This window comes from Macaca nemestrina, chromosome 9 (assembly GCF_043159975.1).
Source record: "Macaca nemestrina isolate mMacNem1 chromosome 9, mMacNem.hap1, whole genome shotgun sequence".
In the NCBI taxonomy this organism is placed as follows: domain Eukaryota; kingdom Metazoa; phylum Chordata; class Mammalia; order Primates; family Cercopithecidae; genus Macaca; species Macaca nemestrina.
In genome coordinates, this window is record NC_092133.1 from 95,571,436 (window position 1) to 95,632,383 (window position 60,948).

General features: G+C 44.9%; 2 protein-coding genes and 1 non-coding gene across 7 annotated transcripts in view; all 3 read right to left on the bottom strand.

Moving 5' to 3' along the window:
- LOC139356350 (fatty acyl-CoA reductase 2-like) overlaps positions 1 to 3,387 on the bottom strand; it is an 11,220-nt gene extending 7,833 nt beyond the window's left edge. The window contains exons 1-4 of one of the 4 annotated variants that reach the window (XM_071070155.1): positions 3,310 to 3,387; positions 2,718 to 2,919; positions 1,891 to 2,015; positions 296 to 375 (exon numbers count right to left, since the gene is read on the bottom strand). In XM_071070155.1, the coding sequence (XP_070926256.1) occupies positions 296 to 375; positions 1,891 to 2,015; positions 2,718 to 2,720 (208 nt within the window). In that variant the 5' untranslated portion in view covers positions 2,721 to 2,919; positions 3,310 to 3,387. The other 3 variants (XM_071070158.1, XM_071070157.1, XM_071070154.1) reach the window with 3 other exon arrangements.
- Positions 3,388 to 28,758: 25,371 nt separating this feature from the next.
- Positions 28,759 to 60,359, bottom strand: LOC139356349 (actin, cytoplasmic 1-like). Of its 2 annotated transcripts, none has more exons than XM_071070152.1 (11): positions 59,642 to 60,359; positions 54,913 to 55,027; positions 54,580 to 54,753; positions 51,640 to 51,746; positions 50,170 to 50,307; positions 47,612 to 47,682; positions 42,861 to 42,931; positions 41,426 to 41,470; positions 40,224 to 40,390; positions 31,759 to 31,882; positions 28,759 to 30,407 (listed from the first exon to the last, which is right to left on the bottom strand). In XM_071070152.1, the coding sequence occupies exons 1-11, from the start codon at positions 60,223 to 60,225 to the stop codon at positions 29,079 to 29,081; spliced, it is 2,925 nt and encodes a 974-aa protein (XP_070926253.1). In that variant the 5' UTR covers positions 60,226 to 60,359; the 3' UTR covers positions 28,759 to 29,078. The 2 variants fall into 2 exon arrangements, with proteins under 2 accessions (XP_070926253.1, XP_070926254.1); XM_071070153.1 differs by lacking the exon at positions 59,642 to 60,359 and adding an exon at positions 56,518 to 56,714.
- On the bottom strand, positions 48,797 to 48,903 carry LOC139356444 (U6 spliceosomal RNA). Its single transcript, XR_011608414.1, has one exon. It is a non-coding gene; the product is annotated as a U6 spliceosomal RNA (small nuclear RNA).
- Positions 60,360 to 60,948: the final 589 nt, after the last annotated feature.

Sequence of the window (60,948 nt, forward strand, 5' to 3'; positions counted from 1 at the left end):
GGATAATCTGTGTTTTCAACATGCCTTGGAAATTCCAACAGTCAGGGAAATTGGGGAATCACTAATTTAAAAGAAGTTCGCTCCATCAACTTAAGTCATTAAGATTTGAATATATCAGGATTAGCTCTCAAAAACACATGGCTTCTTGGAGTAAAAATTTCAATAGAATTGAATTTTAAAATTATTAAACCCCATAATGCTATCCCTCCCCTAGCGCCCCACCCACTGACAGGTTCCAGTGTGTGATGTTCCCCTCCCTGTGTCCATTTGTTCTCGTTGTTCAACTCCCACTTACCAGTGAGAACATGTGGTGTTTGGTTTTCTGTTCCTGTGTTAGTTTGCTGAGAATGATGGCTTCCAGCTTCATCCATGTCCCTGCAAAGGACATGAACTCATGCTTTTGTATGGCTGCAGAGTATTCCATGGTATATATGTGCCACATTTTCTTTACCCAGTCTATCACTGATGGGGATTTGGGTTGGTTCCAAGTCTTTGCTATTGGGAACAGTGCTGCAATAAACATACGTGCACATGTGTCTTTTAGTAGAATGATTTATAATCCTTTGGGTATATACCCAGTAATGGGATTGCTGGGTCAAATTGTATTTCTGGTTCTAGATCCTTGAGGAATCGCCACAGTGTCTTGCACAACGGTTGAACTCATTCACACTCCCACCAACAGCGTGAAAGCGTTCCTATTTCTCCACATCCTAATGTAGCACCGAATGTCGATGACAGGTTGATGGGTGCAGCAAACTACCCTGTCCTGTGTATACCTATGTAACAAACCTGCACATTCTCCACATATGTCCCAGAACTTAAAAGTATAATAATAATAAAAAAGATTGAAAATTTAAAATGCTAATACAAAATTAGGCTTTAATTATTTGCAGAATACATTGTATTTTCAATGTGAAAAACAAAGGGTTATTGCATGTATTATCAATAAAGTTACATAGTTTCTCATAAAAATAACATTAAAAATGGAAAATTCTAAAAGAAAAATAATTAAATTCCTTTAGGACTATTTAAATATGTATCTGTCAATTTTAACATCAAAATTATCTTACATTTATACATCCCACATTCTAATAAGGACTAATTGACATGAATTATGATCAGTAAAGAAATACGTGTATGCGTGTCTGTATACTTATAGGTATATATCTGTTCCTGTAAAAATATCTCTTTTAGAGTCAGAAAATCTGTTTGGTCCCAGTTCTCACTAAAGATACTTAATAAACTCAATAAACTTTACTCTTAATGAGGTAAGAATGAGAACACAGGCGCCAGCAATGAGCTGGGGTTCCTCTGGCACAGGCTTCAGAGATCCTACCTTTAACATCCTCCTTTCATTCATTTGAGCCTGATAAGAGAGGAGTCTCTTGGGAGAGGAACAAGTATATACCTTGGGATCAGACAGCCCATGGTCAAAGTTGAACTCCACCACTGTTCAGCTGTGTGACTTTAGGCAAGTGACTTTCCCTCTCTGATCCTCATGATCATTTTTGGTAAAAACAGCACAGTGACAGGTCTATGAAGATTGGAGGAGCTGAAATAAAAATGTGTGTCTTAGTTTGAGTTTCCTGGAAGTAGATCCTGAGGCAAAGATTCAAGTATAAAAATTTTATCTGGGGATGACTCTAGGACAGCAATTATGCTGCCAGTTCTTCCTTAGGGTACTAATTGCAGGAAACACTAGTACAGGAGTGGAGAACTGAAACAGGAATGGAATGCAGCAGTTAAAGGGACCTTCATCAAGAAAATTTCCACTGTGGTCAGTCAGGACTCAGCCCTGCTGGGTACCTCTGAGACACAGCATAGAACATGTGTCTCAGAGTCATCCTACCCAGAGCAAGGGAGTTTGGGTATTTATCCACTCTTACCTACCAGTCACTTCTCAGGGCTTCTTCCAAGGGCATGATTCCTCCAGAATGCCCTGCCTGCACTGCAAGAATGAGACCTGGAGGGTCAACGGCAAGGGCCCTGACAGCACTTCCAGCAATGAGCACAGCCTGGGGTGGAGAATTTCAGTCCCTCAGTGACCCCAACACACACACACACACACACACACACACACACACACACACACACACACACACTCCCTCTCTCTCTCTCTCTATTGCTCTCTCCCCCCCCCTCTCTCTCATGCACACACACATTCTTTCTCTCCCTCTTCTCTCTCACACACATTCTTTCTCTCTCTCTCTCTCTCTCTCTGACACACACACACACACACCACACTCCAACACCAACACAGGGTATATGTACATACACACACATGCATACATGACTGTTACCCACTCAGATCCTGGTGAATCCATGGGATAGAAGATAAGGTGGGAATCAGAGGGAAGAGCAAAATTAAGGGGAGTGAAGGTCTTGGGAACAAAATGCAAATGCAGTCAGAAAATCAAGAGGGAAGAGGAGCGGTCTGGACACCAAATGCCTGCTGGTGGTACCTGCTCTACACACACTGTCAGTCATTCCCCAAGCAGCCTCGTAGGGTAGAAGGAATTCCCCTCAACTTACAGATGGCAGAAATGTAGTTCAGAAAAGAAAACTGACTTTACTAACTGATTTTACTGCTCCTGGGCTCTGCTCCTTTTCTTGCTAGGCAATCATAGCAGAACTGACAAAAACATTTTCCCCCTTCACCACCTGGACCAGAGCCAATGAGAGGGGCTGGGGAACAGGCCATGAGGCCCTGCACCCACCATTCAATGTCTTCAGGACTGTGGTCCCTCAGGATTGTTGCACCACATGCTGGCAGCACTCCCGGTGTCTGGGTGTCTTGTGAAGTTGTACAGGATCCAGTAGAGGCCACTGGCTCTGCTGTCATACCCAGAGGCAGCCAGGCAGGCTTGTGACCCTTGGCTGCTTCAGCACCAGAGGATGAACAGCACTCATGCACTGAGGCTTTTGGGAGAATGAAAGGAGGGAAAAGAAGGGCAGAATGGAGTGATGTAGGGTCCATCCACCACATCCCTGAATGGAAGGACCCCTGTTCCCACAGTAGTCCCACACCGAGACCACCACCGGCATTCATGAATATGCCAGCCTCCATTTCTATGTCCTCGTCTGACAACTCCTTCCCATTTTCATCCTGGAGGCAAGACTCTGAATGTACTAGCTCTGAGGGCACCTGAGTGTAACCTGAGACAGTGCCTGAAGACCTTTCATCCAAGCAGGATCCCTCCCTTGCTATCTCCAGACCTGCCCCACAAGCTCCCTCCCTGGTCTCCTGGCTCTTGTTCATTCCTAGGCAGCCTTCTACAGTCATCTCTAAGAAGAATCTGACTGTCACACCTTTATCCAGCATCTTCCATGGCTCCCCAGAGCCTTCCAGATGAAGTACAAGTTCTTTCATCAGATGCTTGATCCCAAGCTCCATTCTACCTCCTGAATTAAGATCCTGGAGAAGCCCGCCTCTCTCAGCACAAGTGCCTCAATGAAGTCAGAAGCCTTGAACGTGGCCTTGGCCTTGAGGAAGTCATCAACACCCTGGCTAGTGAGGGTGCAGTACTGCTCCAGGATGATGGTGTCTGAAGTTGTGCACCAAGTCAGAGGCCCTGCAGAAGCATTGCTCCTCAGGAATGAGGTAGTACAGGAAGTCCGTGCACAGGCAGATCTGCTGCTGCCGTTACACTATGAGGGCACTGAGCTCCAAGATGGCGGCAACATATTCACTGGCATTTCTGCAGGGTGAGGCTGGGGAGAGGAAGCAACTCCACAACACATATGAAACCCTGGAAGCCCTTCCCAGCCAAAATCTCTGGATCACACTACTTCCAGAAACGGCTGCCCTCTTAGCACACTTGTCTCTCTGTCTTCCACTCCGAGTTCCCTCCTGGCCCCACATGCCCCAGTCTGGACCAGGACTTTGAGCCCAGCAGGTGTTCAGTCCATGGTGTTGACTGCTCCCTGGGCCAGAAGAGCCCTTGGTGGCTCTGTGACTCCTCCTGTGGGACCACTACCTCTGCCTCAGGACCTCCCGATTCCCATGGGAAGAACCCAAGGCTGTGGATTGCCCCACCTGCCCAGGGATCCTCCAACCCCATAGGCCTTACTCGATGCCTTAGCCCTCCCAGAACATGACATGCTTCTCAGAAGGTGACTTATTTCCAATGCCATCTGTGGATGTTTCCTGGGGACCTCTCGCTGTTCTCCTTTATAATCTGTAGGTCAGGGCCAAGGGGAGAAACCAGCCCAACCTCAGAATAAACAAAAGGCCCACTGCCACAAATGGCAACCGCCAAACAGTCAGCAGTGCTTCTGGAAGGAAGGAGGCTTCATTCTGCACAAAACTCCTCGTTTGGCTTCTTTCTGTATCCGGGGAGGGGTAGGTACCAAGCCCAGCTTACCTGTGGTGTCTGTGCCTAGGATGTACAATGGGCCCCTGTTCCCACTGCAGGGTTGATGTTTCCTCCAGCTGGAGATCTGGGCTCCTGACACCGCCTGGCCTGTTTGTCCTACGCTGGATGAGCGTGGAAAGGCTGTACCTGGTATTTCCCTAGGCCCTTGGTTTCCACCATCTAGACATCCAGCAGGAGTGGCCATGCCCTGCCCCACACCTGAAAGGGAACTCCCTCACAGAGCAGCCGAGACATCTACGGAGGGAAGAGTGCTCGGTGAGACAGGCCACAGGGGTCCCCGGGGAGAGAGCTCGGTGAGACAGGCCACAAGGGTCCCCGGGGAGAGAGAGCTCGGTGAGACAGGACACAGGGGTCCCAGGGAGGATCGGGGGTGGAGGATTCTGGAGGTTTCCAGCCTTGGGCTCTGTGGTTCCTCAAAGAGGTTAGGTCCACCTAGTACCAGGCCTCCCCTCCCATGATTCAAAGAATGGATGAGTGTTCAATGTCAGGAACTCTGATCTGGACCTGTTTTTTCATTTACGTCACCAAGAGACAAGCCCTAGCCCCTCAGCTAAGGATGGTCCAAGCTCTGGGATGAAATTCTCCTCCAGCAATGTGATGCTTACAGGGACAGGTAGAAAAGCTGGTGACCAGGCCTTCTGTCCTCTGGGTAAGGACAGTGTGCCACCCACCCTCTGAGAGTCAGCTGGTGCCAGGCCACAGCACTGGGCACCTGTACCCCTGGCTCTGCAGACACTAGTCATGGAGGTCCCTCCCTTTCCGCATTACCTTCTTGCTGCTCCTAGATTTCTTCTAGTCAGTAAGCACTTTGAGTCATTTTTCTGTGCATCTGATTTTACATGTTTGCTCTCAGATGACACGCGATAAAGTATGCTGAGCTGCCTGGATTCCTGGAGGAGACCTTGGATGCTGAGTCTTGGGCTCCAGGGCCCTGATGGCCCTGAATCACAAGGAGCCAGGGAAGGACAAATATTGGGGCTGAACCCCTATGACCCAATGGCCATTGGTTGCCTGGCCTTATAGTCCCAAGACACCCTGTCCTCAGGTCAGAGACACCATGGGCTTTGGTCAGGTCCCAGCCTCCCAGTAGTGTCCTGGCACTAGCAGGTACTGACCCCTGAGCCACAACCGCAGTTCTGGGTTTGGGGTTTGGTAAAACCACCTCAAGGACAGAGTCCTGGGGTCAGATTTGGCAGGAACCATGGTGCCTCCCAGAGATGGTGTGCCACTCCCACTTGCCAAGAAATGTGCACACAGGCTGTCCCCCTGTCCATCCCATCCTGCTGGACAGGATGGAGGAACTCAGGGAACAGGCAAGGTGGGCAGCTGGGGTGCAGGAAGAGGCAAGAACATGCTGGGAGGTCAGACCCTGTGAGGGCTGTGGAGGCATCAGGTGGAGTGGGCTTCAGGTGCACCTTCAGTGCACTGGGCATGTCTCAGGCCAGGCTCCCCGGACCCTGCATGTGTGATGTGGTCACTCCCTGGGGGACTGCTGTCAGGACAGAAATAAGGAGATTATGTTTAATCATTTGTGAAGGATCCACATGCCACCATCATTTTTCACCCCTCACCCCCAACATAATCGCCCCATTCTCCCTATCTCCCACCTTCCAACCCCCACTCTCCACCATGATTAAATCATCTTCCACCAGGCCCCACCTTTAACATTCCCCATTACAATTCCACATGAGGTTTGGTAGGGACACAGAGCTAAATTTTATTATTCTGTCCTTGGCCCAAATCTCATGTCCTTCTCACATTGCCAACGACAATGATACCTTCCCTACAATACCCCAAAGTCTTACATCATTTCATCATTTATACAAATGTTCAAAGCTTAAAGTCTCATCCAACACAAGGCTGCAGACCCTTAGACTCATGAACCTCTGAAATATAAAGCAAGTTAACTACTTCCAAGGTACAATGCTTATACAGGCAATAGGTAAGCATTCCCAGCCAAAAGGAGTAATTTTGCCAGTAAGAACAAAACACAGAAAGGACTTACAGGCCCCATGAAACTCCAAACCCGGAAGGCCAGTCATTCAATCCTACAACTCCAAAATTACCCTTTTTGAAACCTTGTCCCACATCCAGGGCACACGGATGTAAGGGCTGGGCTCCCAAGGCCTTGGGCAGCTCTGCACCTGTGGCTTTGCAGGGTTTATGCCCCAGGGCTGCCTTCATGGGCTGGGCTGGTGTTGAGTGCGTGTAGCTTTTCCCCACTGACAGTACAAGCTGTTGTGGGGTCTATGAATCTGGGGTCTGCATGATGGTGGCCTCCAGTGTGGGGGCTCCAACTCCGTGTTTTCCTTCTGCACTTCCCTGGTAGAGGTTTCTTATGAGGTGCTGCCTTTTTGGAAGGCTTTTGCCTGGACACCCACACATTTCCATGCATCCTCCAAAATCTATACAGAGGCTCCCAAGCCTCTAGTCTCATGCTCCATCCAACCAGTGGCTTAACACTATGAGGAAGTTCATGACAACTCACTATCACGAGGTCAGCATCAAGAAGATGGTGCTTAATCACTGGTGAAGGATCCACCCCCCAACCCACCTCCACCCCCTACTGTTTCCAGGCAGAAGCCTGAGGCAGAGGCAGAGCCTCTTAGAAAACCTGTACCATGCCAGTGCAGAAGAAAAACATGGGCTTGGAACCCCTATGCAGGAAGCCACCATCCTCCAAACCCCAGGTTCATAGCCCCACCAACAGCTCGCTCCTTCAGTATGGAAAAGCTACTGGCACTCAACATCAGCCCAGCCCATGAGAGCAGCCGTGGGGCTACACCCTGCAAAGCCACAGGTGCACTGTCCTAGTAGAGGTTTTCCACCAGCCTCTGCCTCTGCAGCAGGCTACTCCTCCTTCCTACTACCCCCACCCTCCCACCACCCTACAGCCAGCTTACTCCTCACCACCCTACCCACCCCTTTTCCCTCCAACCCCACCCCCCTCCCATCCATGATAAAATCACCTCCCACCAGGCTCCACCTCCAACATTCGGGATTGCAATTCCACATGAGTTTTTCTAGGGAAATATAGCCAAACCATATTATTCTGCCCTTGACCCCCTCCCGCTGAATCTCATGTCACTCTCACGGAGTAAAATACAGTCATGCCTCTTCAAATGTTTCCAAAAGCCTTAACTCATTCCAGCATTAACTCAAATGTAAAAAGTTCAAAGTCTTATCTAATACAAGGTTACAGTCTCTTCTGCCTATGAGTCCCTGAATTTCAAATGGAGTTCTTTTAAGGTACAAGAAGCTTACATTGTGTAAGCTTTCTCAATCCAAAGGGAAGAAATTTCCCAGAAAAATAATACAAATGGGACCACAGGCCCAATGCACATCCAAAACCCAGCAGGCCAGTATTCATTGAATCTCAAAGCCCCTAAATCATGAAGCAAACTATCAGAAGGACAGCATTAAAAAGATGGTGTTTAACCATTTGTGAAGGATCTGCCTCCCACCCCTGCCTTTCCCCCGAACCCCACCACAATCCCTGCAATGCTCCTCACTACCCCCACCTTCCAACCACCACTGTCCACCATGATTGAATCACCATCCACCAGTCCCCACATTTAACTTTTCCCGTTACAATTGCACAGGAGTTTTGGTAGGGACACAGAGCCAAATCATATTATTCTGTCCCCGGTCTCCCAAATCTCCTATCTTTCTCACACTGCAAAATACAATGATGCCTTCCCTACAGTCCCCCAAATCTTAAATAATTCCAGCATTTACTCAAATGTCCAAACCCCAAAGTCTCATCTGAGACAAGGCTACAGTCCTTTCTGCCCCTGAGTTTCTGAATTATAAAGCAAGTTAACTACTTCCAAGGTACAATGATTGTACAGCCAACGGGTAAACATTCCAGGCAACAGAAAAAAGAAATTGCCAGAAAGAAAAACAAAACACAGATGGGACTCACAGGATACAGGAACATCCATTACCCAGGAGGCCAGTCACTCAATCCGACAGCTCCAAAATCATCCTTTTTGAATCTTTGTTCCACATCTGGGGCACAGGGGCGTGGGGGCTGGGCTCCCAAGGCCTTGGGCAGATCTGCGCCTGTGGCTTTGCAGCGTTCAGCACCCAAGGCTGCCTCTCATGGACAGGGCTGATGTTGAGTGCCTGTGGCTTTTCCACACTCAGGGTGCAAGCTGTCGGTGGGTCTATGAATCTGGGGTTTGGAGAATGCAGCCTCCCTGTGTGGGGGCTTCAACCCTCTATGTCCCTTCTTTGCTGCCCTAGTAGAGGTTTTCCATGAGGCTCTGGCTCTTGGAAAGGCTCCTGCCTGCACACCCAGGTTTTTCTGTACATCCTCTGGAGTCTAAACGGAGGCTCCCGAGCCTCTGGTCTCTTGCTCTGTGCACCTACTGGCTTAACACTATGTGGAAGCCATCAAGGCTTGGAGCCACCTCTGAAGCAGTGACCCAAGCTCTATCTGTGCATCCTTCAGTCATGGCTGGAGCTCGAGCTGCAGGGATGAAGGCAGCAGTGTCCTGAGGATGCACACAGAAGCGGGGCCATGCAGCTGGCCCAGGAAACCATTCATCTCTGCTAGGCCCCAGGACCTGTGACAGCAAGGGACACTGCAAAGGTCTCTGAAATGCCTTCAAGGTCTTTTACCCTTTGTCTTGGCTGCTTGCACTAAGCTCCTTTTTATGCAAATACCCTGAGCCTTCTTGAATTTTCCCCATTAGCTATTTTCTATTTTATTAGCTATTAGCTGTTAGCTATCCTATTTTCAAAAAGAAAATAGGATTTCTTTTTGACCACTTGGCCAGGATGCAAATGTTTCAAACTGTTGAGCTCTGCTTCTCGTTTAAATAGAAGTTCCAACTTAAGGTCATTCCTTAGGCTCACACATAATACAGGCTGCTCATCGCAGACAGGACACCTCTTGAGCTATGCTGCCTAGATGTTCATTCCACAAGATACATCCTAAATCATCACCCCCAAGTTCATAGTTTCACAGATCTCCAGGGCAGGGTCACTGTGCAGCCACGTTCTCTGTTAGGCCAATCAAATGGAACCTTGGCTCTTGTTCACAGGAAATTCCTCATTTTCATCTGAGACCTTTTAAGTCTGGCCTTCACTGTCCATCCTTCTGCCAGCCTTCTCATCACAAGCATTTCACAATTCTCTACAGTGCTCCAAACTTTTCCTCACCTTGCTGTCTTCTAAGCTCTCCCAACTCTCCCGACCTTTGTCTTTTATCCACTTCTGAACCTGCTTCTACACTGTCAGCTATGTTTGTCACAGCCTGGCAATGTGGTAAAAGAAAAGTCCAATTTCAGGGAAAAAATTCACGCAGGCTTCAGATATTTGCATGAAAAGAAGCTGAGCACTGATTGCCAAGACAATGGGGAAAAGGCCTTGAAGGCATTTCATGGCTTGAGTTCACAGTACTGTCTGTATGACCATAAAGAAAGTTTAATTGGCTCACGGTTCTGCAGGCTGCAAAGGAAACACAGTGGCTTCTGCTTCTGGGAGGACTCAGGTGCCTCCTGATCACACCAGAAGGCCAAGGGGCAAGGAGATGTTTCACGTGGCAGGAGAAGGAGCAGACTCAGAGGAAGAAGGTGCCACACCCTGCTATAAAACCAGATCTCATGAGAACTCACTATCACGAGGTCAGCATCAAGAAGACAGTGCTTAACCACTGGTGAGGCTTCCACCCTGGAAAACCACTTCCCACTGTTTCCAGGAAGAAGCATGCTGCAGAGGCAGAGCCTCTCGGGAAACCTCTGCTCAGGCACTGCAGAAGGAAAATACAGGCTTGCAGGCCCCACAGAGGTCCACCACCCTCCGGACCCCAGGCCCACCCTAGCAGAAGTGGCTGGTTGCTCCTTGAGCCAAAATGGCTTTGCCTGCAATGCACAGGCCCCAGCCACCGACACACTGCTCCGAGTGAGCTTGTCCTGCCTTGAACCAAATTCTAAGTCAGTCCAGGGCCACAAAAGGCCGAGGCCCATGGGTGGTAATCCTGCCTGCTTTCTGCACTTGAACATAAAGTCCTCCTCAAGACGGCCTGTGGTTTGCCTTTTGGCAACCAACAAGACCTCAGTGCCATAGGAGCCCTGAGGCCGCAGTGCCATAGGAGCCCTGAGGCATGGACTGGAGCACGAAAGGCAGCACTCACCCTGCTCCTGAGCCTGCTGCTCGTTTCCTCTATATGGTTCCATTTGAAGCACGGTTGTTGCACTAAGGCTTGTGCATGCCAGGCAAAGCCAAGCTGGCTCAAAGAGCAACCAGCCACCTCTGCAAGGGTGTGCCAGGAGCAGGTGGACCAGCCACCAACCTCACTCGCTGATGGACATGGTACATCAGTTCTTCCACCCTAAAGGTAGGGCCGAGAGGCAGACCTCAGGCCATTTGAGGAGGACGTTATGTTCAAGTGCAGAAAGCAGGCAGGATTTCCACCCAGTGGACTAGGCCTTCTGTAGCCTACAGTGCCACACGAGCCCTGAGGCATGGACTGGTGCCATCTCCTTTATACAAAAATTAACTTAAGATGGATTAAACAGTTCAACATGCAATCTGCTTTTCCTCAGGTCTCTGTTCCATCAGACATTAGGTGGCAGCCACTCAGGTTGTGAGAACCAGGCCATTCCTGCGTCCTTGAGTAGCTGAGGCTGCTGGATGGTGCACATGCTCCAGGTGCACGCTTGCAGAGGTGGCTGGTTGCTCTTTGAGCCAGCTTGGCCTTGCCTGACATGCACAGTCCCCACCTACTTACATGCTATTCTGAATTAGCTTGTCCCAAAGTCTGAGTCTGGCCAGGACCACAGAAGGCCGAGTCCCTGGGTGGTAATCCCACCTGCTTTCTGCACTTGAACATAAAGCCCTCCTCAAGACGGTCTGTGGTCCACCTCTTGGCAACCAACAAGCACGCATTACCATACAAGGCCTGAGGCACTGACTGGAGCCCCAAAGGCAGCGCATACCCTGCTCCTCAGCCTGCTGCTTGTTTCCTCTATATGGTTCCATTTGTAGCAAGGTAGTTGCACTGAGGCTTGTGAGTGTCAGGAAAGGCCAAGCAAGCTCAAAGAGCAACCAGCCACCTCTGCAAGGGTCTGCCAGGAGCAGGTAGAACAGCCACTAACCTCACTCGCTGATGGACATGGTACATCAGTTCTTCCACCCTAAAAGTAGGGCCGAAAGGCAGACCACAGGCCATTTTGAGGAGGACTTTATGTTCAAGTGTAGAAATCAGGCAGGATTACCAACCAGTGGACTCGGCCTTCTGTGGCCTACAGTGCCACACGAGCCCGGAGGCATGGACTGGTGCCATCTCCTTTACACAAAAATTAACTTAAGATGGAATAAACGGTTCAACATGCAATCTGCTTTTCCTCAGGCCTCTGTTCCATCAGCCATTAGGTGGCAGACACTCAGGTTGTGGGAACCTGGCCATCCCTGCTTCCTTGTGTAGCTGAGGTTGCTGGATGGTGCACCTGCTCCAGGTGCCCCCTTGAAGAGGTGACTGGTTGCTCTTAGAGCCAGCTTGGCCTTGCCTGACATGCACAGGCCCCAGCTACTTACATGCTGCTCCAAATCAGCTTTTCCCAGAGTCTAAGTCTGGCCAGGGCCACAGAAGGCCGAGCCCCGGGGTGGTAATCCTGCCTGCTTTATGCACTTGAACATAAAGACCAACTAAAGACGGCCTGTGGCCTGCCTCTTGGCAACAAAGAAGCCTGCATTTCCATAGGAGTCTCGAGACATGGACTGGAAACCAAAGGCAGCACATACCCTGCTCCTCAGCCTGCTGCTCGTTTCCTCTATATGGTTCCATTTGTAGCACGGTTGTTGCACTGAGGCTTGTGCGTGTCAGGCAAGGCCAAGCAAGCTCAAAGAGCAACCAGCCACCTCTGCAAGGGTGTGCCAGGAGCAGGTGGACCAGCCACCAACCTCACTCGCTGAGGAACATGGTACATCAGTTCTTCCACCCTAAAGGTAGGGCCGAGAGGCAGACCACAGGCCATCTTGAGGAGGACTTTATGTTCAAGTGCAGAAAGCAGACAGAATTACCACCCAGTGGACGTGGCCTTCTGTGGTCTACAGTGCCATACGAGCCCTGAAGCATGGACTGGTGCCATCTCCTTTATAAAAAAATTAACTTAAGATGGATTAAACAGTTCAATGTGCCATCTGCGTTTCCTCTGGCCTCTTCTCCATCAGTCATTAGGAGAAGCCACTCAGCCTGTGGGAACCTGGCCATCACTGCTTGCTTGAGTAGCTGAGGTTGCTGGATGGTGCACCTGCTCCAGATGCACCCTTGCAGAGGTGGCTGATAGCTCTTTGAGCCAGCTTGGCTTTGCCTGGCATGCACAGGCCCCAGCTACTTACATGCTACTACGAATTAGCTTGTCCCAAAGTACGAGTCTGGCCAGGATCACAGAAGGCCGAGTCCCATGGGTGGTAATCCTGCCTGCTTTCTGCACTTGAACATGAAGTCCTCCTCAAGACAGCCTGTGCTCTGCCTCTTGGCAACCAAAAAGCCTTCAGTTCCACAGGAGCCCTGAGACATGGACTGGAACCCCAAAGGCGGCACTCACCCTGCTCCTGAGCCTGCTGCTCGTTTCCTCTATATGGTTCCACTTGAAGCACGGTTGTTGCACTGAGGCTTGTGCATGCCAGGCAAGGCCAAGCTGGCTCAAAGAGCAACCAGCCACCTCTGCAAGGGTGTGCCAGGAACCAGTGGAAGAGTGACCAACATCACTCGCTACTAGTCAGGGTACGTTAGATTTTCTACCCTAGAGGTAGGGTCAAAATATCATCTGCTTTTCCTCAAGCCTCTGCTCCATCAGTCGTTAGGTGGCAGCCACTCAGGTTGTGGGAACCTGGCCTTTCCTGCATCCTTGAGTAGCTGAGGTTGCTGGATGGTGCACCTGCTGCAGGTGCACCCTTGCAGAGGTGGCTGGTTGCTCTTTGAGCCAGCTTGGCCTTGCCTGGCATGCACAGGCCACAGCTACTTATACACTGCTCCAAATCAGCTTGTCCCCAAGTCTATGTCTGGCCAGGGCCACAGAAGGCCGAGTCCCCTGGTGGTAATCCTGCCCGCTTTCTGCACTTGAACATGAAGTCCTCCTCAAGACGGCCTGTGCTCTGCCTCTTGGCAACCAACAAGGCTGCAGTTCCATAGGAGCCCTGAGATATGGACTGAAACCCCAAAGGCAACGCATACATTGCTTCTGAGCCTGAAGCTTGTTTCCTATATATAGTTCCATTTGTAGCACGGTAGTTGCACTGAGGCTTGTGCATGCCAGGCAAGGCCAAGCTGGCTCAAAGAGCAACCAGCCACCTCTGCAAGGGTTTGCCAGGAGCAGGAGAAACCAGCCACCAACCTCACTCGCTGATGGACATGGTACATCAGTTCTTCTACCCTAAAGGTAGGGCCGAGAGGCAGACCACGGGCCGTCTTGAGGAGGACTTTATGTTCAAGTGCAGAAAGCAGCCAGGATTACCACCCAGGGGACTCGTTCTTCTGTGGCCTACAGTGCCATATGAGCCCTGAGGCATGGACTGGTGCCAACTCCTTTATACAAAAATTAAAGATGGATTAAACAGTTCAACATGCCGTCTGTGTTTCCTCAGCCCTCTATTCCATCAGTCACTAGGTGGAGGCCACTTAGCCTGTGGGAACCTGGCCATTACTGCTTCCTTGAGAAGCTGAGGCTGCTGGCAGGCCCACCTGCTCCAGGTGAACCCTTGCAGAGGTGGCTGGTTGCTCTTTGAGCCGGCTTGGCCTTGCGTGGCATCCACAGGCCCCAGCTACTTACATGTTACTCCAAATTAGCTTGTCCCAAAGTCTGAGTCTGGCCAGGATCACAGAAGGCCGAGTCCCATGGGTGGTAATCCTGCCTGCTTTCTGCACTTCAACATAAAGTCCTCCTCAAGATGGCCTGTGCTCTGCCTCTTGGCAACCAACAAGACTGCACTACGATAGGAGCCCTGAGATGTGGACTGGAACCCCAAAGGCAGCACATACCCTGCTCCTGAGCCTGCTGCTTGTTTCCCCTATATGGTTCCATTTGTAGCACGGTTGTTGCACTGAGGCTTGTGCATGCCAGGCAAGGACAAGCAGGCTCAAAGAGCAAGCAGCCACCTCTGCAAGGGTGTGCCAGGAGCAGGTGGACCAGCCACCAACCTCACTCGCTGATGGACAGGGTACATCAGTTCTTCTACCCTAAAGGTAGGGCCAAGAGGTAGACTATGGGCCGTCTTCAGGAGGACTTTATGTTCAAGTGCAGAAAGCAGGCAGCATTACCACCCAGGGGACTCGGCCTTCTGTGGCTACAGTGCCACACGAGCCCTGAGGCATGAACTGGTGCCATCTCCTTTATACAAAAATTAACTTAAGATGGATTAAACAGTTCAACATGCCATCTGATTTTCCTCAGGCCTCTGCTCCATCAGGTGGCGTCCACTCAGGTCATGGGAATCAGGCCATTCCTGCGTCCTCGAGGAGCTGAGGCTGCTGGATGGTGCACCTGCTGCAGGTGCACCCTTGCAGAGGTGGCTGGTTGCTCTTTGAGCCTCCTTGGCCTTGCCTGGCATGCACAGGCCACAGCTACTTGCACACTGCTCCAAATCAGCTTTTCCAGAGTCTAAGTCTGGCAAGGGCCACAGAAGGCCGAGTCCCATGGGTGGTAATCCTGCCCGCTTTCTGCACTTGAACATAAAGTCCTCTTCAAGATGGCCTGTGCTCTGCCTCTTGGCAACCAACAAGCCTGCAGTTCCATAGGAGTCCTGAGACATCGACTGGAACCCCAAAGGCGGCACTCACCCTGCTCCTGAGCCTGCTGCTCGTTTCCTCTATATGGTTCCATTTGTAGCACGGTTGTTGCACTGAGGCTTGTGCATGCCAGGCAAGGCCAAGCTGGCTCAAAGAGCAACCAGCCACCTCTGCAAGGGTGTGCCAGGAACCAGTGGAAGAGTGACCAACATCAATCGCTACTAGTCAGGGTACGTTAGTTTTTCTACCCTAGAGGTAGGGTCAAAATATCATCTGCTTTTCCTCAGGCCTCTGCTCCATCAGTCGTTAGGTGGCAGCCACTCAGGTTGTGGGAACCTGGCCATTCCTGCATCCTTGAGTAGCTGAGGTTGCTGGATGGTGCACCTGCTGCAGGTGCACCCTTGCAGAGGTGGCTGGTTGCTCTTTGAGCCAGCTTGGCCTTGCCTGGCATGCACAGGCCACAGCTACTTACATGCTGCTCCAAATCAGCTAGTCCCAAAATCTATGTCTGGCCAGGGCCACAGAAGGCCGAGTCCCCTGGTGGTAATCCTGCCCGCTCTCTGCACTTGAACATAAAGTCCTCCTCAAGACGGCCTGTGCTCTGCCTCTTGGCAACCAACAAGGCTGCAGTTCCATAGGAGCCCTGAGACATGGACTGTAACCCTAAAGGCAACGCATACCTTGCTTCTGAGCCTGAAGCTTGTTTCCTATATATAGTTCCATTTGTAGCACGGTAGTTGCACTGAGGCTTGTGCATGCCAGGCAAGGCCAAGCTGGCTCAAAGAGCAACCAGCCACCTCTGCAAGGGTGTGTCAGGAGCAGGTGGAACAGATGCCAACCTCATTTGCTGCCGTTCAGGGTACCTCAGTTTTTCTACCGTAGAGGTAGGGTCCTAGTGCCATCTGCTTTTCCTTAGGTCTCACCTCCATCAGCCGTCAGGTGGCAGCCACTCAGGCTGTGGGAACCTGGCCATCCCGGCTTCCTTGAGTCGCTGAGGTTGCTGGCTGCTCCACCTGCTCCAGGTACACTCTTCCAGAGGTCGCTGGTTGCTCTTTGAGCCAGCTTGGCCTTGCCTGGCATGCACAGGCTCCAGCTACCTACACGCTGCTCAGTCAGCTCGCCCTGCCTTGGCCCAAATTCTACGTCTGGCCAGGGCCACAGAAGGCCGAGTCCCCTGGGTGGTAATACTGCCTGCTTCCTACGCTTGAATATGAAGTGCTCCTCAAGATGGCCTGTGGTCCGCCTCTTGGCAACCAACAAGCACGCATTGCCATACGAGGCCTGAGGCACTGACTGGAGCCCCAAAGGCAGCGCACAGTCTGCTCCTGAGCCTGCTGCTCATTTCCTTTACGTGGCTCCATGTGTAGCACGTTTGTTGCACTGAGTCTTCCGCATGCCGGGCAAGGCCAAGTTGGCTCAAAGAGCAACCAGCCACCTCTGTACGGGTGTGCCAGGAGCAGGTGGACCAGCCACCAACCTCACTCGCTGATGGACATGGTACATCAGTTCTTCTACCCTAAAGGTAGGGCCGAGAGGCAGACCACGGGCTGTCTTGAGGAGGACTTTATGTTCAAGTGCAGAAAGCAGGCAGGATTACCACCCAGGGGACTCGGTCTTCTGTGGCTACAGTGCCACACGAGCCCTGAAGCATGAACTGGTGCCATCTCCATTATACAAAAATTAACTTAAGATGGATTAAACAGTTCAACATGTCATCTGATTTTCCTCAGGCCTCTGCTCCATCAGGTGGCGTCCACTCAGGTCGTGGGAATCAGGCCATTCCTGCGTCCTCGAGTAGCTGAGGCTGCTGCATGGTGCACCTGCTGCAGGTGCACCCTTGCAGAGGTGGCTGGTTGCTCTTTGAGCCAGCTTGGCCTTGCCTGGCATGCACAGGCCACAGCTACTTACACACTGCTCCAAATCAGCTTTTCCAGAGTCTAAGTCTGGCAAGGGCCACAGAAGGCCGAGTCCCCTTGGTGGTAATCCCGCCCGCTTTCTGCACTTGAACATAAAGTCCTCCTCAAGATGGCCTGTGCTCTGCCTCTTGGCAACCAACAAGCCTGCAGTTCCATAGGAGCCCTGAGACATGGACTGGAACCCCAAAGGCAGCACACACCCTGCTCCTGAGCCTGCTGCTCGTTTCCTCTATATGGTTCCATTTGAAGCACGGTTGTTGCACTGAGGCTTGTGCATGCCAGGCAAGGCCAAGCTGGCTCAAAGAGCAACCAGCCACCTCTGCAAGGGTGTGCCAGGAGCAGGTGGACCAGCCACCAACCTCACTCGCTGATGGACATGGTACATCAGTTCTTCCACCCTAAAGGTAGGGCCGAGAGGCAGACCACAGGCCATCTTGAGGAGGACTTTATGTTCAAGTGCAGAAAGCAGGCAGAATTACCACCCAGTGGACGTGGCCTTCTGTGGCCTACAGTGCCATACGAGCCCTGAAGCATGGACTGGTGCCATCTCCTTTATACAAAAATTAACTTAAGATGGATTAAACAGTTCAACGTGCCATCTGCGTTTCCTCTGGCCTCTTCTCCATCAGTCATTAGGAGAAGCCACTCAGCCTGTGGGAACCTGCTTCCTTGAGTAGCTGAGGTTGCTGGATGGTGCACCTGCTCCAGATGCACCCTTGCAGAGGTGGCTGATTGCTCTTTGAGCCAGCTTGGCCTTGCCTGGCATGCACAGGCCCCAGCTACTTACATGCTACTATGAATTAGCTTGTCCCAAAGTACGAGTCTGGCCAGGATCACAGAAGGCCGAGTCCCATGGGTGGTAATCCTGCCCGCTTTCTGCACTTGAACATGAAGTCCTCCTCAAGACGGCCTGTGCTCTGCCTCTTGGCAACCAACAAGCCTGCAGTTCCATAGGAGTCCTGAGACATGGACTGGAACCCCAAAGGCGGCACTCACCCTGCTCCTGAGCCTGCTGCTCGTTTCCTCTATATGGTTCCATTTGTAGCACGGTTGTTGCACTGAGGCTTGTGCATGCCAGGCAAGGCCAAGCTGGCTCAAAGAGCAACCAGCCACCTCTGCAAGGGTGTGCCAGGAACCAGTGGAAGAGTGACCAACATCAATCGCTACTAGTCAGGGTACGTTAGTTTTTCTACCCTAGAGGTAGGGTCAAAATATCATCTGCTTTTCCTCAGGCCTCTGCTCCATCAGTCGTTAGGTGGCAGCCACTCAGGTTGTGGGAACCTGGCCATTCCTGCATCCTTGAGTAGCTGAGGTTGCTGGATGGTGCACCTGCTGCAGGTGCACCCTTGCAGAGGTGGCTGGTTGCTCTTTGAGCCAGCTTGGCCTTGCCTGGCATGCACAGGCCACAGCTACTTACATGCTGCTCCAAATCAGCTAGTCCCAAAATCTATGTCTGGCCAGGGCCACAGAAGGCCGAGTCCCCTGGTGGTAATCCTGCCCGCTCTCTGCACTTGAACATAAAGTCCTCCTCAAGACGGCCTGTGCTCTGCCTCTTGGCAACCAACAAGGCTGCAGTTCCATAGGAGCCCTGAGACATGGACTGTAACCCTAAAGGCAACGCATACCTTGCTTCTGAGCCTGAAGCTTGTTTCCTATATATAGTTCCATTTGTAGCACGGTAGTTGCACTGAGGCTTGTGCATGCCAGGCAAGGCCAAGCTGGCTCAAAGAGCAACCAGCCACCTCTGCAAGGGTGTGTCAGGAGCAGGTGGAACAGATGCCAACCTCATTTGCTGCCGTTCAGGGTACCTCAGTTTTTCTACCGTAGAGGTAGGGTCCTAGTGCCATCTGCTTTTCCTTAGGTCTCACCTCCATCAGCCGTCAGGTGGCAGCCACTCAGGCTGTGGGAACCTGGCCATCCCGGCTTCCTTGAGTCGCTGAGGTTGCTGGCTGCTCCACCTGCTCCAGGTACACTCTTCCAGAGGTCGCTGGTTGCTCTTTGAGCCAGCTTGGCCTTGCCTGGCATGCACAGGCTCCAGCTACCTACACGCTGCTCAGTCAGCTCGCCCTGCCTTGGCCCAAATTCTACGTCTGGCCAGGGCCACAGAAGGCCGAGTCCCCTGGGTGGTAATACTGCCTGCTTCCTACGCTTGAATATGAAGTGCTCCTCAAGATGGCCTGTGGTCCGCCTCTTGGCAACCAACAAGCACGCATTGCCATACGAGGCCTGAGGCACTGACTGGAGCCCCAAAGGCAGCACACAGTCTGCTCCTGAGCCTGCTGCTCATTTCCTTTACGTGGCTCCATGTGTAGCACGTTTGTTGCACTGAGTCTTCCGCATGCCGGGCAAGGCCAAGTTGGCTCAAAGAGCAACCAGCCACCTCTGCACGGGTGTGCCAGGAGCAGGTGGACCAGCCACCAACCTCACTCGCTGATGGACATGGTACATCAGTTCTTCTACCCTAAAGGTAGGGCCGAGAGGCAGACCACGGGCTGTCTTGAGGAGGACTTTATGTTCAAGTGCAGAAAGCAGGCAGGATTACCACCCAGGGGACTCGGTCTTCTGTGGCTACAGTGCCACACGAGCCCTGAGGCATGAACTGGTGCCATCTCCATTATACAAAAATTAACTTAAGATGGATTAAACAGTTCAACATGTCATCTGATTTTCCTCAGGCCTCTGCTCCATCAGGTGGCGTCCACTCAGGTCGTGGGAATCAGGCCATTCCTGCGTCCTCGAGTAGCTGAGGCTGCTGCATGGTGCACCTGCTGCAGGTGCACCCTTGCAGAGGTGGCTGGTTGCTCTTTGAGCCAGCTTGGCCTTGCCTGGCATGCACAGGCCACAGCTACTTACACACTGCTCCAAATCAGCTTTTCCAGAGTCTAAGTCTGGCAAGGGCCACAGAAGGCCGAGTCCCCTGGGTGGTAATCCCGCCCGCTTTCTGCACTTGAACATAAAGTCCTCCTCAAGATGGCCTGTGCTCTGCCTCTTGGCAACCAACAAGCCTGCAGTTCCATAGGAGCCCTGAGACATGGACTGGAACCCCAAAGGCAGCACACACCCTGCTCCTGAGCCTGCTGCTCGTTTCCTCTATATGGTTCCATTTGAAGCACGGTTGTTGCACTGAGGCTTGTGCATGCCAGGCAAGGCCAAGCTGGCTCAAAGAGCAACCAGCCACCTCTGCAAGGGTGTGCCAGGAGCAGGTGGACCAGCCACCAACCTCACTCGCTGATGGACATGGTACATCAGTTCTTCCACCCTAAAGGTAGGGCCGAGAGGCAGACCACAGGCCATCTTGAGGAGGACTTTATGTTCAAGTGCAGAAAGCAGGCAGAATTACCACCCAGTGGACGTGGCCTTCTGTGGCCTACAGTGCCATACGAGCCCTGAAGCATGGACTGGTGCCATCTCCTTTATACAAAAATTAACTTAAGATGGATTAAACAGTTCAACGTGCCATCTGCGTTTCCTCTGGCCTCTTCTCCATCAGTCATTAGGAGAAGCCACTCAGCCTGTGGGAACCTGCTTCCTTGAGTAGCTGAGGTTGCTGGATGGTGCACCTGCTCCAGATGCACCCTTGCAGAGGTGGCTGATTGCTCTTTGAGCCAGCTTGGCCTTGCCTGGCATGCACAGGCCCCAGCTACTTACATGCTACTATGAATTAGCTTGTCCCAAAGTACGAGTCTGGCCAGGATCACAGAAGGCCGAGTCCCATGGGTGGTAATCCTGCCTGCTTTCTGCACTTGAACATGAAGTCCTCCTCAAGACGGCCTGTGCTCTGCCTCTTGGCAACCAACAAGCCTGCAGTTCCATAGGAGTCCTGAGACATGGACTGGAACCCCAAAGGCGGCACTCACCCTGCTCCTGAGCCTGCTGCTCGTTTCCTCTATATGGTTCCATTTGTAGCACGGTTGTTGCACTGAGGCTTGTGCATGCCAGGCAAGGCCAAGCTGGCTCAAAGAGCAACCAGCCACCTCTGCAAGGGTGTGCCAGGAACCAGTGGAAGAGTGACCAACATCAATCGCTACTAGTCAGGGTACGTTAGTTTTTCTACCCTAGAGGTAGGGTCAAAATATCATCTGCTTTTCCTCAGGCCTCTGCTCCATCAGTCGTTAGGTGGCAGCCACTCAGGTTGTGGGAACCTGGCCATTCCTGCATCCTTGAGTAGCTGAGGTTGCTGGATGGTGCACCTGCTGCAGGTGCACCCTTGCAGAGGTGGCTGGTTGCTCTTTGAGCCAGCTTGGCCTTGCCTGGCATGCACAGGCCACAGCTACTTACACACTGCTCCAAATCAGCTTTTCCAGAGTCTAAGTCTGGCAAGGGCCACAGAAGGCCGAGTCCCCTGGGTGGTAATCCCGCCCGCTTTCTGCACTTGAACATAAAGTCCTCCTCAAGATGGCCTGTGCTCTGCCTCTTGGCAACCAACAAGCCTGCAGTTCCATAGGAGCCCTGAGACATGGACTGGAACCCCAAAGGCAGCACACACCCTGCTCCTGAGCCTGCTGCTCGTTTCCTCTATATGGTTCCATTTGAAGCACGGTTGTTGCACTGAGGCTTGTGCATGCCAGGCAAGGCCAAGCTGGCTCAAAGAGCAACCAGCCACCTCTGCAAGGGTGTGCCAGGAGCAGGTGGACCAGCCACCAACCTCACTCGCTGATGGACATGGTACATCAGTTCTTCCACCCTAAAGGTAGGGCCGAGAGGCAGACCACAGGCCATCTTGAGGAGGACTTTATGTTCAAGTGCAGAAAGCAGGCAGAATTACCACCCAGTGGACGTGGCCTTCTGTGGCCTACAGTGCCATACGAGCCCTGAAGCATGGACTGGTGCCATCTCCTTTATACAAAAATTAACTTAAGATGGATTAAACAGTTCAACGTGCCATCTGCGTTTCCTCTGGCCTCTTCTCCATCAGTCATTAGGAGAAGCCACTCAGCCTGTGGGAACCTGCTTCCTTGAGTAGCTGAGGTTGCTGGATGGTGCACCTGCTCCAGATGCACCCTTGCAGAGGTGGCTGATTGCTCTTTGAGCCAGCTTGGCCTTGCCTGGCATGCACAGGCCACAGCTACTTACATGCTGCTCCAAATCAGCTAGTCCCAAAATCTATGTCTGGCCAGGGCCACAGAAGGCCGAGTCCCCTGGTGGTAATCCTGCCCGCTCTCTGCACTTGAACATAAAGTCCTCCTCAAGACGGCCTGTGCTCTGCCTCTTGGCAACCAACAAGGCTGCAGTTCCATAGGAGCCCTGAGACATGGACTGTAACCCCAAAGGCAATGCATACCTTGCTTCTGAGCCTGAAGCTTGTTTCCTATATATAGTTCCATTTGTAGCACGGTAGTTGCACTGAGGCTTGTGCATGCCAGGCAAGGCCAAGCTGGCTCAAAGAGCAACCAGCCACCTCTGCAAGGGTGTGTCAGGAGCAGGTGGAACAGATGCCAACCTCATTTGCTGCCGTTCAGGGTACCTCAGTTTTTCTACCGTAGAGGTAGGGTCCTAGTGCCATCTGCTTTTCCTTAGGTCTCACCTCCATCAGCCATCAGATGGCAGCCACTCAGGCTGTGGGAACCTGGCCATCCCGGCTTCCTTGAGTCGCTGAGGTTGCTGGCTGCTCCACCTGCTCCAGGTACACTCTTCCAGAGGTCGCTGGTTGCTCTTTGAGCCAGCTTGGCCTTGCCTGGCATGCACAGGCTCCAGCTACCTACACGCTGCTCAGTCAGCTCGCCCTGCCTTGGCCCAAATTCTACGTCTGGCCAGGGCCACAGAAGGCCGAGTCCCCTGGGTGGTAATACTGCCTGCTTCCTTCACTTGAACATAAAGCCCTCCTCAAGACAGCCTGTGCTCTGCCTCTTGGCAACCACGAAGTCTGCGCTTCCATAGGAGCCCTGAGACGTGGACTGGAACCACAAAGGCAGCACATACCCTGCTCCTCAGCCTGCTGCTCGTTTCCTCTGTATGGTTCCATTTGTAGCACGGTTGTTGCACTGAGGCTTGTGCGTGTCAGGCAAGGCCAAGCAAGCTCAAAGAGCAACCAGTCACCTCTGCAAGGGTGTGCCAGGAACAGGTGGAACAGCCACCACCCTCACTCGCTGATGGACCTGGTACATCAGTTCTTCTACCCTAAAGGTAGGGCCGAGAGGTAGACCACGGGCCGTCTTGAGAAGAACTTTATATTCAAGCGCAGAAAGCAGGCAGGATTACCACCCAGGGGACTCGGCCTTCTGTGACTGCAGTGCCCACGAGACCTGAGGCACGAACTGGTGCCATCTGCCTTATACAAAAATTAAGATGGATTAAACAGTTCAACATGCCATCTGCTTTTTCTCAGGCCTCTGCTCCATCAGGTGGCATCCACTCAGGTTGTGGGAACCAGACCATTCCTGCGTCCTTGAGTAGCTGAGGCTACTGGATGGTGCACTAGCTCCAGGTGCACCCTTGCAGAGGTGGCTGGTTGCTCTGTGAGCCAGCTTGGCCTTTGCCTGGCATACACAGGCTCCAGCCACTTACACGCTGCTCTTAATCAGCTTGTCCCAAGGTCTAAGTCTGGCCAGGGCTACAGAAGGCTGAGTCCCCTGGGTGGTAATCCTGCCTGCTTTCTGCACTTGAACATAAAGTCCTCCTCAAGACAGCCTGTGGTCTGCCTCTTGGCAACCAACAAACCTGCAGTTCCATAGGAGCTCTGAGACATGGCTGGAACCCCAAACGCAGCACATACCCTGCTCCTCAACCTGCTGCTCATTTCCTCTATATGGTTCCATTTGTATCACAGTTGTTGCACTGTGGCTCTTGCATGCGAGGTAAGGCCAAGCCGGTTCAAAGAGCAACCAGCCACCTCTGCACGGGTGTGCCAGGAGCAGGTGGAACAGATGCCAACCTCATTTGCTGCCGTTCAGGGTACCTCAGTTTTTCTACTATAGAGGTAGGGTCCCAGTGCCATCTGCTTTTCCTCAGGTCTCAGCTCCATCAGCTGTCAGGTGGAAGCCACTCAGGCTGTGGGAACCTGGCCATCTCAGCTTCCTTGAGTAGCCTAGGTTGCTGACTGGTCCACCTGCTCCATGCGCACCCTTCCAGAGATGGCTGGTTCATCTTGAGCCAGCTTGGTCTTGCCTAGTATCCACAGATACCAGCTACCCACTCGCTCCTCCAAATCAGCTTGTCCTGTCTTGGTGCTAAATTCTAAGTCTGACCATGGCCACAGAAGACCGAGTCCCTGGGGTGGTAATCCTGCCTGCTTTTTACACTTGAACATGAAGTCCTCCTCAAGAAGGCCTGTGGTCCGCCTCTTGGCAACCAACAAGCATGCAGTACCTCACGACCCCTGAGGCACTGACTGGAGCCCCAAAGGCAGCACATACCCTCCTCCTGAGCCTGCTGCTTGTTTCCTCTACATGGCTCCATTTGTAGCACAGATGTTGCACTGAGGCTTCTGCATGCCGGGAAAGGCCAAGTTGGCTCAAAAAGCAACCAGCCACTTCTACAAGGGTGCCCCAAGAGTCGCTGGATGAGTCACCAACCTCACTCGCTGTCGGTCAGGGTACATCAGCTCTTCTACCCTACAGGTAGGGCCCCAGTACTATCTGCTTTTTCTGAGGACTCTGCTCCATCAGCCATCAGGAGGCAGCACCTCAGGCTGTAGGAACCTGGCCATCCCTGATTCCTTGACTGGGTGAGGTTGCTTGATGGCCCACCTGCTCCAGGCATACCCTTGCAAACGTGGCTGGTTGCTCTTTGAGCCAGCTTGGCCTTGCCTGGCATTCACAGGCTCCAGCTACCTACACACAGATACTCCGAGTCAGCTCGCCCCAAATTCTAAGTCTGGCCAGGGCCTCAGAAGGCCAAGTCCCCTGGGTGGTAATCCTGCCTGCTTTCTGCACTTGAACATAAAGCCCTTCTCAAGACAGTCTGTGGTCTACCTCTTGGTAACCAACAACCCTGCAGTTCCATAGCAGACCTGAGACATGGGCCCCAAAAGCAGTGCACACCCTGCTCCTGAGCCTGCTGCTCATTTCCTCTATATGGTTCCATTTGTAGCACGGTAGTTGCACTGAGGCTTGTGCATGCCAGGCAAGGGCAAGTTGGCTCGAAGAGCAATCAGCCACCTCTGCAAGGGTGTGCCAGGAGCAGGTGGAACAGATGCCAACCTCATTCGCTGTCATTCAGGGTACCTCAGTTTTTCAACCCTAGCGGTACGGTCCCAGTGCCATCTGCTTTTCCTCAGGTCTCACCTCCATCAGCCGTCAGGTGGCACCCACTCGGGCTGCGGGAACTTGACCATCCCAACTTGTTTTTTTGTTTTGTTTTGTTTTTCGTTTTCTTGGGGTTTTTTTGTTTTTGTTTTGTTTTGCATTGTTGTTGCATTGTTGTTGTTTTTGCAGCCACAGGAGATTCAGCCAATTCAGATGCTTGCTACCCACAATTTGGAACATTCCTTTGGATTTGACCAAGTCAGGAAGAGATGGGAGAAAAATGAAACAACAACAATAAAACCCCAAACACAAACAGAGTTCAGCAAAACTAACAAATGCACAATCCATATGATTACTGAGTGTTCTAATGGTAAGGAGAAATTAAAAGACAAAACTCTAATTCAGCTACTTACCTGGAAATAAGGTTCAGGCTAGTCATCGTTCTCTGCCCTCTTAGAAGCTGGAAAAAACTTACACTCACCTTCCCTTAAGAAGCTGAAACTCAGGAAAGGAGGTGCCTGCTCTCCATCATCATGGAAGCAAGAAAACTTGCCATCCTTGTTGGAAATGAGTAAAACTTCAGAAAAGAGATATACAACAAAATCAACCATAGATCTCAACCAAATTTTGGGAGATCAGAGGCTCTCTGTTAAGCTCCCCAACCTCAGCAAATTATCGTCTTGGTTTGGGCAATAAAGATAGCCCAGGTTGGTATCAAGCAATAATGAGATTTCTCAAAGGTCAGAACCACCTTTGTAATGTCCTCTTTTTATCTTTAATGGTAGTCTGTTTTGTCAGAAACTAGGAGTGCAACACCTGCTTTTCTCTGTTTTCCATTTGCTTGAAAGATTTTTTTCCATTCCTTTATTTTGAGCCTATGTATGGCACTGCATGTGAGATGGGTTCTTTGAAGATGGCGTACTCCAATGGGTACGGTTCTTTATCCAGCTTGCCCCCATGTCTTTCAATTGGAGCGTTTAGCCCATTTACATTTAAGGTTAGTAATGGTACATGTGGATTTGATCCTATCATTATGCTGTCAGATGGTTATTTTGCAGACTTGTGTATGTGGTTGGTTTTTAGCATCACTGGTCTGTGTATTTCAGTGAGTTTTCGTAGTGGCTGGTGGTGGTCTTTTCTTTCCCTATTTAGTGCTTCCTTCAGGAGCTCTCATAAGGTAGATCTGGTGATACTGAATTCCCTCAGCATTGCTTGTATGAAAAGGATCTCATTTCTCCTTCACTTATGATGCTTAATTTTGCTGAACATGAAATTCTAGGCTGAAAATTCTTTTCATCAATAGCAGTTGGTGTAGGCTGGGGTGGGTGCTGCACTCCCCTGTGCTGTCAGGGCAAGTACAGCAAAATCAGGTCTCAGAGGAGAACTCTTTCAAAAGTGAACCCCCACCACAGCACAGCTGCTGTACACAAACGTGGCCAGACTTCTTTTTTAAGCAAGTCCCCTTTTTAAAGAGGGGAACTCTCAGACCTGATCTCTGCTGGGCAATCTTGTACATGAGATGTGGCTGGTCTAACCTCAGCATTCCTAAAGTGCTGGGATAAAGTGTCTCACGAGAGCAAGTGGACCCTAGAGAGAGTTGTCCCTGCCTTCTGGGCTCCACATCACCTGACTTGCTGCTCCACCACTTTGCTCCTCTCCTGGGTGCTCCATCTCAGAGACATGTGAGTTAGCAATCACTAGTGTAATCAGCCCAGGATGGAGGGTCTGTGCTGTGGGCCCAAGCCAGGGTTGCTTGTCTGGTGATGAGCAGTGGAGGGCATGTCATGCACATGGGAGATGGACTGGCTTGCTCCAATAAACTGCAGCTTATTGGAGGTGTTGTCAAGGCACTTAGGGTCTTTGCTCCCTTGATATTCTGAGGGTAGCAAGGGCAGTTCCACTGCAGAGACCGTGGCAGAAAGGATTTCATTGGCTCCTGGAAGCTCTGTCCAGGGAACTGGCAGTTGCTGCTCGCTTGACAGCTCTGGTGTGGGCTGGCTAGAGACCCAGGCCAGGAGGACCTGCCCATCAAGCAGACAGTCTGGCCACTTTTCTGTAGGGCTGCTGTGGTATGCTGGGGGTCCTCTCCCATCCCTAATTGCCTCGTATTTTCCAGGGAAGATGATAGCCTGCCCCTTCCTCTGGGAGCTCTGTACCACTGAGGTGCGAACTTGTTGCCAATCTGAACACACCTGTGAGACATGTCTGGAGACAAGTGGAGAAGTCTTACCTAGTCAGGAGAAAGAAGAACAGGGACTTGCTTTAAAAAAACATCTGGCCACATTTTTGTAGAGCAGCTGTGCTGTGCTGGGGGTTCACTTCAGCCCCTGGTTGCCTCAGACACTCTGAAGCCCTAAGGCTAAAATGGCTGAGTCGCCCAAACAGTAAACAGTCTGGTTCTCCCCCTGGGAGCTCTGACTCAGGGAGGCCTGAGACCTCTGTCGGCCAGAGAACAGCAGTCAAGGTAGCTGGAGACCCTGGTTGAAAGACTTCACCCGCTGACCAGAAATGGGGTCAGTGACTGACGTAAACAAGAGGCTGGCCACATTTTCGTAGCATGGCTGTGCTGTGGTACCTCTTCCATCCCTTGTCAGCTTGGGCTCTCCAAAGCCTGCAGGCCAGAACAGCTAGTCATCCAAAAAGCAAAGGAGGTGGCCTGTCCCTCTCTCTGGGAGCTCTGTCCCAGGAACATTTCAAATTTCCACTGGCCAAGGAATGCTGGCGGGGGTAGCTGGAGGCCCCAGGTGGGAGGTCCTGTCCAGTGAGGTGGAACAGGATCAGGGCCCTGCTTACAGAATCAGTCTGGCCGTGGTCTGGTAAAGCAGCTGCTCTGTGCTGCGGGATCTCTTCTGTCCCTGGTCGGGGCAGGCTGGAACGACTAAGTTGCCTGAACAGGAAAGATGGTGGCCTGCTCTATCTTTTCTCTCAGAGTTTACCTTGTTTGATGGAGCTTAATTTTCAGCCTGTTGATTTTACTTTCTACATTAGACTTGTTCAGAAAGAATCTGTTATATTTTAGGTTAGATATATGAGAATTCACTGTTTTCTGTAAATAAACCTGTTCATGTCTTGTTCTCTGGAAAGAAGTCTCTTTTAGCTATCTGACTTTGGTCACAGTCATGTAGAGCAGTAGCCAGTCCACAATGACATAACTGAATTTCCATTTCCAGTGTTTCCTTGGTGTGTCTTACATTGTCCAGAACTGAGCATTTTATTCTCAGTTGTCAAAATGCTAAGCTGTTCACTGTATTGAAATACTGTGCTTCCTCATTCAATTTTTTTAAGGTGTGCACTTTCATCCAATTCTTCTCAAGTCAGAGTACAGGTAAGCCCTGGCTGCCTCCAGCCACTCTCAGGGAGACCAAAAGCCTTCATACACCCCGAGTTGGGGTACAAAAAAGGGGGCCATGAAAACTGTTCAAAATGAAACAAAATCAAAAAGTACTCAGGCGAAGATTTTAAAAATTTTGCATTACATAATTTACATGAAAGCAATGCTATCATCTCCCCTGTGTGAACTCTGGAGAGGACTGGGGCATTCTCCTTAGAGAGAAGTGGGGTGGCTTTTAGGAGGGCAAGGGGCTTCCTGAAACAACGCATCTCACAAAATTTGGAATGACTATTGAAAAGAAGAACAATGTACAATCAGAGTCCTCAGCCACATTGTAGAACTTTGGGGGATGCTCACTCCAACCAACTGCTGTCACCTTCAGCATTCCAGTTTTTAAATCCTAAGTCAAGTCAATAATAAAAAAAAAAAAAAATTGAAACAATAAAACAAATAAAGTCATGCCAATCTCATCTTGTTTTCTGCGAAGTTTGGTTTTGTCAAGAAAGGGTGTAACGCAACTAAGTCACAGTCCACCTAGAAGCATTTGCGGTGGACAATGGAGGGGCCTGACTCATCATACTCCTGCTTGGTGATCCACATCTGCCGGAAGGTGGACAGCGAGGCCAGGATGGAGCCACCGACCCACACGGAGTACTTGCGCTCTGGTGGAGCAATGATCTTGATCTTTATTGTGCTGGGCGCCAGGGCGGTGATCTCCTTCTGCATCCGGTCGGCCATGCCAGGGTACATGGTGGTGCCGCCAGACAGCACTGTGTTGCTGTACAGGTCTTTGCGGATGTCCACGTCAGACTTCATGATGGAGTTGAAGGTAGTTTCGTGGATGCCACAGGATTCCATGCCCAGGAAGGAAGGCTGGAAGAGCGCCTCGGGGCAGCGGAACCGCTCATTGCCGATGGTGATGACCTGGCCATCGGGCAGCTCGTAGCTCTTCTCTAGGGAGGAGCTGGAGGCCGCTGTGGCCATCTCCTGCTCAAAGTCCAGGGCGACATAGCACAGCTTCTCCTTGATGTCACGCACGATTTCCCGCTCAGCGGTGGTAGTGAAGCTGTAGCCACGCTCCGTGAGGATCTTCATGAGGTGGTCAGTCAGGTTCCGGCCAGCCAGGTCTACCCGCAGGGTGGCATGGGGGAGGGCATTCCCCTCATAGATGGGAACACTGTGGGTGACCCCGTCACCGGAGTCCATCACGATGCCAGTGGTACGGCCAGAGGTGTACAGGGACAGCGCTGCCTGGATGGCCACGTACATGGCTGGGGTGTTGAAGGTCTCAAACATGATCTGGGTCATCTTCTCGCGGTTGGCCTTGGGGTTGAGGGGGGCCTCGGTCAGCAGGATGGGGTGCTCCTCGGGAGCCACACGCAGCTCGTTGTAGAAGGTGTGGTGCCAGATCTTCTCCATGTCGCCCCAGTTGGTGATGATGCCGTGCTCCATGGGGTACTTCAGGGTCAGGATGCCTCTCTTGCTCTGGGCTTCGTTGCCCACATAGGACTCCTTCTGACCCATGCCCCCCATTATGCCCTGGTGCCTGGGGCGCCCCACGATGGAAGGGAAGACAGCCCGGGGGGCATCGTTGCCTGCAAATCCAGCCTTGCACATGCCGGAACCGTTGTCAATGACAAGCACGGCGGTATCATCATCCATGGTGAGCTCATTCAACTGCATAGCCTTTAAAAGATCATCATTCTCTTTTTTCACGCTTTCAATTTCCTCCAAATATTTCTCTTCTCTTAGCTGGCTCTGATGTTTCATCATGTCTAGCTCCAGTCTTAGCATGGCAATTTCTTCCTGCAACGTACTATTTTCATGCAAGAGATCTTTTTCTTTCTTAAGACAAGGAGAAAGCTAAATAAACAAAGGGAACTTTTAATTAGCACTCAATAGAATGACATATCATGATTTCTTCTGAAATTAAAAAATAACATGTGTATTTGTATAATGAAAGAATCCCCACAGTGGACATTTAACTGGAAAAAAAAAAATTGGACAAAATTTCAAACCTGATAGAGTGTAAATTCCCAAAAGTTTAAGTATTTATTTAAAGACTATGAAAAATAAATCACTAGAGGATTTTAAAGAATCTCAGAATTTATAAAGCCTTTCTCTGAGTTACAAAAAAACCCAGAGGTTAAATTCTTTAAGTTCCTTTTACTGAAGAACATTTTACTGATATTCTACATTTCTAATATTTTTATACTCAGTTATAAGAGTGACATTTATTCATAACGGTTAAATCTAAGCATTGTACCCTTCCACAATGTACACATCTGCATCTAAGCACTGTACCCTTCTACCCTGTACACGTCTGCATCTAAGCATTGGACTTCTACATGCAACACTGAACTCATTTAAGATCACGATTCTTAAAAGGAGAGGTCAAAAAATATATACAAGATGCAGGATTTTCCCCAGGTCTCCTGATGCTACTTCTAGTGATCCTCCACAAAATCACAGTTACTTCTATGGTGTAAATACATAAATACAAAAGAAGCCTTTTATTTCAAAATACGAATGGTAAATAAGATAGAACTTAGAGAGATTTTCTTAGAAATCACGAGATTATTTGCCATTGCAATAACTTTTCTTTCCTCTTTACAATGTTTGAAACAGCAGTAAGTGTGAAATAGGGGAAATACACTGAACTATTTCTCTAGGAACAAAATACTTATCAATAAATTATCACTAAATGTGTATCATGGCATGTCATTGTTTTCAAAGCTCTTTGCATTGAAATGAGAAACTTCTTGGAGCAAACTGTTCCTCTCTGCAAAAGCAAGGATAATGACATCCACAATGTGGCCTCTGACCCAGCTATACATTTCCGACTTTCCTATCAGTGAAAATAATCAATTCACTTCTCTATTAATATTTTCAAAAAATAAACCAATGTCCAAAAACTAGACAATTTCTTTTTACTAGCAAAACTTATTTTTGATATTGGAAAGATCATCAATTCTGATGAAAAATATCAAAAGCTTCTCCTTTGGATTGAGGCCATTGCTCGACTGCTGCAGGCAAATGGAGTTGAATTCAGAACATAGCTTTATCCTATATGTACATATGTAGATATATGACAAAGGATATATAGAATATATACACACATATATATGACTTAAAAATCCTTTATATTTCCAAAATATATCATGTTTTAAATATATACACATATGAAAAATTTGAAAATAACTAAAGAAAATACCTCAGAATTCATTTTCTTTTCAGTCACTTCTATCTGCTCTTGTTTATTAGTCAGAATCTCATCTTGTGATATTCCAGTGTTCCGTTCTTCAGAAACTTGCTTCTGAGTATCATTTTGTTCATCACTAGAAGAAATTTTAATTTTCATGAAATACTGGAGGTGTCCCTAAAATGATCTACAGGGCACGATGGCGCCATCAGACGTCATTCACACGATGTATATCTGCACATGAATCCTAGACAAGGCAAAGGGGTCTCACATCTGTTAACCCAGCTGCCCCAACCATGTTGGCACCAGGGACTGGTTTTGTGGAAGATAATGTTTCCAGGAACCTGAGGTGGGGGATGGTTCCAGGATGATTCAAGCACATTACATTCATTGTGCACTTTATTTCTATTATTATTCATACATAATGAAATAATTATATAACTCACCAAAATGCAGAATGAGTGGGAGCCTCAGCTTGTTTTCCTGCAACTACATGGTCCCATCTGGGGGTGACAGGAGACGGTGACAGATCATAAGGCATTAGATTCTCATAAGAAGTGAACAACCTGAATCCCCTGCATGAGCAGCTTACAACAGGGTTCGAGTCACACTCCTATGACAATCTAATGCCACCGCTGACCCAACAGGAGTAGGAGCTTGGGCGGTAATGGGAGATTTGATAAATGAATCAGTAAAGTCTCAGAAGTTACAAATTAAATGAATACCAATCAGTAGCACCACTATACACCAACTACGACCAAGCTGAGAGTCCTTATCAAGAATCCAATCCCTTTTACAAAGGCTGCAAAAAAGTGTGAAATACCTAGGAATATACTTAATGAAAAAGGTGAGTGATCTCTATAAAGATAACTGGAAAACACCACTGAAGAAAATAATAGATGATGCAAACAAATGAAGATCCATCCTATGTTAATGGACTCAAAGAACTGATATCGTGAAAATGACCATAGTGCCCAAAGCCGTCTACACATTCCATACAATTTCTAGCAAAGTACCAATGTCATTCTTCACAAAGTTATTTTAAAATGCTGACATTTATGAAGGACCACAAAAGAGCCTGAATAGCAACAGACATACCAAGCAAAAGGAACAAATATGTTGGCATCACATGACCTGACTTCAAATTATACTCTAAGGCCACAGTAACAAAAACAGCGTGGCACTGGTATAAAAGTATATACCTAGATCAATGGAACAGAATAGACAACTCAGAAATAAAGTCACTACAACCAAATGATCTCTGAGCAAGGATACAAAAACATACACTGGAGAAAGTACACGTTATTCAACAAATGGAGCTGGGGAAAAAAGATAGCCACATGTTGAAGAATGAAACTGGATCTCTATCTCTCACCATGTACAAGAATAAATTCAAGATGGATTAAGGGCCTAAACCTAAGACCCGAAAATATTGGCCTAGGCAAACAATTTATGATGAAGACCCAAAAAGCAAAAGCAACAAAAATGAAAATAAATAAGACCTAATTAAACTAAAAAGCTTCATCACAGCAAAAGAAATAATCATCAGAGTAAACCAACAACCTATACAATGGGAAAAAATATTTGAAAATTATGAATCTAACCAAGGACTAATATCTACAACCTACAAGAAACTCAAACAAATCAATAGGAAAAATACAAAGAATTCCATTAAAAAGTGGCCAAATTACATGAATAGACATTTCTCAAAAGAAGATGTACAAATGGTAAACAAGCATATAAAAACATGCTAAATATCTCTAATCATCAGGGAAATGTACAATAAAACAACACTGAGATATCACCTCACTGCAGCCACAATGGCCACTTTTAGAAATCATAAAACAACAGATGTTGGTGTGGATGTGGTGAAAAGAGAACAGTTATACACTGCTGGTGGGAATACAAATTCGTACAAATCTATGGAAAACAGTATGGAGAGTTCTCAAAGAACTAAAAGTAGATCCTACCATTTTATCCAGAATTCTCATTTCTGGATATCTACACAAAAGAAATCGTACTCTCAAAAAGATACCCGCATACACATGTTTACTGCAGCACAATCCACAATATGCAAAGATACGGAATCAACCAGTGTCCGTCAACTGATAAGTGGAATAAAGAAAATGGATATATATATATATCTCACATCACATATATATATCATATATATGTCTGTGTGTATATACACACACCGTATACATACATACATACCCAAGACTGGGTAATTCATACACATACATACCTGAGACTGGGTCATTCATAAAGGAAATAGGTTTAATTGATTCACAGTTAGGCATGGCTGGGGGGGCCTCAGGAAACTTAACCATAGCAGAAGATGAAGGGGAAGCAGGCACCTTCTTCATAAGGCCGCAGGAGAGAGAGAAGTGAAGGGGAAAGAGCCCCTTAAGAAACCATCAGCTCTTCTGAGAACTCACTCACTATCACAAGAACAGCATGGAAGCAACTGACCCCATGATCCAATCACCTCCCACCTGCTCTTTTCTCTCAACACCTGGGAATTACAATTTGACATGAGATTTGCATGGAAACACAAAGCTAAACTACTGGGGGGTGTATCCTTACTTTTAAAATATCTAAATGTCATTATTTATAATTCAAAAATGGTAATTTTTATTAGTTATGATTTTATTTGAAAATAAAATGATCTGGTAAATTTTCTTCACTTTTAACTTATTCAGTCAAAATATATAAAAAGCTGGATTTGCCAGCAGAAAATTGTAACTACTTTTTAATGAGATAAAAATGTATAACAATATCATGATTACTGTACAGAGAAGAAAGTGAACAAGAAAAGAAAAGGAATTTAAAAAGAGAGAATATCACTACCATATACATACATGAACTGACAAGGAGACTAAAATCTCCTACTAGAGATTATGTTAGGACTTGAGCAAAAGCTTCTAAAAATACCAAAAACAAAAACAAAACAATTATTTTCAAGAAATAAATTATACACAGAATTCTTCTGGTTAAGATGATGTATCAAAAAAAATCATCCTGAGAGCTACTATTAACCAATCCATCATAACCAAAACTCTAAGTCTACAATTCTGGAATATTAAAAAGTTTCATTTTGAACATAGTTAATGGAAGGCAACTTTTGAACAGAAAATTTCTGGTTAAAGTTGACTCAACTTAGGAAAGAATTGACCTGTAGCCATGGTAACAAGAAGCCACCCAGAGCCAGTTCAAAATCTAGTCAATCCACCAATGACCACTGGCCTTGCTCACCAACCCATATCCATGTGAGCAGCTTGCTTCTGAAAGACAGCCCAGCAGCAAGAGCTGCTCCATCAGAATAGACAGTGCCTGACCAGTATACGTCTTACTAGAGGAAGCAAAAAATTCCAACTCTGACTTTTTATTTCAAATACCAAAGGTCCATAATCCCTTGGAAAGAATTTGTGGTCCATTAAATTTACCACTCTAATAGTTTTTAATATAAAATACTAGTGGTCGGGCGTGGTGGCTCACGCCTGTAATCCCAGCACCTTGGGAGGCCGAGGCGGGTGGATTGCCTGAGGTCAGGAGTTCAAGACCAGCCTGACAAACAGGGTGAAACTCCCTCTCCACTAAAAATACGAAAATTAGTCGGGCGTAGTTGCGCGCACCTGTAATCCCAGCTCCTCAGCTGGCTGAGGCAGGAGAATTGCTTGAGCCCAGGAGGCGGAGGTTGCAGCGAGCCGAGGTCACGCCACTGCACTGCAGCCTGGGTGACAGAGCAAGACTCTGTCTCTAAATAAATAAAATACCAGTAAAGTTTGCAATTCCTCTCACTCATTTTACCATAATTGCAATTATCATGATTAACAGTAAAAGAATAGTGAATAACCACAATATTGGGCTTTTCTCCCTAAGCGAAAAAATATTAATATAAACAATGTAGCGTATTATAAAGTGCCAAAAGAATTTTAAAAATGCATATAATCACCTGGCAAAATTGTTAAAATGAACTTTGTCGAACACTTTTTAAGTGAGACTCAAGCAACATATCCAGGATAAACTCCACTCGTTTGTCCAATAACTATTTATTAGGTAGCTACGTCTCATATGTTAGGCCTTTTTCTAGGAAGTGAGGATATGGTAATGAACAATAAAACCCCTACTCATGAGAGTGAGATAAACACACAATACAACAGACAGGTAAGGCAAAATACACAGTACGTTAGAGGAGAAAAACTAAAGCAGGAAAATGAAATGTTTATGTGTTTGACGAGGAGGGCGGTGGGAAAGTTGGGAGGCCAGAAAAGCCCCTGCTGAGAAAGAGGATTTTTCTTTAATACAAAGAATATTGTATTTGTATATCAAAGACTCTAGAAAGTGATGATGTTAACAGAGTTGATGTCAAGATACAAACAGGTTTAAAGTTAGAGATGATAAACCACTGTTGCACTGAACCTTCCCTTGATTATGTTAGACAGCATCCCTGGTAGGCTCCCAGCTGAATCTTAAGCATGATGTGTCCTGGTGATACAATTGTAATTCCTTTCTGCTAGTCATCGTTCTCTCTCTTTTTTTCCTTTTCCTTCATTTTTCTCTGGACTAGGAATTGTGCTGGTACACGGTTCTTCCTCAGAAAGTGGTTATTCCTTAATGTGTTTCTTTTACCCCTTTTCTTCTTAGAAAGGGGATTTTAAGTAAAGAACTGAAGAGATGGAAAGCTAGACGAATATCCAGACACAGGGAACTTCTAAGGGCAGACAGAGGTGTGCCTAGAGTCTAAGCACTAGGGATAGGTAAGGAATAGCAAGAAGCTCAGTGTGGCTGAAGCAGAGCAAAGAGGTAAGGAACAGAAGTTCAAGCAGGAGAGGTAACATGCCAGATGGTTTACTGCCTTTTGGTTATTAGGAGGAACTCTGTCACATACTCGAAGAGTGAAATGGGAGGCAATCAGAAGGGCTGGGGCAGAGGAATGACACAATTTGACTTATGTTTTAAATCCATCCACTAAGTTAAGAATTGATGAAAGGGGAAGTTTTTAAAAACCAGGACTATCAATTCCCAGTCTACGACACTCATCTAGACTGCAGATGATGGTGGCTCAGATGTGCAAGATATGACTGGCTTCGGGATACATTCTTCAGGTAGGCCTGGCATTTACTGAGAGATTAGATGTGAGGTGTCAGAGAGAGAGAAAGATGAGTCAAGAATGACACCAAGGTTTTTGGCAGAGCGACTGGAAGAGTTGCCCTTAACCAGAGGAGGAAAGACTACATGAGCTGTAGATTTCTGGAAGGCATCAGGAGCCCAGTTTTGCATCTCACAAGTGTATGATACCCAACAGCTAATCAAATAGAGATGTCAAGTAGGCGGGCTGACATAGAGATCTGGAATTAAGGAGAGAGACCTGAGCTGGAGACATACATTTGGAATCACTAGCATATACACAGTAGAAAAAGTCATGAGGGGCAAGGCATGGTGGCTCACACCTGTAATCCCAACACAGACAGACAGATCACCTGAGGTCAGGAGTTTAAGACCAGCCTGGCCAACATGGGGAAACCCTGTCTCTACTAAAAATACAAAAATTAGCCGGGCATGGTGGCGTGCACTTGTAATCCCAGCTACTCAGGAGGCTGAGGCAGGAGAAGCACTGGAACCCAGGAGGCAAAGGTTGCAGTGAGCCAAGATCATGCCACTGAACTCCAGCCTGGGTGACAGAGCGAAACTCTGTCTTAAAAAAATAAAAAAGTTATGAGAAAGAAGATTGAGGACTGAGCTCTGGGAAACAACAACGTCCAAAAGGAGAAAGATGAGGAAGAGCAAGCAAAACAGACCACGATGAATGGACTAGAAAGGCAGGAGGAAAAACCTGAGGGGGTGAGGTCCTGAAAGCCTAGTGAAGACGCCGTTAGGGAGGAGATGTCCTTCACTGGCTCAAATATTGCTGACAGATTAAATGAGGTGTAAGAAAAAATGCCTAGATTTAGTTACAGAAAAAAGTAGTGATAACCTTGAGAAAAACAACTTTGGAGGAGTGCTGACACCGAAGACTTACTGGCATTGAGATCAAGAGTGAACAGAAAGAAAACCTGAATTCGTGAGTGTAGACAGTTCTTTTAAGGACATCATACTTAACACAGTCATGACTGAGAATGATGTAATTTTCTTCCACAGTCATGGAAAAGTGATAGACAAGCAATAGCAGTTTTCAAATTGTATATAGCAGGTGGAGTTTTCAAATTTTATATAACAATTATGTATTTTAAAGTTTATAAAAATTATATACATATGGCATTAAAAAATGCCAGACTGAGATATTAAAGGTCCCTTGAACATTTCTAGATTACATAAGCTGATTATCATTTTGTTCATGCTGATACATAAAGACCAAGAAATACTGAAGGTTTCAGGGAGAGTATTTCTTGCTTGATAAAAATCAGCCAATTCGGCCGGGAGCGGTGGCTCAAGCCTGTAATCCCAGCACTTTGGGAGGCCGAGACGGGCAGATCACGAGGTCAGGAGATCGAGACCATCCTGGCTAACACGGTGAAATCCTGTCTCTACTAAAAAATACAAAAAAACTAGCCGGGTGAGGTGGCGGGCGCCTGTAGTCCCAGCTACTCAGGAGGCTGAGGCAGGAGAATGGCGTGAACCCGGGAGGCGGAGCTTGCAGTGAGCTGAGATCCGGCCACAGCACTCCAGCCTGGGTGACAGAGCGAGACTCCGTCTCAAAAAAAAAAAAAAAAAAAAAATTCAGCCAATTCTAGGAGAGTTGATACTCATCAAATATACAAAGTCATTGATCACGGTAAAATACTGAGTTCTACTAACAGGAATAAAGTGGGAAAAATGCAGAAAATAATCTTATTTTTATTTTAAAAATTTTATGAAGCCACTGTTGAAAAATACGGTGAGGTGAATACTGAAATATATCCTTTTCTCAAAGGGAGGATAATGTCACACGCAGGGGACTTTTACAAATAAGAGTCACTGCATTAGCAGCACCTTCCTTTTAGCACAAGGGTTGGAAAATAAGCACCTGTGGGCCAAATCCAGCCCACTGCCGGTTTTTATAAGTCAAGTATCTTGCAACGCAGCCAGGCTTACTGACTCTACAGTCCATGGAGTCAATTAGCTGGGTGTGACGTTGCACACCCGTGGCCCCAGCTAGTAGAGAGGCTGAGAGGGGAAGATCGCTAGAGCCCAGAAAGTCAAGGCTGCAGTGAGCCGTGATCACACAACTGCACTCCAGCCTGGGCAACAGAGCAAGACCCTGTCTCAAGAAAATAAATATATATAGTCCACAAAGCGTAAAATATTTACTAATTGGCTATTTGCAGAAAAAGCTGGACAACTCCTGGTTCAGTAGATAAAAGATCCTTTGATGTATTTTAATAAAATTTTTACCCAATACACTGAAATGTTTATATTAAATCTAGATCCCCACGTATAATCCCTTGGCAATATTCAGATTGAGGGTCCAATATTTCAGCACTCAGGCCACTGACAACACAAATTTAGTCACTAGCAATCTTGTGGCTAACAAAGTACAGTGTCAATGTAGCATGTAGCTTCCATTTGCAACACAGCAGATATTACAAGAATTCTAACAAGAATTCTTAAGATGTGTCATCAAACTAAATGCTTTAAATACATTTTAATTGTGAAATAATCAGTACTCTCTAGATCTAACCTCATCTTAAAAAAAATGGTTTATACTACCTTATTTTGGGGGTATGGAAACTGAGCTATTTCCTATTGATAAGGAATTAGACTAGCTCCAACTTTTTGATATAATAATGCTGTAATAAATATATAGGTAAGTATATATGTAACATATCTATACAAACATCCTTTATATGTATTATATATCCTTACTATGTTATGTATGTGTGTGTGAATATGCCACTAAATTAATGCTCAAAATGTATACTAACAGTGTATGAAATGTCTTTTTCAACAAAACCATTTCCTTTGCAGCAACACGGATGGAGCTGGAGGCCACTATCCTAAGCAAACTAATGTAGGAACACAAAATCAAATGCCATATATTCTTACTCATTAGTGGGAACTAAACAATGAGAACTCATGGACACAAACAGGAGAATAACAGACACTGGGGCCTACTTGAGGATGGAGCATGGCAGGAGGGAGAGGACCAAAAAACTACCTTTTGGGTATTTTGCTTCTTATGTAGCTGAAACCTCCATGATACAGTTTACCCATATAACGAACCTGCACATGTACCCAAGAAGCTAAAATAAAAGTTCACTAAAAAGAAAAGAAAATGCCTTTTCCCTCACATTTGCCAATACTGGTTATTTTTCAAATAAATTAATGACCGGAAAAAATGGTAACTCATTGTTTGCTGATTTTCATTTTTCTGATTACCAGGCAAGGCTGAATATCATAGGAAAAGTATAAAATGTGTTCATCATGAATATTAGCCCAAATTAGGATTAGTTTGACAGCACATGGTTGTCTCCTGTTAAATGTTGCCAGAGGCTTACCTGTGACACTCTTCATTCTCAGTGTCAGGAAATTGCTGACTTTCAGGTGTTCTGCTCTTTCTTTGTGGAATTAATCCATCATCACCATTGCCAGCAGCAGCACCATCAGTCAGGTTTTCTGGTAATCCCACATGATTACTTCTGTGCTTCTTCACTTCTTCTTCAACCTTGAGTGGAAGTTTGATATTAAGGATGGTTATCGCTTTATTGAATAGAAAGGATCTTTTCAATTGATTTTATCACTTGAACAGTTTATCATTATTTTAGTCATTAAAAATATTTCACATTTAAATTTAATCATATATACAGAACTAGTAGCATATAATTTTATGATGTAATTATCATTAGTATCTCAGTAAAATTTTTGAAACGTTTGCTTGATTTCTGTTTTACTGAATAAAACAGAATTTTCCAAAATTCAAAAAGGGCCCTCCTTCATTTTATGCTTTTATTCCCAACCACTCTTCAGAATCTTATATATGTATTTACCCCATTTGACTCGTGGGAACACACACATAAAAAGACAAAGACACAAATTGTGTCTCCTGTCTTTACCACCTAGATTTTACATTCAACGGTCAGATTTAGAGGATGAAACACTGTGGGGCTTCAGGAGTAGAAAGGAAGATTGCTCTTTTCTGCACTAAGATATTCTTCTCCCACTGCCTTTGATCATTCCTTTTTCATTTGGTTCCTGGGATATCGAAAACATGATGGTGCTCACTGAAACATGGGAACCAAAGTTCACCACAACACAAGGAGCAGAGTGAAGCTGCTGAGGCACAAGCGTGGAATTCCAGAAAATGAGATGCTCCCCAGATTTCACATTCAATAGCCATACAATTTTCCAGCTGGAAAATACACAGAATAAGAAACTGTCCTCTTTAGCCACATTATCTATTGATAATCAGACTAAAACCAAGAAAGATAAAATGACTGATCCAAAGCTCCTAAAGTGGCATTACTTAGCATTTTAAGGCACCATTCAGGATTATTCCATAATAATGAAAGAACATCTCTAGGGTTTGCATCTCTTTAAAACTCAGTATACAGAATTCTTTCTGAGTTAAATATTAAATTTTTCACTGGTGATTTATGCTACTTACACGATAGGATCATGTATGCCTAAACTTACTACACTTTGTTAAACAACGTAACATAAAAATCTAATTCAACAGAAACATCTGAATATAAAGGTATACCTCTCTATCACAATCCTTATTTATTTCTGGTTCTTCAGACATTTTCTGCAAATGCAAAAACAGAATGTTAATCTGCTTGCTGTATTTCCGTGATGTCTCCTCTTTCGGAATTTATGTTTTTAAAGTAATTTTATTCTTCAGTAATCAAGTATGGACAATGAAAAATAAGAAAATAATTAAACTTAAAATTTAACTGTTAAAATAATTAAATAATTAAAATTAAGAATTAACTTTTTAATCTACATGTAGCTACTGCCACATCACTGGCTTCTAACATGTGAAAAATAATTCACCTTAGATAAAGGGAGAAGAAAAACATGAACCAGCAAACTTAACTTTTCACCATTTGTTTGGACTAAACTTAATTTGTTACATGTTAGATCTACCAAAAATGAATTAGCAGATGATTTGTAGTGTTTCAAAGGCTTCCTCACTTGAAAAGGGTTTACCTCACGAAACCCTAACTATCACTAGCCCCTACATTGCACTGAAGTCCTTTTTTTAAAAGATTCCTAACTGAACTGTATGCACGCTTTAAATTATTAGGAGTTGAAATAAACACCAAACAGAAAGAAATGCAAATTCTTAAATTTTAATTGAAATTATATGCTGTAATATGAGAGTGTTATGAATATAGATTATGTGCTTAAGTCCAGTTCTATAATGTGTACTAATGACAGTGGATAAAATTGTTTGATAATCTGTACTGATTTTCTGCAACTGAAGTAAGTTCGAATGTTACTGTGTTTGTGCAGCAACACCAAAGCTCCCATTCTGCAAGATGTGATTCTTGGAATAGGCAGTTGGGTTGCTTTTATGAACCTGATTCCCTCCCTGAACAGAAACGCTGAGGTCAATGAGAGACCACAAGGCAGAATATATCTTTAACCTTGGTATCAGTGACTGACAATAGAAAACTGCAGATTTTCAATCACTGGCCATGATTGCTCCTTAACCATGAATCCAGCTCAGGGACCATCAGGATTACATTGTTCATAATTCTACTGCTTAATAATATAATCCAATAATTGATGTTACTTTATCATGTTAGGGTGTTTTAAAAATAAAAGAACAAAGTTCTGGAATTTGTTTTTGCCTCTATTCCAAAAGGAAAGATTAGCTATAAGCTAATCAAAAAGGCAGATAAGAATATTTTAAATAAGAATACTGCAAAATTAGAGTATTTTAAATTTCACAGTGGTTATGTTTTTGAAGTTAAATATCAAATGTCAATTAGAATCCATTGATTCTTCTGTTAATGAGATTGCTGAATTTATTAAAATAAATTTTAAGAATCTATTTTTAAATTCTTAAAAAAAGAATCTATTGATTCTCAAAACCTAGCCCGAAAGGTAATTTCATTTGGACTATCTAATATTATTAAAGCAAAGAAAACAACATTAAATCAAAAATTTAAATTTAAAAGTTTCCATGCCTCTGGCTGGCTATTTTCACTGCCTTTAAGCCTTTGTGACTCTTCCTCTGACGTCAGCTTTAAGTCTTGTTCTGTTGAGAAATCCATGTATTCAGTTAAAATGAACCACTTAGAACAGTTAAAAACTATTGTCTTTATAAAAATAGATTTAAGACAACATTTTATTTTATTTCATAAATTCAGGGTTTAGTCTTTCATGAAATAGTTACTTAGGAAATAATTATCCAAAACTTCAACAAACCACTTGGGGAGACACCTGATGTGATTCACTCACAAATTCATCCACCCAACAGAAATGAACAAAACCACCAGAAACACAACTTTAAAATACAGTAGAAACGTATAAGGTGACATGGTATGTTGTTCTCCACTTCCTAACAGTGAAGCAGTAAATGTAATGAAAAGAAAATTTAGTTTTCCTGCACTTAGCTACTCTGACTCTAAGGATAGCAACAGGCAGGACCCAGGAAAGGTCGGGGTGACCCTGTCTGAGAAGCCAGAGCCCACAGGTATGGGCTCCAGACATCCCAGAGCAAGGTTAAGAAAACAAATTCCTTTCCCGTCTCCCCTTCCCCTTAGCATTTACTCATAGCTATTTTTATAAATGCATATATTTTGCAACTTTCTGTTTTCCTTCAAAGCAGCTGCAAGGTCACAGGCTATGCTGAGGTTGCAAAACTGTCACTATATGATTAATTGCCTTTATTCTGCTTCTGGAAGCTTGCCTATATAAGCCAAGCCCTCCCTTTGTTCAGGGCTCAGCTTTTGGATGCAAATCTGCTGAGCTGATGTGTACCTAAATGAAATCCTCCTGTTTCACCCACAGGGTCTCTCCTGCCTCCTGTTTTTTGCAACAATAGTACCTTATAAATGATTTCCAAAATTACTACTGACTGACACCTTTATTAGTGTACAATGTCTTCCTAACATCTAAAATGTTTCCCTCCAGGATTCTGACAAATTTCTTTCTTTCTTTTTTTTTTTTTTAGCTGGGGTTTTACTCTGTCACCAGGCTGGAGTGCAATGGTGCATTCTCAGCTCACTGCAACCTCCGACTCCCTGGTACAAGTGATTCTCCTGTCAAGCCAGGATTACAGGCATGCACCACCATACCTAGCTAATTTTCGTATTTGTAGTAGAGATGGGGTTTCACCATTGGCCAGGATGGTCCTGATCTTCTGACCTTGTGATCTACCCGCTCCAGCCCTCCAAAATGCTGGGATTACAGGCATGAGCCACCACACTCAGCCTTCTTTTCATCTCTTAAAACAATGCTGTGTCAAGTCTTCCTTGATTCTGCATGTCTTTCCCCAAATAAACAGGTACCTCCCTCCCTGAGGCTGCCTTAGTACTTCAATGATTTTTCTACTACATCTTTACCACCTGAGCTGTGCATTATTCCTCCACGTGTCTGTCCCCTCTGCTCCAAGACTGCAGAGGACAATCCTGCACATCGTCTTACTCACATTTTACTCAGAAATTTCTTACTGAGTCCTGCTACATACATGCTAGGCATTAGGGTTTACAAAGAATGAAAATAAGGCATGTCAGGGATGGCTTTTCTAGAACACATGCCTAAGCAGAGACTGAAATATTGAGGCTAGCCAGATTAAAAGGGTAGAGGCAGGAAAAGATGACAGCATGCCATGCAGCAGCAAGGGCAGGAGCGAGGCCTAAAAGAGGGAAAGGATTTGCCTGCAATAGAAAGATGAGTGAGCAGAGCATTACCAGCAGGTCATCAATGCCAGAGAAAGGGCACACAGGGAAAAGGGCTAAAGATGGAGAGTGGGGCAGAAGGCAGATTATGAAAGCCTCACATTCAGGTTAAATACTAGTGTACAACCCGGAAAGCTGGAAATTATCTGACATTTCTCTCTGTGCCCCAAACCTTTCTCACTCAATTATCACTAAATCATATTGACTATACCTCTTTTCTGCCTCTGCTTTATACTCCCACTACCACTGGGAACATAAACATTTACAAAATGGTTTTTATTTAAAAGAAAATGCCAACTATTAATGCGTTTTTTACATGAAAAAAATTAAGCAAAACAAATGAAAAAAGCATAACACCAAAAAAAGGCCAACATATTAAAATGAGTAACTGAGATTCTGAACTTTATTTATTTCACCATGGATGGGTGAAAACCTTCTAATACACTGATACTAGTCCAAGGATGTGTGACAAGGAAACTATAGTTCACTACTGCAAAAGCTTCCTTTGTCTCCTGGTTTCTTTACCTGGTTCCCTTCCATCAATTCCAGCAAACTATAGGCCACAGGCCAAATCTAATCTGCCTATGGCTTTGTAAATAAAGTTTTATAGGAGCTCAGTCATGCCTCTTTGCTTACATAGAATCATTGTGGCTTTCACACTACAACAGCAAACAACAGCAGGGTAAGTAGATATGATAGAGACCACACAACCTCAAATATTACCCACCTGGTCCTTTACAGAAAAAGCTTGCTAACTCGTTTTACACCATGACCAGAAGGCCTTAGTACTAAAATTTAATATTGCAATTCCCCTGCTCAAATGTCTCCAATGAGCCTCTGCAGCAAACACTGTGGTCTCCCTTGCAATAGCCATGTCTTATTCTTTCTTGCAGAAGAAACACAAGTCTATTGGGGTATTTATTATCTCAATCCCCCTCCTCAGCCTCAGAAACAGAAATGTTTATTCTAAGCTAATCACATATTTGCCTTCCCAGTGCCTGGTTTGGGAATGAGCATGTGATGTGACCCAGCCAATGAAATGTTACAGGAAGCCCCTTGCATGCTTCTAAGTTTTCTCCCTGTTTAAAAGACACATGTGAAGAAAAGCAGCTCTTGCGATGTTGTGCTGTGAGAACAAGATGTTTGGAGCTGCTGCGATTAGCCAACCCTGAAAGGAGACATGAATAAAACACTGCCAACAGCACAGCTGAAAGAGGAACAAGTGGGATACCTAATATATCACCGAACAACCAAAACAACTCTGGTTCCTACTGTTTTAGCCACTGCTCATCAGTATTTGCAGTCCAAACCATTCTATCTGGTAAATTTCCTATGGCCCACAGGATAAGACCTACTCATTTCTACAGTATTAAAAAGTCTACCATAAATTTGCCTTAGCTAAGTATTCACCTCATTCCCAACCTCTGGTATCTCACACTTTTGGTACTAGCAAAAGTGAACTGCTCAGAAACCCTGAAAAGTTCACTCAAGCATCTTGTCTTTTGCACTTGCTGCTCTTTCTGCCAAACAGGCAATCTCATTAGACGTTCCTTCTGGCAAACACACCAACTCGTTCCATGTTCCTTCTGCCAAACATTATTCTTCTGCTTCTTTACCTAGAAAAATTCTTCTCACTCTGTATGTTTACCTTAAATCACACCTGTTTTTTTCCAAAACTTTTATTCCTCATCACATATGTCTGGCACATAATCAATATATAATAAATCATAATTATAAGCTTCCAGTGGGCATCTAGCACACAGCAAGCACCGAACAAAGTAGTAAAATAATAAAAACGACAATGATAATAACAAGCTCCTGTCTATATTTTTGTTTGTGTTCTGTAGCATTACAAAAATGGTTAGTATCTAAAAGATATTTGATAGTTATTTGTTAAGTGGACAAGTGAAAACATAGATAGAAATGTGTTCTTTGAAAATTCTGTTGAAAAAGCACAGAAATGGAGACAGCTCTATCACGAGCACCTTAAAGATCAAAACTACATCTGTTCCACCTTTGTCTCCCGCAACTTATGCAACCTACCTTACAGAAGCTCTGTGATAAATAGAGAGCTAAAGGTGTCCTCCTACAGTTTGGATTATACAATGTATCAGGTGTCCACAACCCAGTAGCATACTAGCATTTTTGTTATTGTGAAACATTTTTCTACTTTTATTATAATCTACTGAGCCTAGAGTGGGGCAATTTGTATATTTATTATGGCAATCTTTTGGCAAATGATAGCAGAGCATCTTGTTCTAACAAAATTACTGTTACCATGACAATTAACTAGCAGGTAGAACACATCTTGTTCCAACAAAGTAAATGTATCTCTTTCCAACTTCAAATGAGGAGGAATGAAGTCAGTAATAGTGAAACCTTGTTGGGACAAGCATGTGTAACACGACTTGTGCTTAGCATTCTTGTGATCAAAAATTCCTTACTTTACTTTTTTATCTATGGTAGGACCACCCAGAGCAGGAGTCCACAACTCCCAGGCCACAGACTGGGACCAGTCCATGGACTATTATGAGCCACACCACACAGGAGGAGGTGAGCAGCAGGCAAGCCAGGGAAGCTTCGCCTGTGTTTACAGCCACATCCCAAGGCTCATATTAACGCCTGAACTCTGCCTCCAGTCAGACCAGTCAGAGAATTAGATACTCATTGGAGCATGAACCCTGTTGTGAACTGCCGGTATGAGGGATCTACGCTGTGTGCTTCGTATGAAAATCTAATGCCTGATGATCTGTCACTGTCTCACTTTGCCCCCAGATGAGACCATCTAGTTGCAGAAAAATAAGCTCAGAGCTTCCACGGATTCTACATGATGCTAAGTTGTATAATTATTTCATTGTATATTACAATGTAATAATAATATAAAGTAGCACAATAAAGTCACATGATTGAATAATCCTGAAACCACTCCCACCTTCCCTCAGCCCATGGAAAGATTGTCTTCCACAAAACCAATCCCTGGTGCCAAAAAGGTTGGGGACAACTGACCTAAAGTAATTCACTATCACAAGTCTTACCTGGATTGCTATTTTCAGAAGAGATTTTTAGCATCCGTTTTTCTTTGTAGTCAGAAAATAACTGGCAAATTCTATGTATAAAATGCAATAAACCAAATTACTATTTTAATACTGATATAAAAAATACTTACCAAATGTAAAATTCTTAGAGTATTTCTAATATCATAATATCAGAACTTAACAGTATTATCCCATTCACTTGTGAGTACATTCTACAAACTTCTCTTTAAGCTTCTAATTAAAGAAGAAAACAATGTAAGGTGAAATGCTCAGAAATCAAGGGCATTGTGACCCAGTAAATTAGCTTACATTATCATGACATAATAGAAAGCATCTCAGCTCTGCGTAAGTCCTAGCTCCATAATGAACAGCTATTTGTTCTTGGACAATTTGCTTCTCTTAGGCTCAATGCCTTCTTCAACAAAGTGAGGACTTTGCTGCCTTATTTCATATTTCACTAGGTTGTTATAAAGATTTAACAAGATATTTTTTAAATGCTCAGAGAAATAGTAAAGCTATGGAATAATCTGTTCCTAAACTTTATGACTAAAATTATCTTGGAATCCCAAATAAAACCCAATGTGTATTTTGTTCGTAGGTTCTAATACGCAAATGTAGTTTTCAGAAAATGTTATTAAGTCCTAATTTTGCTTTTCAGTTGTCCTATTCCTTATGGCTTATAATTCAGGGCATCTCAACTATGTCATAGTTTGCAACTAAATTTATTCATAAATATCTCATTAAAGTAGCTAATGTGATTGTCCACTATTATGGAGTTGGCCAATCACACCAAGGGCAGAAAAACTAATGGATGTTAAGACTTGGCTTGGACCAATGATCCTTCTCTACAGACTCCAACTCTGAGCCAGATGTTTGTTAGGATAACGCTTTATATTGATGTTCAATGCCAGCTGGCAGGGGAGACCAAAACTCTTTTATTTTTTTTAGTTTCCATGAAGAAGTTGCAAGTTGACATTTTCTAGTTTTCGACATACATGCTAACAATATAATTTTGCACCGAACATGTTATTCAGCTCTAAGTCATCTCATAGACCATCTTACATGACTATTTTTGCAGCGCAAATCACAATTTCAGTATTTTGGTGGCACCCATCTTTTGCTTTGCTTCACAGTGTTTCCTTACAGCTAGTCAGCAAATAGTCAAATGACCTTCCAGTGACTGCACAGAATATGGAATGCTTCAAAAATTTGTGCTGCCTCCTTATGCAGAAGCCATGCTAATTTTCTCTGTATTGTTCTAATTTTAGGATATGTGCCGCCGAAGCAAGCACAAAGCCCTACTTTTACACATGATTACTGATGAGTCATGGACGAGGCTTGGCTCTGTTAAGTCCAACTAACCATTGAAGAGATTCTGAGAATTCTCTTCAATGGCTTCCTGTGAGGTAGAATTTCAAAACATTTTAAAATCTTGAGCTAGAGATAGGAGTAGCTTGGACGATTTTCATTATCATGTAAAACAGATCACTCAAGGGGCCAACCACAACTGGGAGTCCCTGCTAGGGGAAGGTTCATATAGGACTTTCTCCTGCCTAAGGTTCTATACAGGATATAAAGGTGCCTCACAGCACAGATCTGGTAGCAAAGAAGAAGAAACAAACACTGATCTCTTTCTGCCACGTTATTTGAACCCCTCTGACCCTTCAGAACAAGCCCACCTGATATCTGCTAGAGAAAAGACCAACAACTGCCTCAAAGGATCTCTGACCATGAAGGTCTCAGCTAATTCTTGGCTAAGATGTGAGTTCCACATTAGGTTCTGAATATGGGGGGAAGGGTCAATCTGCTCACTTTGTCTGCGGATAAAGTCAGGATGCCCAGCAGCCAGAGCAGGGTGCTGGTGCTTTGGGAACAATGGCTGAGAATATAAGCATAGGTATGGGAACTAAAATACGCTGTAACTTCAAAGTCACCGCATGAATTGTCAGGAAGGCTTGAGGGATCTGAATCAGTAAGGGTATCTTGGTGTCAAAGGTCAACCATTACCAGGCAGCAGGACCAGTTTGAGTGGCAACAATGCAGCCACAGAAACAATGGAAACAACAGAATGACTGGAATGTCCTTTTTTGCCTCCTCCTTCTGACTTGATAAAAGGGACTGTCTTCCTTGGATTTAGTGAACCCCTTCGGTTCCTGAAAAATTCATGGAGTATGTAGGAGATAGTCCCCAGAGGACAGTACAAGACTTTCTGCTAAACTGGACATTTCAAGACCCAAATAACTAATCAGAAAAATCAAAGATGTGACACCATTTTTTATCCCATGCATAGGTGTTATACTTGGATGAAATGAACAATGTTGGGATCTCTAAGGATAAAGGTCTTAAAAGTCCTGAGATAAAGAATCCTCCACCCACTGGTGCTTCTAACTTGTCTTGCTTTTTTTCTGATTTCTGGCTGATGCAGGGTACTAACTCACTGCCATTCTAAAACTACCTGAACCGAACTATGACATCTCACCTGATACGTAAAACGCAATTGTTATAATTATTTTAAACCTCAATTTAGCATTAACTCCCCTTTTAATGTAAACACTTACACATTATGATGACTAGAAACAGCATACTCTCTGGCCGTCTGTCCAGATAGATCTTGAGAAGATACATCAATATTTTGCTCAAGTAGAAGGCTGACTAGACTTGCTGATCCACAACATACAGCAAGTATGAGAGCGGTTCTAAAATGACAGAGATAATTTCTCCCTTAGGAACTGCAATAAAGTTATTTTTAAAGCTAATTTGATATATTTTACCAATTTAACATCTTGTCTCTCCGTGCAGAATCAAACATTTACATGCACCAAAAGACATAGCATCTTGGGTGCTCAAGTGTTCATCTTTGTAAAATAACACCAAGGTTAAAAGAAAGGGACAAAAAGGAAACCTCTTATCTCACTGGGGCATTGCATAGTAGAAGCTACTAACTTAAAGTCCTTTGATGGGCAAGAAACAATGTTAGGGCCACTTATCTGAAGTGGACAAAGATTTAAGTGAAGATTTCATCACAGCTTCCCTAGACTGATACGCTGTAATAGAAAATTAGCTAGAGGGTAACATAAACAAGAGCTCTCTGCATGCTGAAAGCAGTAATAATAATAATAGTAAGAATAGTAGTCACAGGAGTGTCAGTTAATGATGCCAATAAGCATGTACTAGGCACTGAATTAAGTGCCATATATATCTCTCTTACTTATGCACAGTCAACTTTGAAGCATATATTCTCCTGCTTTTCATATATGACAATATATTTGGTGGTAAGTAACATTCCCAAGGTCACACACCTAGCAGGTAATAAAGCTAGGAATTAAATTCCGTCTTGTGTGAATCCAAAGCCTAGCTCTTTTCTCTTTATCACCCACCTACAGCTTGCCTTCATGAAAGGAAAAGTGTATCCACTTAAAACTATCTTCACTCCCTCTTTCCATACCAATTAAAAATAAAAACATCAAAATACACTGGAAATAAAAAAGGAAGAAAGCTGTTGAACCCACAGTATGTGGGAATAGCAATTAATTGTCATGTAGGGATAAGCTAACATTAATATTCTTCAAAGAAAGCAACTTAAAGCAGAGTCATTGAAAAGACAAAAGAATTTTCAACCCCTACTTATGTTTAATATAGCATATTTAGTGGAAAAGCATGTAAGACACAGAGGTTAAAAACTGGTAGAAAGAGTTAAGAAGTTCAATACTGAGTCATAAAGTAAACTGAAAGTTAAAGTTCACACTTCATAAAATTAATACGAAATCCCTCTAGCTAACATAAGATCATGTAACCAAAACATCATACAACAAAGAACATCAGTCAATACAATAAGAGAAGATGAATCCTACAAAAACTGTTCTTTATGTTGCCCAGTCTAAATAATTGTTTTTCTACCTGACTGATTTGTGTTGATACTGATCACTGTCCCAATAAGTATACATTAATCTTATTAATTTAACATTTATGACTTGAGTGACTGCTATCCATCTAGTTAACAACACACAGATTGAAAGAAATAACTATACCTTCCATATCTATCAAATGCATTTAAATTAGCTTTTTTCTTGATTAAAAATTTCACCACTTGCTGTTTTTGTTCATGTACGCCAAGTAACAGCGGTGTGAGGTCATGCTGTAAAACAATATAAAGCAAAAAAGAATGTAATTCAAAAAAGTACACATCCCTCAACTGAAGCAGAAACTTTATATAAGATCCTACGGACTTACACGCATACAAAGTAAGTAAAATGTAGCTGCTTCCTTCTCAATCTTCTGTGCTTTCCCACGTGCTGCTCCCTCCCTTGGGAACACCCCTCTCTGCCTCACCACATTAACTCTGATCATCTCAAAAACTCACTTTCAACATTCACTGCTTCCAAGACTCTTTGCTTCTAACCCAGCATTTGGCAAGCCATTATTGGATGATAATATTTTTCCCATCTAAACAAAGAGCTTCTTGAGGGCAGGGGCTGTATCTTTTATCTCTATATCCTCCACCCTAAGAAAAATTGTTGTGTATAAAGCAATAATTTGCATGTAAAATATTTCTTTCATTTCACATGTTTTACCAAAAGTTCAAGCTCCAACATGCAATAAAAATTGCTATTAATACTCATACTGCCCATTTGAAAAAATTTCCCAACATTTATTTATTTAAAATCTATCTGTATTTAATTTTTCCAGATTGTTAATAGATAATCAGTTCATAGGACTACTGAAACTAAATTAACAGAATTCCTATCTGTATTCTTAATAACTCCATGGTTTCTAGTGTTTAAAACTGCCATGTTGATTATGCCAAAGCTCTACATACTTATGAGACACACTGGATAGTCCATAATACAGCTTCAATTGACAAAAAAAAAGTTTACAATTTGCTACAATTCTAATTGAGAAAACTCTGCTCTTAACAACGACTGACTGACCTAAGTACTTGAATGACAACAAAGAGACACAAAATCCCGAGAGGATCATCCTCTACTGACTCAAAGACTACTCACTGCACATTTCTAAAGACCTTCTGAATGGCAGCGAATAACTGACGGTAGGAAGGAAAGGGTATTACTCTGTAAGCTGATGAATATTAAGCCAATAATATTCATTTTAATGTCTCACCACAGAGATAAAAGTCAGACTAGGCCAGGAATGGTGGCTCACACCCGTAATCCTAGCATTTTGGGAGGCTGAGGCAGGTGAATCACTTGAACCCAGGAGTTTAAGACCAGCCTGAGAAACATGGCAAAAACCTCATCTCTACTAAAAAAAGAAGAGAAATACAAAAACTGAGGTTGGAGGACCATCTGAGCTTAGGAAGGTCAGGGCTGCAGTGAGCTGTGATTGCACCACTGCACTCCAGACTGGGAAACAGAGTGAGACCACATCTCCAAAAAAAAAAAAAAAAAAAAAAAAAAAAAGTCAGATTAATGTAATTGGATAGGAAAGATTTAAAGAAATCAGCACATATCCAACTCCAACTCTTCTACAGATATCTTAAGTTTCTGAGATATAAGAATTTACATATTACATTTATGTATTCAGTGGTTCTTAAGCAGGTGTGTATCCAGATTTTGAGAAAATTGTTGTTGTTGTTATTGTTGATGTTAGAGACAGGGTCTCATTATGTTAACCAGACTAGACTCGAACTCCTGAGCTCAAGCAATCCTCCCCCCTCAGCCTCCCTAGCAGCTGGGACTACAGCCATGCACCACCATGCCTGGCTTCAAGGAAACATTTTTAAACATACATATCTAGGCTTTACTGGACTTACTCTATCAAAATCTTCAGGAAAAAGCCTAGACTTATTGATTATTTAAAAATTTTCCTGAGGTTACTGGGATGCAAATTTCTAGCTGGAAGCTAGTACAACAGACAGTTAATTCAGTCTCATTTCTCACCCACGTGACCAATTCTCTTTCTCATTTGAAGATTTGGCCAAAAAGAGGAAAGAGTAGGAGACAGACTCATTTGCTGAAAACACCACATAATTTTCCCCGGTAAGAGAAGAACAAGGTCTAGTAAACTCAAAATCCAACTTGATCTTGTTACTTAAAGCTCCTTATCTCCCACCTTCCCATCCAGACATGCTAGATTTGAAAGCAGAGTTGAGACTCTAACTGGCCATTTCTACCAGAATAGGGTACTAAGTCAGTTAATTACTTGTTATTCCCTCTGCTCAAGGGTTTCCCATTACATGACCACCTATTTACTGCCAATCTGGTTCTTCAGAGGCCTCCTAAAATTGATCTCTAGGCAGTTCACAACTCACTAACTCCCTCTCCCAAAATGAAAACTGTCATTCTCTAAAATTGAACCTTGTCTCACCATACAAAGGAAACAAATAAATGAACAATACACAGACACACACACACACACACAGACACATACACGCATATGCACACAACCTCTTCATGGTCTTTTCCCTCTATTACCTAATTTCCAGACTGGCCTTGATATTTCTGATTGCTCTTTTTCCCTTTCCACTTCTGCCTCATGAGCAATCAGAAATATCTTAAGCCTTGCCACTGAGAGGTACATCACCTCATATCTATTACTGTTTTTTAGGAACTTGCCAAAGCAGCAGGATTTCTATTCACTGAAACATGTTTAAGTGTTCTTGGAGTTTTCATGTAAAACCTATTTCAGGGAAAATTTTGCAATTTTACATTCATTAGGGAAAAAAAAAAACCTAGGAGGGAAAAAATGAAAAATAATAAGTATTACCTTTTACCAATTCAGTGTTTTCAAAAAAGTATTTACCACAAGTGCATTAAAAAAAACTGTACCCTCAAATGCTTCTTTGAAAGTAACAATATTTAAAATAAAATCTTAGATAATTAAGTCATTTCAAAATATTTTCATTCAGGTTATGCTTGAGCTTCCAAATATGGAAAACTGGCCCTTACACAGGTCACTGTTAAAATGAATGCATTTCAGTATTTTGAAAAGAAAACTGGTAGATCTAATACCTTGTTTTTTGATTCAATAGCAGCACCATGTAAAAGCAGTGCTTTGGCCATTAATTTATCTTCATTGTAGATAGCATAGTGTAGAGCAGTATTTCCATACTCATCTGGAATATTTGGATCAGTGCCATGTTCTAGCAACATTAATGCACATTCATCTTCTTGGCATTGTACGGCCTGTCAGTGTTAGACCAAAAACAAATTATAAATGCTAGGAATTCAAAGTAACATTCCACAGCTTTCACCAACTAGTTACATTTAAAGGAGAAAACTCATTTTTGTGCTATGTATTGAAATCAAACCCATCTCACACTGATATAGTCGGCTACTGCATACCTTTGTCAGAGCTGTCCTGTTTTTGTTGTCAAGGACATTAAGTTGACATTGTCTGTCCAGCAGGAGTTTTACTACTTCTGAATTCCCATTGGCAGAGGCCAGATGTAGAGCAGTCCTAGGAGAGTGAGAAGACTTTTTAGGAAATTGTTAGTGCACTAGCTACAGGCACATCAATGATTCGTGTAATTACAAACACTGAATAGCCTGCTGTTACTCTGCCTTCAAAACAAACATTTACTTTTCCCATGAAGAAAGCACACTATTTATTACCTCTCATTACTTGCTGTATTAATGAAAGAGCAGCCTATTTGAATAGAAACAGCACAGCCCTTGGATGACATTCAGCTGGGACTGGAACCCTACTTGAAGCTCTGTCGCTTCCCAGCTGTTGCTTAGCCTTTTGGTGTCTCAGTTTCCTCATCAATAAAATGGGAATGAAAATAGTAGCTTTCTCACAGGAAACCACTGTAATGCTTAAATGAGACTCTACACAAAAGATATAGAATAGTTCCTAACACAAAGAACAGCTCAATAATTGTTAGATATTATAATTTTTACTAATACCCTAAAGACATTTGAATTAAGTGAGATGATACAATTATACCTACATTTTCAGGTATGTTTTAAAGACTACAGGTAACGTTGTATTTCAGTGATTCTAAGATGATCATCGTCTCCATGTTGTCTCCACTGAAATACCACTTATAATTCATGATTTACTATAATTGGCGGCATTTAAATAATTCTCTTATTGAGACATAAAATAATGGGGCATCATATAACCCCTGGTGCCTTACATTAAGTAGAATATGTTATAACAGGCCTGGGGCAGTTCCAGTCAGATGACCAGCATTTAGATAAATTTTAGTTCTTAAAAAAACTATGGAATAAGAGGGCTGAGGTGAAAACAAAAACAAATTTCTAAAATAAACTAATTCTTACTTTGGTTTTCAAAAAACTTTAAGCCAAAGAAAACCTGGAAATTCAAATAAACACCATGGGCTCATTTGTTTCAATACTTAGATTTATACAATGTATGTACATCAGATATTTCCAATCTTTCCTATTAGGATTTAAGACTGTTATAAATTTCCTCTTTTTAAAATGGATTTATGAAACTATTTGTGGAGCTTTTTTCAACGTTTACATTCAGGGGTACAGGTGCAGATGTGCCGGTTTGTTACACAGGTAAACGTGCGCCAAGGGGGTTGGTTGGACAGATGATTTCATTACCCAGGCGTTAAGCCCAGTACCCGTTCACTCTATTTCCTGCTTCTTTCCCTCCTCCCACCCTCCACCTCCGATAGGCCCCAGTGCGTGTTCCTTCCCTCTAGGTATCTGTGTGTTATCATTTAGCTCCCACCTATAAGTAAGAACACGCAGTATTTGGTTTTCTCTTCCTATGTTAGTTTGCTGAGAATAATGGCTTTCAACACCATCATGTCCCTGCAAAGAACATGCTCTCGTTCTTTCTTGTATGACTGCATAGTAGTCCCTGCTGTTTATCTACCACATTTTAGTTCTTAAAACAACTAAAACAGTCTTTATCCAAGACTTATAAATGTTCAAAAAGGCAATTAAAGGTTATCTTTTACTATTTTCTACCTTCAGAAATGTTTTTGTTTGAAAGGAGGGAGGAAAAGCTTCAATTGAGATTAAGTCCTAATGCTCCAACTTTAAATCTCTCAGCTTGCTCATGCCCAGCAGGTAAACGTGAAGTTTTCAAAGATGGAAGGTTCCTGAGAGATAGTAGAATACGCCTGCCACATAATAGGTGTCTGGCTTATGTCTGATGACTAAATGGACTGAAAGAATGGATAAACGCAGCTTGGGAGTTCAATATTTTTAAAGGAAACTGCTGTAGAGTAGGAGAATACATCTGCAACAGTAATAATCATTTATATTTGCTATTTTAATTTTCATAAGTACATAACTCAACTAAAATGAATCACACTTTTTACACATGTTAACCTATATATAATGAAAAGATAACTATATAATAAAATGTATATACAATAAAATCTACAGGAACAGGTAAACAGAATCTCTCTACTTCTGAAGAGGATAAAAGTTCACAGAAGACAGCCATCCACAGAAATAAAAATAAATAATAGAATGTGAGAAATTAGTTGTATCTATGCAAGCAGCATATTCCTTCTCTTCCCAAGGATTATTTCATTACTAATGAATCTTAACTAAACTTCAGATGTTCATTGCAGAAATCACAGATAAGAGAAAGGAAAAAAATTCACTTACAAATCCCCAGAAATAAGTTTGATTATATTTTCTACATATTTTCAGCTAACACAAGAGCAGATTATATTTGTGTATATGTGTAACAAACTGATTTTTTTCTCACTTGATATAGCAAAGTACATCTTTGCATGTCAACATATCTCTGTATCTACTGACGCCCTCAATAGTTACTTATTATTCCATCCTATGGATGCACCGAAATTTGTTCATAAAATCTATGAATTCTTCTAAATACACTGCTGTTTTTTTTTGTTTTTTTTTTTTGAGACGGAGTCTCGCTCTGTCGCCCAGGCTGGAGTGCAGTGGCCGGATCTCAGCTCACTGCAAGCTCCGCCTCCCGGGTTCGGGCCATTCTCCTGTCTCAGCCTCCTGAGTAGCTGGGACTACAGGCGCCCGCCACCTCGCCCGGCTAGTTTTTTGTATTTTTTAGTAGAGACGGGGTTTCACCGTGTTAGCCAGGATGGTCTCGATCTCCTGACCTCGTGATCCTATCTGTTTCGTAAAGATATTTCAGTATAATGGAATTGATCAGTAAAAAGCATATACATTTAAAAAATGTGGTTCTTACCACTAAAGTGTGTGTTTGAAAAGCTGCAGCAACTTAAACTTTGAACAACTATATATGTACCACTGTTCTTCATCCTCACAAACTTTGTGGATAAAAAACAGTATTTCATTCCTTTTTTTTTTTTTTTTTTTTTTTTTGAGATGGACTCTCACTCCATCGCCCAGGCTGGAGTATAGTGGTGTGATCTCGACTCACTGCAACCTCCACCTCCCTGGTTCAAGCAATTCTCTTGCCTCAGCCTCCTGAGTAGCTGGGATTACAGGTGCATGCCACCATGCCCAGCTAATTTTCTGTATTTTTAGTAGAGATGGGGTTTCACCACACCGGCCAAGCTGGTCTCAAACTCCTGACTTTGTGATCCGCCTGCCTCAGCCTCCTAAAGTGCTGGGATAACAGGCGTGAACCACTGCACCCGGCCTTTCACTCCTCTTCTAACTTAAGTAGAAAACAGTATTTCATTCCTCTAACTTAAATTCCTTCTCCTACCAGGAACACTGTTTTCCTACATACGTAGGTCACTGGTAGATACGCTAAAAAGTACTATGCCCAATTTTAGAATGCTTATTTTATTATTACATCTGCATATATAGGCCGGGCACAGTGACTCACGCCTGTAATCCCAGCACTTTGGGAGGCCAAGGTGCATGGATCACAAGGACAGAAATTCAAGACCAGCCTGGCCAAGATGGTGAAACCCCATCTCTACTAAAAATAAAAAAAAAATTAGCCAGGCATGGTGGCAGGCACCTTTAATCCCAGCTACTTAGTAGGCTGAAGCAGAGAATTGCTTGAACCTAACAGGCAGAGATTGCAGTGAGCCAAGATCACACCACTACACTCCAGCCTGGCCAACAGAGTGAGACTCTGTCAAAAAAAAAAAAAAAAATATATATATATATATATATATATATGCAGATATATATATATATATATATATATATATATCTGCATATATAAATAGGCATTTGTGTTTTCTTCTGGTATGTTTCTCCTTTTGTATATTTAAAATTTTTAATCTATACTCTTATTTTTGTGACATAAAAATCTAGCTAGTTTTCTCCAAAAATGAATTATGAACAATCCACCTTTTTTAAATAATACAAAATATCACCATTATCAAGTGCTAAATTCTTACATATATTTGGGTATTTCTGGATTTCCTATTCTGTTCTACTCATTGATCTTTTCGGCTGTTAGTAAACAATTTGTGGAAATAGCACATGCACATTTTGATATCTGGAAAAGCAAGTCTTTTTCCATTCTGTTACAAAAAAAATAATTTATCACAATAATAAAAGACAGCATGTGTAAAAACTCTAAAACTTTCCTATTTTTATTTGGCTTAGGTAAAAGTGATAAACAGAAAAAGCTCACATCTTCAGAAAATTCAATCTTCCTTTTCAAGCACACAAACCTTCTTGCCATTTCAGTTTCCTTCTAAGGTTCCTCAGTAAAGAACATATTTACATAGGGTACATTGATAAAAAATCCATACTGGATTTTATTTGAAGAATATTTAGCCTTGAAGTTGATATGTTATGGGGCTTCGTTCTTAGTTCTCAATATACACTTTTCTATAATACATAGAACATTGCTTTAAAATGTGTACATTAAAAATAATCCGCTGCATCAACTTAATTTTTCGAGTTAAATCACTTTAAAACCATTTATTAGTGTTCTGTGAGGGAAATTATAATTGGATTGGAAATCAGCTCAAGTTTTGTTTTGTGTTGCGGCTCACGAAGGGACCTGTGCCCTGACCTCTGACCTCGCTGAGGTTTCCACACCCAGGGTGGTATGGGGCCTGCGGAGACAAGAAAGCCAGGTCCCCCTCCTCCCCCACCAGGAGGGTATGTCCCCATCATCCCCCCACGTCCCTCCTCCTCCCAGCCCAGGCCTGGTTACCTCTTTTGCTTGTCCGTCTTGTTCACGTCAGTGTCCCTGAGCATGACGATGAGATCCTTTCTGGGGACTTTACCCCACCAGGCAGCTCTGTGGAGCTTGTCCAGATCTTCTCGACGGACGTGGTACCTCGGCTCCATGAAGGCGCTATCGTCGTATTCTTCCCAAGCGCCTATGTTGCTCTTGCTGCTCCTGACTGTCTTCACAGCGGAGTCATCCTGGTCTCCAGAAGCGCCCAGGTTGCTCTTGCCGCTCCCCCTGCGGCAGGGGAGGCAGTGGCAGCACCACTTGGCCATCTTGCTCCTGAGTGTCTTCATAGCAGAGTCATCCTGGTCTCCAGAAGCGCCCACGTTGCTCTTCCTGCTCCCCCTGCAGCAGGGGAGGCAGTGGCAGCACCACTTGGCCATCTTGCTCTTGCGTGTCTTCCTAGCGGAGTCGTCCTGGTCTGCAGAAGCGCCCAGGTTGCTCTTTCCGCTCCCCCTGCAGCAGGGGAGGCAGTGGCAGCCCCACTTGCCCATCTTCCTCCTGAAACCAAATGGCTTCTTCACAGAGGACCCAGCCGGCATGGAACCGACTTCAGCCACCATCTGCTTTTAACAGCAGATCCCGTCTACCAACCAGTTTCACCAACTAGCAGGTAACTCCGGGTTTCCGATCTGTTTGAAGAGAAAGATCAATCCCAGCCAAAACCTGCCAACCCCAGCAGGGGAGCCCAGCCCACCCCACCCAGGGAAAACCCACGCCCACCCCAGGAAGGGCCACCCCCCCCCCAATAAAACACCCAGCCCACCCAAGAGAATGCCAAACCCAGCAGAGAAAAGGTCAAGCCCAGCAAAGGAACTAGGGAGGAAAGGTCAACCCAAAGGAGAAAACGTCAATCCAAGGAGGTCCCAGGAGGAACAGAAGGCCAAGCGACCGACGCCAAGCCAAGCAAAGAACGCAAAGCCAAGCCAAGCCGCTACGCGCGTGTGCCGTGCGCGTGCAAGCCGTTACAGGCCAGCCAGTTACCAGTTACGCGCGTGTGGCGTGCGTGTACAAGCCGTTACAAACCAGCCAAGCCGTTAGGCGTGTGGCGTGCGCGTGCAAACCGCTACAGGTCAGCCAGTTACGTGCGTGCGGCGTGCGTGTGCAAGCCGTTACAAACCAGCCAAGCTGTTAAGCGCGTGTGGCGTACGCGTGCAAGCCGTTACAGGCCAGCCAAACCGTTACAGGCCAGCCAAACCGTTTCGCGCGTGCGGCGTGCGCGTGCGGCGTGCGCGTGCGGCGTGCGCGTGCGGCGTGCGCGTGCGGCGTGCGCGTGCGGCGTGCGC

Coding starts and splice junctions, on each gene's coding strand:
- LOC139356349 (XM_071070152.1), bottom strand. CDS start 60,225: ATGGTGGCTGAAGTCGGTTCCATGCCGGCTGGGTCCTCTGTGAAGAAG. Junction 41,471..42,860: donor GTGAAAATAGCCAGCCAGAG/GCATGGAAACTT, acceptor TTGCATTTGCAG/AAAATGTCTGAAGAACCAGA. Junction 30,408..31,758: donor AAAAGAAAATGAATTCTGAG/GTATTTTCTTTA, acceptor TTGTTTATTTAG/CTTTCTCCTTGTCTTAAGAA.